Below are 56,929 nucleotides of genomic sequence, written 5' to 3' on the forward strand. Positions count from 1 at the left end.
TGTTTCTAGCATGTTTTAGTAAAAAGTGTGTGTCACTCACTCAGGAAAGCAGTGTGCGGCACTGACGATCCAGCGATCTGAAATGATGGATCCACCACACTGATGAACTCCGTCGTACTGTAAGCTGACCTGCCATGGCCACGAACCCTGACGAGCATCCACTCCCCCCACGATCCGCTCCTCAGGCAGCATACGACGACCACAGTCTGCGGCGATCGAGTGTACAAATCATGCATTTGCAGTGCAAATATTCAATATACTGCAAATATGCATGAGTTGTTGCACTTACCCTGACAAATCACCTCAAGTATCTGACCTTTGTCACATTTACTGAAACAGAAATGAAACAACAGAATGTTTTAGAGAGGTTAACGAAATTGCAAATGTTTAGCTTTTAGTTAGTGTTTATTCTTTTGTTTGCCAGATTAAAAAGCAATCTGATTCAGATGAATTGTGTGATTTCTGCACCACTAGCGAAACCAAATGAAACATTGGCTCTTTTCAAGGACTTTTGGGTCTCTCATGCTCATCAAGGAAGCATTTATTTGATCAAAAATACAGTAACAACATTAATATTGTGAAATTTTTCTATTTTAATATATTTTAAAATGCAATTAATTTTTTTGTGATGCAAAGCTGAATTTTCAGCATCATAACTCTAGTCTTCAGCATTACATGATCCTTCAGAAATCATATGATCAAATGAATATGAATCATCTAATATGCTGATGACCTTGATGACCATTCAAAATTACTCCATGGTGCATCATTTAGTTTTAATGGTATGTAGCTTACCAAGGATAAAGGGCTGTTTTTATCTTCTTCCCATAAGTTAACTCACTCTCTTTCACACAGAAAAAATCTCGGCCACCACCATTATCAGGAGCACACGTCACTGAGAAATTCGCTGCTCTGAATAGAGAGTAAAAAGTAAATCATGTCTGAAATAATGATGAATTCCAGTCATATTTTAAACCGGCTTGACTAAATTTCTCACAGTTAGCTGTAAGCCTGGTACTTCTCATGTGTTTGTTACCTGACGAAGCCCATCTCCTCACAGCTGATGTTGGCGATGAGCTGGTTGGTGCTGGATGAGCAGACGTGTTTCCACCTCCGCTGGGTGGAGTCAAACACTCGCAGCCTCTGGTCTGCTGTGCTCACCTGCACTGCAGGACATGATCGACACAGTGAGAATGTTCATACTAGTATAGATGACCCAATGCACTTTCTATGTTGCATTGGAATACAGTATACAAGCAGAATGCACTGTGCTGAATACTGCATGATACAATGCAATGTGTTCAACTTGACCTTCCATCTATCTATCTTATTTTATTTAAATATGATTACAAATGAACAATGCTTACCATCAAATAATCCAGTATCTTCTGTTGTTCTGAGATATGTGACTGAAAAACAAACACAGAAATCCAGTGTATATTGTCTCTGAAGTGGCTGCAGTATTCCATTAAATCATCAGCAAGCAGAAAGTCTCACCAAGGGCCCAAATGGCGGCTCCCAGCCCTCCCAGTATGATCAAGATCAGAGCTACCGCAGCGGCCACCCGATACCAGCTGAAGATGCTCATCCCTGGACTTCCTGTAGGACAGAAACCTACGCTTTCAGTACAGGACGAAAGCGTATACTTAAAGAAGTAATGGAAGATTTGTGAACCTTACAATACATGCCTGTGCGCAAACACATAAATCATGACAGAGCTGATGAAAAGAACAGAACCATGAACGAGATCAATAGTCCAAAGTCATCAATTCCTCACTGCTAAAGTAAACGTGGGACTTCATCTCAGTGCCATGATCAGCTCGTTCTCTCTCCACACACACACACACACACACACACACACAGACCAGTGTCAGCATGTTCCTAGAGTAACATGTAACCATGTCAGTGGTAAGTGATCAATGCCACAAAGACCTAGTCATATCCAGACCTGCATGCACTGAGCATTCACCACAGCTACTGTTTACAAGCATTTCATCCTACTAGACCGGTATTGCTCATTCATAACCATTACCATCCTAGATAAAACACAAACATATAAATATGACTTTGATATACAAATGTGCATGGTGTCCTGCTTCTCAGATGTTTATCCTGAAATAAAAAGACCCTAATAATCTCACAAGTGTTTCCTATAAGATGCTTAGTTTCAGAGAAAATTTAAAAAGTTTACAGTAAGACCTCAAAGATTTCTATTTATTATTAATTATATATCAGCAGCTCTATTCTTTAAAAGCTCTATATTTGTTTAATTTTTAATTTAATGTGTAACAAATTAAAATAATTTAGGTATATTATAAATACATTAAATATAAATATACTTTTTATTTATATGAATACGAAATGAATTCATGTACACGTCTGGGATCATAAATGCATCTTTATACTGTTCTTAAGCTTACATTTTGTTTTTACTTTTATTCAAAACTAACGATATGACAGTATAAGGAGAGAAGATTGTGGATTTCCTGTATGCGCCTGCATGTTTAAAAAAAATGCTGCTTCTGTCAAAAAAAATATTTTTAAGAAAATAATTTACAGGTTTTTGCAATAATTTGCAAGTCTTGTGAGCTAAAAAGGGCAACCTCTGAGCAATAAATCTTCATTTGGGAGTACAACATACATGCCAGATTCAAACCTGCATCCCCTACAAATTTGTAAGCACATGCTTGCACCAATGAGCCATGGCTTCAACCAAACTACATTCAATGACAAGACTCAATATAGTCCATTTAAAATGAGCAGGGATCAGCAGAATTAACTTTCTATGGACTTTTTTAAAAAGTATTTAACAAATAAAAAGTAGATGAGGCATGTGTAAGATATTGTTATTGATGGGTTTCAGATTATGGTGAAATGCACGGGGGCTTCTGCACATGCAGCTGCCATGCGGATCATCACAAAAAAAAATTTGCTGACTGTGAGGAGCTTGTGCAGAAGCTCTGGTGTAATGATTAACAGTCGGCCCATGCAACATCAGACTACAGCAGAGACTGTGCTGTCCGATAAGCCCAGAGCAAACAAACACACAAAACAGGTTGCTGCACCTCTGCATCAGGACTGAACGCACAAGCCTTTGGGTCAGGGGTGTATTACGTAGAAACATCTCTTTACAGTATAAAGGCGCTTATGCACCTCATGACCCAAATAAGCACAAAAAAATGAAAATAAATCCCTGAAGGCTTTAAATTACTTGGTCTACCCAAAAATGAAAATTCTGTCATCATTCTTTCTTCTGTGGAAGACAAAAGAAGATATTTTGAAGAGCATTTTGGCTCCCATTGACTTAAATAATATGGAAGTCAACAGGACCTAAAGCGGTTTGATTACAAGTTTTCTTCAAAATATCTTCTTTTGTGTTCAACAGAAGAAAGAAACTCATACAGGTCTGGAATGACAAAGTGAGTGAGTAAATGAGGACATAATCTTCACTTTTGGGTGTATTGTCCTTCAGGGAATGATGTGTGATGTGTTTGCTGGGAAATTTGTTCATGAAATTTGTTCTCAGCAGTTCTAAGGGAATCATCGGTCAAGGTTGCAGATATTATTTCGAATGATGCTGAAAATTCAGGTTTAAATGACATTTTACAAATATATATATATATATATATATATAAAACAGTTATTTGAAATTGTAATATTTCACAATATTACTGTTTTTATTGTATTTTTGATACAAAACCATGATCCGCACTAACATGAAACAGTCTTCTCTTTTCGTTTTATTCTACATTTATCATCAGTCCTTGTCTTATTGGGGAAAAATATAGAATAAAACGAAAAGAGAAGACTGTTTCATGTGAGTGTGGATCATGGTTTTGTATAATAAGTGATTTAATGGATTGACGCACCTAAAGGAAAAATCAAGAATCGAAAGAAATCTAACAACCTTGTGGAACTGTATTGTATTTTTAATCAAATAAATGCAGCCTCGGTGAGCATAAGACACTTCTTTCAAAAACATTTAAAAATCGTATACTGACCCCAAACAGATTAGACAGCATATTAAATGTGCATGAAAACGAGGCACAATGTATAAAGATTGTTTTTGTATACTGAAGTTTTTTTGTTTTGTTTGAAAGAAATTTCATTAACTGAACAATCAGAATGTTGTTACACAACAATACAATCCATGAAACACATTTATTTCTATCACTTACAGCCTCATTTTAATTTTTGTCAAAAATGAAATATGGCGTTACCCAAACCAAGGTCTATAATGTAGAAAATCTATTGTCTGTGTGATTTACGCTGTTAAGCGGCTTTCCAGAGAGCATCTAATAACATAACAAATTGTATTATTTAGATTAAAAGTTGGACTGAAACTATCTGAGAACTTGTTACAATTCTTTTTGTGAAATGTCTTGGTCATTGATGCAAGCTGTTAAACAATGGGCATGAAACATATCAGAATATCAAGAGAAAATGAGACCATCCATATATCAACTTGACTCTCAACTGACGGGTGACGTTTTGTCCAAGCCCAGCTTTGAACAGTTACATTATAGGCCAGAACAAAACTGAAACAGTGTGATGTTTTCCAGTTTGCTCTCTCTGGTTTCATTCCTGAGGATTTCCCCACTGCCTCAGACCGTTTCTACAGCACCTGCCATGACCCATTTGACCGCAGAACAAGCAGTACTTTTGTCTGAGTAGGGGTTTGTATGAGACAGAGCTTCTTCATGGTACACTGCTCTCTCCCCCTCACTCTCTCTCTTACTCAAGATGGTCATACCTGGATGAGTCAAGTTTTGCAGCTAAATTAAAACATCACAACGGCCTTTAGCTCATAGCTCTAAAATGGCCTCTACAATGAATTGCATTGACTACGAAGGACTGTTTTGGTCCAGAACATTCCTTTAAAATACTAAACTGCTAAACTACATCAAGCAAGCAGCATTTATGAAAAAACTGAATTAGAAAAAATACAAGAAAAAAATGCATATTTTACTGTACATACATAATACATAATCCACAAAGGCCGTAAAAGTTCTTAAATCAGAGCAAAGTCTAAAACAGTAAAGGTTATTTTCATAATCTAGTTAAGGTTATAAAATTATATATAAAAAACTTTATTAAAATACAGGTTTCCAAGAGTTCCCAACCTTAATTTATTCCTGATTTTTTATCAATTTAGCCTAGGGCATAGAATTTGTCCCTACCGTGTCCCGGCCAATATCCAGCGACTACTAAATTGCCCTTAACAATAATTTTGATCAAACAATTAAATATGTATATGTAACCACTGTTGTTGTAATTTCAGCCATATAGGTTATACCATGGATATCAGCAGAGAAGTTAAAGTATATTGCTAACTTTATGTCGTTGCACTGTTTTGTATTTAACTGCTTCTCCCATTTGCTCTTTTTACATTGACTATTGCTCTAGACTAATAAAATAAGATAAAATGATCAATAATAATAATAAAATAAGATTGTCATGTAACAGGTGCATGGACTTCCATTCGCTCGCCACCAGAGGTCCACTTTTCCATCAAATCGACTTTCACACCACACAGACTAGACCGGATTACCCTGGACTGCATTTCCCATCATTCATTGCACTAAGTACACACAGCTGTCTCAATCACAAGCTCACACCTGAGAAAAATATCTGACCAAAATTACTCTTGTGTGGTTCAAACAAGTTAATGACATCTTCCGCAGATGAGTGACAAAAACAGCAGCTCACTATAGTCATGTCCATCCAAGTTTTTGTGAAATTATTATTCTGTTGTTTGCCTTCTTTATATTAGGAGAGAACTTTAGTTTCCAAAGTTGGACATCGTTTGTTATGATTGTTATATTTGTATTATTAGGCTGAATTAAGAATATAGTAGAGTACCTACCAATATCCAGCAACAACTAAATTGCCCCTAGCAATACTCAAATCTGCACCCTTGCATTTAGCTTTTCTGTGCAGGTAAACAGCTGTATGGCACATCACGTCATGTCTTGACACCTTTTGGCCTTTTGTCAAAGTAATACACAGATCCAGACTGACCAAAACAAATCGAGTACATGACCCATCGCTGTTAATCTTTAACACGGCAGTCGTCTGATGTCAAAAAGGAGAGAAATAGCTCAGTACTCACCGATCTTCTTCTCTGACATCTTTATCCAAAACAGAAAACTGAAAAATAAGCTTGGAACAGATTCCAATGATTCCTCCTCAAAACCTTGATTTGTTGCTTCTTCAAACCTGAAAACGTTGAGGAAAATGCTTATAGAAAGTAGTCCGACCGCTGTCATGGACAAAAATGGGTTAAGCAAGTTAAATAAACCAAAGGGCAAACTGAGAAAAAAAATGGGTTACAGTCTTTGCTGTTATTAACAATCACTGTGAAAATAATTATAGGAACACAAACTAATTTTGTTGCCCTAAATTTAACTTGTGCATGTCTTTGATACTAATTTTACATTTTATAATTAATAAATAAATTCAAACCGGTTGAAGTATATAATTTATTACTGTGATTTGTGACTTTACATTTGGTTTAATGTCTTTAAAATTAAACATTTTAGAGAACTGAAAGGAGTCTAGTGTTCTGTAACTTGTGTTCAGCAACTTATTCACTTTTTTGTTTCCAAATATTCCCTTTTTTTTTTTTTTTTTTTATTAAGTGTAAGTTAAAAAAGTTGCATCCAGTATAAGAATGAAAAATCCTATTCTGTCTAATTCTGTCCTGATTGCCCGTTACATAAGGTGGAAAACATCTGGAAAAATAAATGATCTCATAAGTAATTGTTGGTATAATTATTGGATGGAAATTATCATATTGGGAAAAAGATAAAAGATTAATGTCTCATTTGTTTACTTCCAGTTTCATCAATGCTCTTAATAGTAAAATCCAAAGTTCTCACCTGTACCTCTCCAATGCAGGTTCTTGGATAAACTGTTGAATAAGAAAGAAAGAGGTGAAGGAGTAAATCAGTGGTTTCTTCAAGATATTCGCACTGACATTTCACTTTCCCCGGAGTCCTTCGCTCTTTATTGTGTGTTAAATGAAGTTATTCTCCGGCAGGCAGGACAGAACTCCTCACTTCACTCTCTCTGCTCTTTCTGCTGTTCGCTGGAGTGGAAACCTCCCTCTTCCGGTCAGCAGCGAGTCTCAGGAGAGCGCAGGTGGACAGGTGACTCACCTTCAGCAGCAGCTCGTCTGATGAAGCACTCACGAGCGAGATACATGACGCCTTGTATGATTTTTATAGGTTTTCTCATAAAAACTAATCATTGAAGTTGATCAATAATAATAAAGATTATTCATATTATAACATTCTCAAAATCGTATTAACAGTTAATAATATGTATAATATATAATTCATTATTATGTCCTTTACCTCGTTAGACTTAATAAAGAAGCATAAACATATGGTTTATGCCCAATTTATTATTTTTCAACAACAATAATAATTATTATTATTAAAAGCAGTTGTTATTAGCAATCTAACATTAAATATAAAACAATTAGTATTTAACATCACTTATTAAATAATATTATTATTTTTAAAATATTAGTAATAGACTGTTGTTGTTCATAAAATAACATATCATGGGGATTATGTAGTAAAACATCATGAATTAAATATATATATATAGTCATGGCCAAAAATATCAGCACCCTCAGTAAATATGATCAAAGAAGGCAGTGAAAATTAATCTGCATTGTTAATGCTTTTGATCTTTTATTTTAAAAATTCACAAAAATCTAACCTTTCATTGGATAATAAGAATTTAAAATGGGGGGAAATATGATATAATACACATGATAGTCAATTGTGTGGGTTACATACATGATATGGAGTTATGCATAGAAATGATTAGTTTCATTAAAATTTAAATTAAAGTCTTTTAAAATGATTTTAGGTACATATGGCAATGACGGTGTCTGTGAGGTTCTGTGTAGGACATAGAGATATGTTCTGTGAACAAAGGAATTTCAGGCTGGTCTGTCTTCTATGTGGGAGAAAAATCAGTCTAAGGAAGCTTGTGATTTCCAGCGTGGAACACCCGTGATGGCCATCTCTTTGACCATCAATCTTGATTACTTGCCCCCAAATTTGACGATCTCCTTCCTGGTTGGAATTATCAATAAGTATTCTTTTGTTTTAATGTTGCAAGCTGTTTTGTGAAAGAGATGGTTGGTTCGCTTGCTTCAGACTAGTGGCGCCAGAATCTAATTTATGACACTGTCCTGTTTTCAATCACAATTACATATAATGGTAATTATGTAGTAACAAAAAAAATCATGCAACAACAACAACAATACGTGACTGGCAACATGCAGGAAATTATGACATAATAAATGACAAATAAAGAGGAGGAGGAACAAAAACCAGACAAGGGTGATGTTTTCACAGTAAGGAAACACTCGGGGCTGCAACAATGTTTATGAATGTCCTTGCAATCTTTTGGACCCTGATGCCGGGTAAGACTTACTGCAGAAGTTTTGCTTCTACTGCTGAATTCTCTAAGACTGAGAACATATAAGTCGTCTAAGCATGCAGAAGAATGTTGTTTAGACTGTAGAAACAGCTGTTTCAAATTAGATTCCTTCAGAATTGCTATGCTTCCATTTCAGGCGCTCTTGCTGCTCACTGGATAGTGCATGTTCCCATGGATCCAGTCTATGCTCCTCCTGGTTCTTCTGTAGTTCTGCAGTGCACCTATAACTACCCTGAAGAGTCTGACCAGGGAATACCGCACAAAGTGCTGTCAGAGATGTGGTCTGAATGAAAGCCACTGCTTTTCTCCAAGATACATGTACAACAGTGCAGGGATATTCCATGAGCCCTCATACCAGGGCTGAGTCAAATACTTGGGGCAGACGGGGAGCAAAAACTGCTCTCTGATGATTTCTGATGTGAGGTCAGAAGACAGTGGCATGTACGTGTTCCGGTTCATCACCGACCACCTGAAGGCCAAGCTACCAGGACAGAGAGGAGTAAATCTACAGGTCACACATCAAACAGAAAGTAAGAACAGTTTCTTATGCTCTGGACATGCAATATCTTAGCTCATATTGCACAAAAATAAAGGCTCCAAAAGGAAGATTTTGCATAGGTTCTTCACTGAGATATATATATAGTGAGAATATATAGAGTGAGAAGTGCAGTTAAGTTTCTCATTTTGATCAATGAATTTCCAACGTTTTCAGTCATTTGTCAGTACTTTATGATTAAAAAATTTTAGGATGAGAACAAATTAAATTAAATCCAAAAAAATTGTAAAATTGTAATTCTAGGAAAGCCTGGAAATCACAATTTTAATATTTCCTAATAATTAAAAAGATCCCTTAAGCAATTTTCATCCTGTTCATATATTTATGAATTTATAGAACAAACTTTTATATCATATAACAGCAGTGGCATTTATATTATTTATATGTTAACACTTTAAACAAAGGTCTTATTAGTTACTGTTTAACGCATTAACTAATATTAACTAAAAATGAGCAAATAAATTTGTTACAGTATCTTTGTTAATAAAAATACAACTATTTATTGCTAGTTCATGTTAGGTCTATTAAATAATATTAACAAATAAAACTTCTCATTTTAATCATTTATTAGCAGATTAATTAAGTACTAATATAGAAAGATTTTTCATTTATAGTTCATGTTAACTAAAGCAGTTAACAAATTATGTTAACCAACAACAATGAAATATAGTTTCTATAGTTTAATTTATCCAAATCAAATCTAAAATTAAGAATCCTGACGGCTGACAAACATGTATGAGAAACAAAGTCTGAAGATATTAATTGGTTAATATCGTTTGTCTGTTTTCTGTTGTTCGACCTTTTTTAGCCCACAGCAAATATCAGCTCTTCACAAGAAGACATGTTTCATCAAAGCAGAGGCACTTCCTCAGAGAAATCTGTTTTGCTTCCATAACCTTAAACGCGGGAGGTTTATTTTATTTATAAAAACTGTGATCAGTTAACATGACATTATTTAGCACAGATAAACAAATTTGTCAGCCACATTAATGGCACTTTTAAATGTGTGAATAACCAAGTAGACAGGAAGTCATTGTGTGATTGTAAACTAACCTGTTAATGTCTTTCTTGATGATATGTTGTAATAATAATAATTTTTCACAGCAAGAAGTGCATCTTCATCCACTACGGGTATTGTGCTTGGAATTATCATCATAATAGCAAGCATTGTGATATGCATCAGATGGAAATCACGGAAAGCAAAGCATCTACTCAATAAGTGTCTTGTCTGGCATCATTTCTGGTCTTAGCAACTAATGGAATATGGCTTTGTTTTTCAAAGGCCAAGATCACTTTAAACAAGTTATTACCACAGAGGATAAAAAACTTGTGACTGATCAAAACAGAGATGTAAACCAATAGTCCTGCTTTTTTTGTGTGTGTGTGCTACATTTGACATTTATGCATTTTTTTTTGCATACCTTTTTGTATTCCTATTTCATCTTTAGTAATCTATTATCGTGTTGTATCTTACATTTTGCAAGTCACTGCCGCTGTGTTGCATATCAGGGTTGCACTGCCCTCAGCCAATGAACTAGAGACTGAACAACACAGTTTCTTCACAGTCTGTAAAAAGAGAAAATAATGGTTATGTTTCGATAGTGAGGAATTTATTAAGCCAGCAGGAAAGATACCTTGTATTCTGGCATTGTAAATCATAGAAAACCGCCTCTTGTTCTACCTTCAATTTTAATAAAGAAGCTGTTGGTATTGTTTATAATCACCTCACAAATGAAGAAACGTTCATTAAGGGAAAGTTCACCCTAAAAAACATGACAATCAATCTGTTGTTATTTACTCACCCTTGAATCTGTAATGAATCTTCACACAGTTCCAGGTTGTTAAAAAACACAACAACCACGAATAGCCCATGGGGTCCGATTTTTTTTTTTTTTTTTGAGTGTGTGACAAAGTCAAAGGTCAATTATCTTGAACAGAAACAGCTCAGTACTTAGTATTTTAATTTAATTTTCAGCAATTGCAATAAATTGTGTATTATTGCCAGAAAATGTATGAAAACAGACTCTTTGTTGCCATTGTAAGAAATTATTATTTATTTGGAGCTTCCTGTGAATTTATCATGTCAATTAAATTGAATATTTAAGTGGGATGATTTTTTTTTAATGATTTTTTTTAATCGTGTCACACTCAAACATATAGCAGATACACTACCTTTCAAATGTTTGGGGTAAGTAAAATAATTTTTTTGAAATAACAGCAAGGATGTACTGTTTCCACAAAAATATTAAGCAGCACAACTGTTTTCAACATTAATAAGAATAAGAAATCCGAATATTAGGCTGATTTCTGAAGCATCATGTGACACTGAAGAAGAGTAATGATGCTGAAAATTAAATTTAAAAAAGTTATAAAAACAGTCATTATATATTTTAATAATATTTCACAACATACCTGTTTTTGCTGTATTCTTGATCAAAAGAAATAAAAAGAGCATAAGAGACTTCTTCCAAAAATATTTTTTTAAATCTTACTGACCCCAAACATTTGAACAGCAGTGTGTCTTTTTGAGCAGCTGGATTTTATTAGGGCGAACTGCAGCTGGACACAATTAAACAGAACATCCAGTGGGGATTTTTTTCAACTTTTGTGTCCTATTTTCAAGTCTCTGACATTCAGGCTACATCAAGTGGTCCATAAGTGCATATAATAATAAAAAAAAAAAGTCCCTGTGGGGTTTTACAATTTCTTCCATCAGTTGCCCGCTTTAGACTCCAGATTCTTCCATCTCCTCTCTCACTTGCTTGGCGAGAACAGTATAAACAACTTTAGGACCATCTTTGAGCTTCTTGTCTCCATCTAGAGGTATGTTTGTGACCTTCGCGTGGTCCTGACTGTAAATAAAGATGACAAACACAACAACTATGGCATTAATATGACAGAGGACTGGCGTAAACCAGCACACATGGACTGTGTAATTGTGTTTAACCTGGGCATGCGAGAATAATGCACCGTAATGTAGTTGATTTTTCCCTGTTCTTCAGCTCTCTGAGCGGCTTCTTTCAGGGGCACGATGGAAGGGTGACTAGTTTCATAAATCTCCTCCGGCTCCTCCTGAACCAGGCACAAAATAAAACACTTATAAGCGAGTATGACTCCATCAGTAATATCAAGACTACAATTAGTGCATCACAAATCATAAAACGTTATAAAACGTACTGTATAGTGCCTGTCATGCAATACTATTTCTGGTCGATTTTCAAACTTTCAAACACATGCATGATTGTTTTTGGGTTAATATTGTTAACAATTAATTGTGCAATGGAAGACAATGAGACTTTTGTATTGAGAAAATTAGCTTTTTATAAAAGTATAAATCTAAACGTTATGTAATGATGAATTCTGAGATAGGAAATTAAGCTAAAGATAATGTCTAGTGGTATAAAGATTATTTTATATCAATATAGTACTATTTTACTACATATACTGAAAAGTATATATTGTTTCCAGTGCACATACTTTTAGTGTGTTGTAAAAATATGTGAATTTGGACACAGTGTAGATACAGAACATATAGGCTGTGTTCCAATTCACACATTTATACTACAGAGACTGACATAATAGTGGAGGAAGATCTGAGCAAAGAAAACTCACCGGAATGTCTGTCATTGTTCTGCCCTTGAGGAGAAACATCTCTGAAGTTGATTCACTAAACAGAGTATTGTCCACTGGCAAGTCAACTACTGGTGAACACTGTTTTTTAGGAGAAACATGACATTCGATTAATAAGATAAATATAGATTAGATTCAATTCAAACAATGACAGAACAAGATGACCTGTTTTTCTTCCCCAAGATTTTCAGTGTCGACGCGATGCATGTTTTTACTGCAAAAGAGAAGTGAAATGAGAATGAAATAAGCTCAGAAGAGATCAAATATTTACAGTTAAAGCCAGCAAACATAATATCACCTGATCATGACGACCACAGTCAGAGAAATTAATCCAACAGAAACACCCACTGCAGACGCCAATGCGATCACCTTCAGTCGGCCTGAACATATAAACCACAGCAGCTCAATCATGGGCATACAGTACATGAACATCATTCATCTGATAAACAGTAAGCGACACCATGGAGAAACTATATTAGAAGTGCATCTCTCTGTATGCACACACACACACACACACACACACACACACACACACTCACACAACTACAGTTTAAATGTTCATGTTTTTGAAAGAAGTCTCACCGAGGCTGCATTTATTTGATCAAAAATACAGTAAAAACTGTAATATTTTGAAATATTATTACAATAAAAAACTTTTTTCTATTTTAAATAATACATTTAAAATGTAATTCATGTAATTTTATATAAAGCTGAGTTTGCAGCATTTTTACTCCAGGCTTTAGTGTCACATGATCCTTCAGAAATCATTGTAATATTCTGATTTGCTGCTCTGCTGTGTGTTCTGCACTGACCTCGAACTTTCACCGTCAGAACCGGGGAGCTGTGCGCTCCGATGCGGTTGTGGGCCTTGCAGTAGTACTGGCCGCTGGCTCCAGGGCTGACCTCAGCAATGGTGTAGCTGGGACCTGATCGAGTTTCCCAGGCGTCAGCCGCATTGATCCGGTGCCAGGTGTAGTTCTCCACTGCAGGATTGGCCTGACTGATGCAGGTCAGCGTCAGCGAGCTGCCCGCTTCGATCACAGTGGAAGGCCGAGCCAGCACAGAGGTGTTTTTGGGGGCATCTGAGAGAGAGAGAGAAAGAGAGAGGTGGAGAGGTTAAATAAAAGAAAGAAACAGATGGGGATCCTTAGACAACTGGAGGACTGAGGTATAAAAATCCAACAAATTTAGCAGTTCAGAGGTATATAGAGTAGGTACAGTATCAACCTTATTTTGAAATGTGGAAGTAACCTATTTTCTGTGAATGTGTGAGACTTCTGCCACTACAAGTAAATAACTAGAATAATTGCATTAAATGGTCTGATTATTCATAGTTCAAACCAGTGTGTATTTTATGGAAGCATATTTCCACTACTAGATAAAAAAAAAGTTTTTTAAAGATAATTGTGAATTTTTATCTCACAATACAGAAAAAAGTTTGAATTGTAAAATAAAAAGCTGCAATTTTGTATTTTTTATATGGTGGCAAAAACAGGATTCCATGGAATTATAAAGTGGAAACTTGCAAGTTTCTAATTCCAAGTTTACATCTTGCATTTCTAACTTTTTTCTCAGAAATGCAAATTTATATCTCTAAAACAACTGGAAATGGATGACACCAGAAGCAGTGCACATTCATGTTACAAAACTCTTAGACCTATGTTAAAACTTTATAATATAATTTAGCATAAACTTACAAAGTACTATAAGAGAAATAGTGGGCGATGTCTCCATGCCAAACACATTCCACGCAGTGCAGTAGTACTGTCCGGCATGATGGGAACGCACGCTAGGAAAGGTGAGATTTTGCACAGTGCCTTTGGTCCAGGGCTGACCGCCGTTCACTTTGTACCAGGCGTAATTCTGCACGGGAGGGTTGGCGTTGCTGCTGCAGGTCAGATTGACAGCAAATCCTTCCTTGATGTCTCCTTTAGGACTGATAAGGATTCTTGTGTTCTTTGGGGAATCTGGAAACAAATATAGTTACATTTTACAGTACATAAATGTCTCACGAATGCACTAATGATGATGAATCAATGAATGAATGAATTTAAAATAACTGTTTTTAATGCAATTTATTCCTGTGATGGAAATTTGAATTTTTAGCATCATTACTTCAGTCTTCAGTGTCACATGATTGCTAGGTAATTCTGATTGGTTGTAAACTCATTGCTACACTTTTTAATATACAGTGGGGGAAAATATTATTTGATCCCTTGCTGATTTTGCACGTTTGCCCACTGACAAAGAAATGATCAGTCTATAATTTTAATGGTACGTTTATTTGAACGGTGAGAGACAGAATAACAATAAAAAAAATCCAGAAAAACACATTTCAAAAAAGTTATAAATTGATTTGCATTTAACGAGCCAAATAAGTATTTGACCCCTTTGCAAAACATGACTTAGTACTTGGTGCAGAAATGCTTGTTGGCAATCACAGAGGTCAGACGTTTCTTGTAGTTGGCCACCAGGTTTGCACACATCTCAAGAGGGGATTTTATCCCACTCCTCTTTGCAGATCCTCTCCAAGTCATTAAGGTTTTGAGGCTGACGTTTGGCAACTCGAACCTTCCGCTCCCTCCACAGATTCTCTTTGGGATTAAGGTCTGGACACTGGCTAGGCCACTCCAGGACCTTAGTGTGCTTCTTCTTGAGCCACTCCTTTGTTGCCTTGGTTGTGTGTTTTGGGTCATTGTAATGCTGGAATACCCACGACCCATCTTCAATGCCCTGGCCCTGACAGTACATGGTCCAATCCATCGTCCGTTTGATGCGGTGCAGTTGTCCTGTCCCCTTAGCAGAAAAACACCTCCAGAGCATAATGTTTCCACCTCCATGTTTGACGGTGTTCTTGGGGTCATAGGCAACATTCCGCCTCCTCCAAACACGGCGAGTTGAGTTGATGCCAAAATGCTCGATTTTGGTCTCATCTGACCACAACACTTTCACCCAGTTCTCCTCTGAATCATTGGCAATCTTCAGACGGGCCTGTACATGTGCTTTCTTGAGCAGGGGGACCTTGTGGGTGCTGCAGGATTTCAGTCCTTCATGGCGTAGTGTGTTACCAATTGTTTTCTTGGTGACTATGGTCCCAGCTGCCATGAGATCATTGACAAGATCCTCTCGTGTAGTTTTGGGCTGATTCCTCACCGTTCTCATGATCATTGAAACTCCACGAGGTGAGATCTTGCATGGAGCCCCAGTCCGAGGGAGATTTACAGTTATTTTGTGTTTCTTCCATTTGCGAATAATCGCACCAACTGTTGTTACCTTCTCACCAAGCTGCTTGGCGATGGTCTTGTAGCCCATTCCAGCCTTGTGTATGTCTACAATCTTGTCCCTGACATCCTTGGACAGCTCTTTGGTCTTGGCCATGGTGGAGAGTTTGGAATCTGATTGATTGATTGCTTCTGTGGACAGGTTGACTTTTATACAGGTAACAAACTGAGATTAGGAGCACTCCCTTTAAGAGTGTGTTCCTAATCTCAGCTCCTGTATAAAAGACAACTGGAAGCCAGAAATCTTGTTGAGTGATAGGGGATCATATACTTATTTGACTCATTAAAATGCAAATCAATTTATAACTTTTTTGAAATGCGTTTTTCTGGATTTTGTTTTGTTGTTATTCTGTCTCTCACTGTTCAAATAAACCTACCATTAAAATTATAGATTGATAATTTCTTAGCATAGTAGCATAGTTGTTCAACATAAACCAAACAATGTGACGTATCGGTCATGCCCATGGCATAAATAATGTGGGACAAGTCAGGTACCAAAATTTAATATTGAATAATTTTAACAGACTTCTAACCCTGAGTATGACCAATGCTAGTAGTAATGTTTGACTTAACAAGTGAAAACAGGAAGTAAATACTCCTTTCACGGCTGAGCATCATGTGGTTACCCGATCTGCCCTATATTTGTACACTTGATTTGAACTTTGATCTATTAGAGGGTGGCAGACAATGTGACATAATGTCCTGCCAAAATTAAAGTTATTACACAAGATTCAGCAACTAAAATAAATCTCTGCACTCACAAAGACATCAGATCAGAAATAATGAAAATACATGTCTCGGGGAAAGTGAAAAGTTCAAATGTCTAGTGACATTTTTCAAAATAGGCTGTCATTTTGACCTATTCACTGATAAACTGCATATCCTGCAGTTTAAAAGCTGCAATATTTAGAGATGCATGTTAATAAAATTAGTTATACACTTACAAATAAAGGATTTTTTTGGCATTGATTGTTCCACGAAGAACCTTATAATCCATGGAACCTTTCAATTGAACAAAAGGTTCTTTAGATTATTACCGTATTATAAAATGGTTCTTTTAAGAACTATTCACTGAAAGGTTCCTTGGGGAACCAAAAATGGGTCTTCTTTTCAAAATTCCCTTTTGAAACCTTTATTTTTTTAGTTGTATGCAAACAGACTAGCAATGCCTAAATTATTTATTCTGGCTACATAAAAATAGAGGTAACCTACAAGTAACATTAAGTAAAAGCGGTCTGGACCGGTCTGTGCCGAGTGGGTTGCGGGCTACACAGAAGTACTCTCCATGGTCCCTGTAGTCCAAACTCCACAATCTCAGATCAGGTTTAAAGCTGTCTGGCACACTGCCACTCTCTCCTTCTTTAAACCAGGCAAAACTTTCTGCTGGCGGAGCTCCATCACTACTGCAGGTCAAAGTCACCGAATCGCCCTCCCTGACTGCCTCTCGAGGGGTGATCTGTACCGTGGTGTAGCGAGGAGCATCTGAGACACAGGAGGAAGGGAGAGATTAAATGCAAGTTCTAATGGAAGAGGGCGGTTGACAGTAGAATTCAATTGAACACCCTGCTTTAATCACTGTATTTACAAGTTTTATGTATTTAATACACAATATTTAATGCACAGTTGAATACTTGAGTGGCTTTTTCTAATAATACATGTGTAAAATCAGCCAATTTTAGATGTTTATAGTATAGTATATGTACTATTCAATAATGTTTTGTCGAATGTTTATTTCTGTTCTTATGCTCACCAAGGCTGCACTTATTTAATCAAAAATTCAGTTAAACAGTAATATTGTGAATATTACATTTTAAAATAACTATTTTCTCTCAATATATTTTAAAATGTTATTTATGAGACAATTAAAGCTGTGTTCAGTTACACATACAGAACTATTGTCTATATGCATGCACAATACTCACATCCAAGAGCCAGGGTGAGTCCTGGTGACTGAACGTTTTGAGGGGGTATTGGACGGCAGGTGTAGGTACCTGCATGCTGACTGTCAAAGTTATAGATGGCTGATAGCTTGTTGGACTGACCCAAGTTGATCCCATTCCGATAAAGGGCAAAGTTCCTGCCAGGAGCGGCACAGCCTCGTGCCACACAGCTCAGGAAGACTGTCTCGCCAGCAGAAAACATGTTTCCTATTCTTGTTGGATGTACATGAACCTGAAGCTCTGGAACCAGAATAATATTTCACAACATTAGCTCCATGCTCCATGCTAAATTATTTTAGGGACGGTTAGGTGGGTTTTCTCCACAATGACATGCAAATAAACAACAACAAAAAAAGTTGTTAATTTCTCCCTAATTACTAGATTGTCTATGGAAAATGTGAGGGCAAAACTGTTGAAGAAAACACTAGCTTATTTACACTACCATTCCATTCAAAAGTATTGGGTCAGTAAGATTTTTATTAAGGTTTTAAAAGAGGCCTCTTATGCTCGTTTGATAGAAAAAAAACAGTAAATCAGTAAAATTGTGAAATTTTATTACAATTTCAAATAGCTATTTTGTATTTGAATATATTGTCAAATTTATTCCTGTGATCTAAAGCTGAATTTTCAGCAGCCATTACTCCAGTATTCAGTGTCACATCCTACAGAAATCATATAAATATGCTGATTTTCTTCTCAAGCATTTCTTTTTATTACCAACATTGAAAACAGTTGTGAGGTCTATAATATTTTTTGTGTGACATACAAATGTCTTTACTGTCACTTTTGATCAGTTTAATGAATAAAAGTATTGTAAACAGTACTGATCCCAAACTTTTGAACAGCAGTGTATAGTTGCATCTACATATTAAACTTGTTTTTATATTATTTACCATCAAATTTAAAATGAGGCCTGACCTGTGACGGAGAGTGTGATGGCATCAGGAGAGGTCCATCTGCCCTGCTGGTTGTCGGTCTCGAATCTGAAATGATACGTTCCTGCATCGCTCAGCTTCGCATTCGTGATCTGCAAACTGCATCTTTTGTGGCCCCCCATGTATTTGATCCTGTCCCTGTATGAGGGGCTCAACAGATTCCCATCAGTATGGTAGGCAACCTCCCGTCGGCCCTCTGCAGTGATGTGAAACCACATGACCCGCGTAGAGCTGTAGGGCGAGGGGTAATCATAGCGGCACGGCAGCGTTACCGTGGTCCCGGCCCAAACGCAGATGTCTGTCCTGGAGAAATACACCAGCAATTTACTTGCCCCGACTCCTATAAAGCAACACAAGAGTAGTCAGAGCCGGTATTGACCTTAGCAAGGTGTGCGCTGTTGACGCCAGGGATAAAAACAGAAAAAAATACAGATCAATACTATATAAATACCCTGTGCACCAAGGGCACTCAGGTAACATAAGAGCACAGATTAGTCAGAGTAGCTATAATCACAACCATTTTATTGTATAAAAACACAAGATAGCTGTCCAAAATTACCTGACAGAAGAAGCACAGAGGTCACAATTACACGCACCCACATCTCAGCCCTGTTTGTGCGTAAAAAACAGGAAAGACTGTAAGTAACTTCAAGAATAATCAAGAAATTGATACCTGGTTTTGCTCTAACACTACCTGGTTCTGATGTTCTTCAGTCTGTGGACGCATGGACACAAACATGTGTTGAAGAGGGAGCCGAATAGCACCAGACGCATGGTGTAGGACGCTGAGCCAGAGAAAGCTGAAGTTGAAGGGTGGTGATAGGCTGGCCATCCCACTGTCTCACCTCCCGTCTCTCTGAGCCTCTAAACTCTGTCTCTGTCTCCAGTGAAACTCAACGCCACCTTCAACAAGGTGCACGAGGCAATAACCACAAGTTGCTGACATCCACATCCCTCCTGTTCACACACACCAAAAACATGCTAAGGGGAACTGGGGCAGCAGGAAGCATGTCTTTTAAAACACATTCACTTTGCTGCCTTCCTTAAAAAGGACATACAGTTTACGCAAAGTCAATCTTTCCTTATGTTTAAAGGCTCACGATGGTTTACCACAGCAATCAAAGGTGTAGCTAATGTATTCCCACTAAAACCATAGTAACCACTAAAATAAACTAAAGTTTAACTGTGGTATTTAATGTAAAATCACTGAAACCACAAGTAAAGCTACCTTTTACTACTGGAACAATATTTTACTTGTAGTGTTTGTTGTGAAAGCATAGTAACCACAAGTAAAACCGTATTTTATTGAAATCTAGCCTAGTAATATTTTACTATATTTTACCATAATATTTTACTAGAGTTAAACTGTAGGATTTGTTGAAAACTCTTAGTAACCACAAGTAAAACTATCTTTTATTTAAATAAATTATGGTTTTACTTCAGCAACAAGAGTTGAAATGTAGTTTTTGTTGTAAAAGCAGTAATCGCAAGTAAATCTACTATGGTTTTACTACAGGAACAAGAGTTAACTGCAGTATTTGTTGTGAAATCACAGTAACCACGAGTAAAACTTTATTTTATAGAGATTAACTGTGGTTTTACTACTGGAACAAGAGTTTAACTGTGGTATTTGTTGTAAAACCCCAGAAATTGGCATTTTTATGGAAATTAACCATGGTTTTACTATACAGGAGCAAAAGTTTAACTGGTGTTTGTTGAAGACCGATAGCAACCACAAGCAAAACCTCCTATAGGAAAATTAAATTTGCTACAGGAACTACAGTGTAACTGTATTTGTGCTCATGGTTGTGGATTCTTTAATGTAACTACAATTACAGCCTCAGGATGTTATGAAGCTATAAGATTATGGTTTTTAAAACATAAACATTGTGGTAAGAAGATGGAAATGCAGCAGAAAAGAAAAGAGCGTCCCAGGTAACATTTGTTGAATTAATAAAGGATGTACTGAGCTCTTTTAGTTTTACATCAGCCCAAAATAAGTTATTAATATGAAAAGCAAAATCTGTTAGACATCTTACTTGATGAGTGTAACTTGAATTGCAATACAAACATGGTTGCTGACAACATTTTGCATTAATAGGCTAACCATAAATAATAAACAAACCACTTGCAGTTTCAAAAATGAGTGTGACTTTAAATGTCATATGGGACACTGATATTCTCCATTTCTCTTTGTTTCTAAATTAGGCTGCACTATACTTTTCAGAGGACAAAAACTAGTCCTAGAAGGGAAGGTGGGATGAAGGAAGTTAAAGAAACTGTTACTTTGCTGAATTAACTGCAACAAGCAGATGAACTTACCAACATTGCAACATTAAAACATTTATGACATGAGATTGAATATGCTGTAGATTTAGACAGAAGCACACAAACGATTTTTAATTTAATTTAATTTAATTAGGCTATTATTATTATTAAGTTACAAAATAAAACATACAAAAAGGACAATTGTTCTTAAAATAATTGTTCTGAAATGCGTTTCATTTGGTTTGCTTGTAAATTTCCCGTGCTTATGAATATTAATTAGATCAATCTCACTTCCAGAAGGGCTCTGCTTTGTAACCAAAAGTTAAGTATCCTTATTAATATTCATAAACGAAATAGCTTCCGGTGCTTAGATGCGGTTATTTCACTTGTGCTTCACTTATTTGTATAGCAGTAAATAAAAAGTGAGTTTTCCTTCAGGGGGCGCAGTGGCGCTCAGGATGCAGAATACTCCATTGAGCGCCGTTCAAAACTCTGGACATTTTAGTGCTTCGGTAGAGACAATTGCACAGTAAAACATATGCATATTTTAAATACATAAATTCCAAGGATTGTCATCTGGCATTTAAATAGAAATTCGCCCCAACAATTGCTAAAAATTGATTTTAATAATACCTGATTAGGTCAACACTATCGACTGTGATTGGTTGGTCCTAAATGGCGCTGAGAAAAGTAACACTTCCCTCGTGGCAACATCTTATTTTACCAGCGTTGTTGAGTAATATTAAATACAAGAATAATGAAACTGAGCCATTACAAAAGCACTGAATTGAAAATGCATAGTGGAAACTTCAAATAAGAAAATAACTATTACCCAACCAACAAAGAAAACAAATGCTCAGTCATTAGTCCCCTCCCTTCACGATTAAGGCTACGTTCCATTCTATCCACTTGTTCTGGCTACATGTGAAACTAATGGACCTGATACATGTGACAACATGAGGAATTGAAGTTACTGACATGATCCACGTTTTCACTCTCAATAGCACGTCTGTCTTCCGCTGAGGTGAAGTTAAGATTTATGTCAAACTTTTATAGCGATGATTATTTATTTTCTATTTGTAGTTCAGTCATGCGGTTTGTTATTAGACCATTATAAGCAATATAACACGTACATTAAAACTATAAAGTATTAAGCCGATGAACCATAATAGCAGAGTTAATATTCACATTGTTGAAGTGCAGTTTTGTAGCCGTTTAAAAGTGATTGTGAGAAGGTTTGTTATTGTATTTGTACATTATTTACCCTGACAGACAAATGAATGTTGTACTGTTTCAGGTTCTTTGACTTCCATCATGTTGCTTCATGTCCTGCTCCTCCTTCATGCATCAGCAGGAGCTTCTTCCTCCATCTCGTGTTATGATGATCAGGGGAAACCTGTAGACTGGTTTGTATATGTTTTTAAATGGCCTAAAGATAGAAAACATTCAGCATATTGAATCACAGTTGTAGAGGCAGCAGTTCGTTTTTGTACACTTTCATGTATATAGGTTTCAGTATTGAAGTCCTAGTGCTACAGTATCTTTTCTATCAGTGTACACTACTGTTCAAAATATTTTAAAAAACAGTGGCATAGTTAAAAAATAAAAATAAAAATTATTTTACACAGTGTAGGTTAACACATAAAATAAATATAGTCTATGTAAAATGTTATCAATGTGAATCTTTCCCTCTTTTCTGGCTTTGCTTACAGGTTTTACTTGTACAAACTTCCACGTCTTCATCATGAGCCTCTGCAGGAGGGGCTGAAGTATCTTTTCATGGACGTAGAGAGCGAGGGATGGATAGATGGGAAGACTTTGGTTAATGAGAGCCAAAGTGCTGTTGGTCGAACAGTAGGGCCTTTATATGAGGTACAAGTCACTCTCTTTACATATAAAGTATCATAATTACAAATTAAATGTTCAGTTTTGCTTAAACCATCTTCTGTTCTTCTTTCATTATTAGTCATTTTCTGGCTAATTTTAAAGACGCTTACTCGGCTTATCCTGTTCTGTAGTCGGCACATTTTTCCAGTTTTGCAGAAGTATAAAAACACTGAGTTTGCATTTACATTTAATTATAAATCTATTTAGAACCACATTTAAAAGTGGCACAAATCAGATACCAAACAAGTTTTTGCTGTTTGCTCTTATGCAGCAAGCTCAAACGGAAACTCAAAATGTGCACATGCATATTTCATAATAAAAGAGGAACTCATGCTTTAGAACACACGCTCATCATAAGGGCCTCTGATCTGCTGTCTCATACAGTCATGTTTATTATGAAGAAGCTTTGAGCTTTAACTTTCTTCCAGGGAGGTGATGTTGGATACATTTTATATAATGATCAGCCACCACAACAAAAGAAGCTTTTTGGAGATGCAACCAGGTCTTGTGGCCACACCAAAGGTGTAGTTTTAGTGCAGTTAACTGCTTGAAATGATATTAATGGAATGCAAATAAACATTTATGGAGGATGGAGTGTTAATGTATACTCTTTTTATTGTTCCAGGAGTTGTTGTCTTTGATAAACAACAGGGCTTCTGGTTGGTCCACAGCACGCCTCATTTCCCCGCTCCTAAATCACAGGGACAGTTTTCATACCCCAGTTCTGGCATAAGTAATGGACAGAACTTCATCTGTGTCACATATCCTTTCGAGCGCTTTCAGACCATAGGTACGACTCTAATACATTTAACGAATTAGTGATGGTTAAAAATTAGCTTTTTTTTGCATTACACAGGGATAGTCCACCCCAAAATTGAAATACTCACCCTCATGGTGTTCAAGACCTGTAAGACTTTCTTCAACAGAACATAAAAGAAGATATTTTTTAGGATACTGGTAACCAGTTTTGGTTCCTATTGACTTCAATTGTATTTTTTGTCCATGTTTGGTTACCGACATTCTTCAAAATATCATCTTGTATGTTCTGTGGAAGAAAGAAAGTCATGCAGGATTGGAATGACATGAGGGTGAGTAAATGATGTCAACATTTTTATTTTTGGGTGGACTATCCTTTTGTGCTATAGTTTGTGACTATAAGTATGAATCAGGTGTGTTAAAGTGAACAGGATTTATATGGTCGGTTGTTTTAAAGTGAGTCTGATGTCGGAGACGCTGCTTGAAATGCTTCCCACCTAACCTTTTCATATGCAATTTCTAAAAACAAAATATTTATGGGATGCAGTTGCCATAGTGACTGTTAGAGTAATCGTCTGACACAGTAACCATAGTGACAACACCTCTCACTGAGATCCTCTTTAGGTCCATTTAGTCTTGTGTTTGTAAATCACAGTATTATCAGACTTTTTCCGATAATGGTAATAAATCAGTAAGCTAGCGATTCTCTGTCCTCTTCCTGGAGACACACCAGCAGTACACATTTTGAAATATTCCTAACCAAACACATCTGATTACGCTCAGTGGAGAAACTAAGGTCTGAAATGAATGGGTCGGATGAGGGAGACATACAAAATGTGCATTTCTAGTGTGTCTCCAGGAACAAGGTTGGGAAAGTTTGTATGTTTCAGATATGAAGTAGAGTGCCTTAAACTCCCTTTACATGGTTTCAAGCAGCTTATTTATTCTGTAAAACAGGGACTAATATGGCAATTAAAAACAAAATATTACTAATACTGGATCCCAAACCAGCCCCCAGTTAGACAACAACAATAATAATAAAAATGAATACTTTTGTTGTTGTTTATTTTTATGTTATTATCTTCTGCGGTTTGTCTTAAGGTAATGGAATAGATTTTCATATAATGTCATTTATTTCTCTGTAATGTATTTCCTTATTATTAAAATAAAAAATATTAACAGTAATAATAATTATAAAATCAATAATAAAAACTACTTATTATTATTATTAGTAGTAGTAGTATTATATTGTATTATATTATATTGTACTATATTTAGTTGTATTTATTTAATATCCACTGTCATTTGTCTCTCTTATGGTAATGTAATATAATTTTGTGTAATGTAAATTATTTCTCTGTAATATATTCCCATATTTTGGGAAAATAATATAAATGTAAAGTAATAATAATATTAACAATAATAATCATAATTTTAACAACAGTGATTGTGGATTGTCTTTCTTATGTGGCAGCGTAATGTATTTTTATTTAATGTAATTATTTCTCAGTAAAGTGCACGTGTCTATCTATCTATCTAGCTAGCTATATATATATATAAATATGTCTGTCTGTCTATATATATAATATATATATTATCCTTAAATGTTTTTATCATGAATTTTATTTGTGTGTAACAGGCGAGCAGTTGAAAATCAATCAGCCTCACATATACGACTGCAGCATCCCTGCTTCATTGGCCGCAGCTGTACCTGCTATGGCTGAGCTCTGTAAACACACACTAGGCAGATGGAACAACACTTCCTCTTCGCCATCCAATCGCAGTATCTCACTCCTCTCACTGGCTGGAACAGAGTTCATTAGCTTTGCAAAAGGTGCATCATTTGACAATGGTAAGACTCAATTTTAATACTGATGTAATGGTGATAGTGACACTCTAACGCCAGCCAGTCAAAGTGTTAAACTATCAAGATTTAAACATTTAGATTTAAAAATCACTGTACCGACAAGCTGCTTTTCTGTTTTAGGCCTTACTTATGCCCCTGTAAACACAGCTAAAGAGTTTCAGACTAAAGTGGACTTATTTAAGTTTCATCGGAACCTCCAACTAAAAGTTTGGTATCATACAACGGAAGCAGCCATACCTACTTATAATAAGAAGAGAATAATTTTTAAGCCCAAGTCCACATTTATCCCTTGTGTTTCCCTTTTCATTCATATTTGAACATCACTAATATATATTTGAAGTTTAGTTTAATTTTTTCATTTACTCAAATACAGTTTTTGGATTGAAAAATATTTAAGGATAATGAAGGAAAATTGCATACAACTATTTTTAGTTGTCTAGCTAAGAGCAGACAGTTTTCATCCCTCATGGTTGAATAATAACATTCGTTTTGGACAATTTCAGAGAATTTGTGATAAGGAGGAGGATTTTGACATCAAGGCCCAAGATATGACTCTATGACAAGAAATAGTGTGATTGAGAATGCACACAATAAAGTTAAAAACGCAAGTAGAGATGAGTTCAGAAAATTCTGTTTATTTTGTTACACAATACAGTACTGTGTTTAAAAGATCTCCAACTATTAAAGGTAAACTGGTGAGAAGTCATCTTTCCCCTATAAGACCAATCACCAGGTTATGTTCAAATGTGGAAAATTACAGATGTGGTAATTGCAATCATTGTGAGAATATGGTTAAGACAAATCTATTTCTAGATGTAACATCAGGACGTAAGTTTAAGGTAAATTCATTTATTAATTGCAATACTTCATTTGTTGTGTATAGGTTGGAGTGTCCATGTGGTTGCTTTTATATAGGGATGACTAAAAGGAAATTAAAGCTGAGATTAGCAGAACATAAGAATGCTATACGAATCTGTAATCCTCAATATCCCATGGCCTTACATTATAGAGATAAAAATCATGGTAAGCCCAGTACATTGAAAATAGTAGGTATAGAACATATTCCGAGGTCAATAAGAAGAGGAGATAGGATAAAAAGTTTACAACAGAGAGAGTCTTTCTGGATTTACACTTTGAAAGCAACACAATTTCCAGGTTTAAATAGAGAATTAGATTTTTCTCCTTTTTTGTAATTGATTACAGTGTTTTGAATTGATTTGAATTTATTGATTATGACTACGATAAGTAATTATCTCATTGATTAGATTTTTCCCTCAATCTCGATCAAACCACTGCAGTGCAACTCTCTAGATAAATAATTATCAAAAAAATTTTGAATTTTATCCTTTGGTTAGCTATAACGGATCATTTAGAAAAGAGGCGTGGCTACATATACCCAAACGCCTATAAAACCTAAACGAAAACTCAAAAGTTTACGAAACTTGGTGAAAACGTGTCAGATGACTCTTAACAAGCAAAGTTCATGGAGATTGGACCACAGGTGGTGCTATAACAGTGAAAAAGGCCTCAAAAACACAGTATTTCTAAAGTAAATGACCTCAAATTGCAATAAAAGGTTCATAATATTCACTTATACACCATATCATCATATCATATGATAGATCTCCTCATTCTTAACAACTTTGCCTCTAGGATCACTGTTGTCAATCAAACTGTTCTTTAAGTATTTGAGATTATCTAAAAAAAAAATACTTTTGTGAACTAGCCCTCAGTTTTTAACTCAATCAAATCAGTGCAGTACTATTCTCTAGACTCTTGGTCAATAATTATTAAAAAAACTGTTGAATATTTGCATTTGGACAACTATGAACTGGTCATTTTATAGCACATTCATAACATAGTGTACCCAAAGGTCTATAAATCCTAAAAGAAAGCCCACATCTTCTCTCACAACTCTGTAAAATGATGCATAATTTCATTCTAAACAAACATGCACAGTTTAAGGGCAAATTGGGCAAAAAATAACAACACTATAACAGTAATAAAGGTTAAACACACAGTGCTGTATGAGAAATTGCATTTATAACGACTAGATGGCAGCGGAAAACCACTAATGGGCTCATTAAATGAACAAAAACAGTACTGTTCATTCGTCTGCTTATGGATTCATGCTTACATTATAAAATCACTGTTATAACATTTAAAATCACATTAAGTCATACAGAAATATCAGTTTTTACAATTATGCCAGATTATGATTACAGTGAAACCTGAAAATGATATATAAACTCTTAAAAAGAGAAGACTCGCAATAAGTATTGTCACCTATCATTTTTCTCAAATATCTATATCTGCAACAAAATGTGTGTGCATGTATGCCTTTGTATGTGTGTGTCTGTATGCATGTGTGTGTAAGCATGCTTATTGAGTATTAATATAATAGTTTAACCATTGCATGTTTGTGTGTATGTGTCTGTGAGCCTATTCTCTGTTTTGGAGGTATTTTACTGTCAGCCATACATCTAGGTTGGCCTAGACCCTAATAGCATACCACCTTAAAGGCCTTAATATGCTTGAACCCTGGTAATCGCTGCTTGCAGCTATATTTATTAATTGAAATCATTAAATGTCTATTTTTATGACTGGATTCCCCAATTCCATCTTCGTTTTTTTGCATCACAAATCATAGGGCTCTACATACAGCTTTATGTCAAATATACCAACAAAAACATTTATGTAGTATTTACTGAAAACAATTTTCACTCAGAAATTGCTAGTAAATTTCACAGATAATTACAAAGAAACTGCAGGTAACATTTAGATGTGAAATTTTGAAAAATATAAATACAGTAGTATTTTCTCATAAAACATACTGCAACAGTCTGTTTTATTTACAAATCCAAAAAATCATTTTTTACAGTGTATGCCTTTAATCAAAAATAAGAAGTAATGAAGAATTTTTCACTGTTTCATTCATAATCAGACCTGTATCACTCCTGGGTTGCACCTGCGCTTCAGTCCGACCTGCTGGTTCAGTTCTGGCGTCGCTCCACGGGAATCCTGCACTCTGACTGCTCTCCAAGCTGGAAAGTCCTCAACATAGATCTCATTTCCCCAAGCCAGAGCGTCAAATTCAAGACTACAGAGGACCACTCGAAGTGGGCCGTCAGTGTCGGCGGCGGCAGCACTGGAAGTGGGACGTCTGGCGGCTGGGTCTGTGTTGGAGATATCAACCGCGACGAGGCAGAGGAGAAGAGAGGTGGGGGTACGGTGTGCCGTCAGGACGCTGCGGTGTGGAAGGCCTATCGCTCGGCCGCCCTGCAGTGTGAGACCTGCGGTGGAGAAGTGCAGACGTGCGACAAATCTGCACGGTATCGCTGATGAAGCGGGACACAGCAGAAACAACAACAAAATCAGGGTCATGCAGAAGGACTGCCTGTGTAGGTGTCAAACGCGTATGATTATTAGGTCAAATTATTTTTTATAAATATATGTAGCAATTTTAGGGGAATAATATGTGAGGTAATTAATTTAAATGCAAATGCAACAAGACTTTTATGATTGATATCTTAAAATCATCTCATGTATAACTTCAGGAAAACAGGCTATAAATTTGATTTTAATAAGGTACAGCCTTGTTTTTAAATGTGTATATATAAATATTTTCTTTTGCTATGATTACATAATTTTTTTTTATTTTAACAAATAAAGGGTGTTAGAAGGTGTTAATTTCTGCTGCATTATTACACACATTACCTTGAACCTCAAGAAGCCAGAAGTGCATTATGGGAATTAGGCTGGGATGTGTATGGTAGGGATGTTTTTAATCCTTCAGCTTTTGTTGCTGTATTACATTGAGGAAATAAAAGCACTTCATGTGTCTGTAATTACATTTTCTCTGCTTTAGCTTTGCACAAATTCAGGGGTAAAATATTCTGAATAACTCAGGGTGGCTAAAGCATTCACTTGTCAGCCCAAAATAAGCCTACATTAAATATATTGTAATTTATAATATTAATAATTAATATATACAGTATACGCTACCAGTTTTCGATCAAAAATACAGTAAAAAATAATGTGAAATTTCTATACAATTCCTATATTTATGTACTCTCTCTCTGTGTGTGTGTGTGTGTGTGTGTGTGTGTGTGTGTGTGTGTGTGTGTGTGTGTGTGTGTGTGTGTGTGTAAAAAATGTGTATACGCACATTTATATAATATAAATATTGTTTTAATAATAAAATTATTTGATATTTTTTTCATTAAATATATATATATATATACATATTTCATGAGAAAAAAAGCAACTAACACTTAATTAAATGTTAAATTTGGATGTAGAAAAGCTGAAATAGTATTTTCTTGTAAAATATACCTAAATAATCCTACATTGTCTTTACAGGTCGATTAGAATAATCTTTGCAATTTAAAAAATATTAATTTAATTTACTGCAGAGCATAAACAAATATGCAGGGCACTAATAAACCTGCTAGCCACAACTGTTAAGAACACCATCACAGGAGCCTTGTAAAGCTCTCTTCTACACCAACGCAGCTGCTCATAATCAGCACTTAGGTGTCTCAGTGGTGTAGGAGGAATAAAAGTGCTTAATCAGAGAGCGATCATTTCTCTGTCTGCATGCTTTCTCTCTCTGATGACAACCTAAACAGACCGTGGTTCATGTACAGAAAATTGTATTACTGTGGTACCTTTTAGTCACTATTTTTTTTTTAAATTTTCAAAATTATTTTAAACAAGTGATGTCTAGTTTATGCAGTAATTGATTTTCACAGGTAAATGTAATGAAATCTCAAAAGGCATGAATCAGGTCTGAGAGCTGTCAGTTGTATCAAAATTAAAGTTTATTACAAGAATAGGAGGTATGTAGTGCATAAAGTTGTCAGAATACAGATCTGACGGTACAGGACTGAAGCTACAACATGCTTTTCACTGCGCAACACACCAGAACAATCACACACAAGCACCTGATAATAAGGCACTTAAACAAGTGACCAAAAACAAAGACTATGGTCAGAATGGAATACTAGCTTACTGCTTACTCAATGTATACTTTCCACTGTTTTCTTTAAAGGGTAATTGAAACAGTTGTTAGTTTTACTAAGATCTCAAACTGTAGTATGCTACATTTGCTGTCACATGATCTCATCGCATTGCATGTGACATCCAGTTATCATCTTAGAAAAATAAAAACTCATATACTGCACATTGCCATTGCATAATATATGTAAGTGCAGTACGATAGTATCCTATTCTGAACATAACCAAAGAGTGAGATGAAACAGACCCCTCTTCCTTGCTGTGAGCTCTCACATGCCTCAGTTCCCACAGAGATGTCAACAGCATACGAGAGAGCGCAAGGTTCATTAGGATACGAACAACTGTGTTGTTTTCTATTTTTGACAATCGTAGCATTATGCTTTTATCAGTACAAAAATAATGTCACAGGCACAGATTTGTTGCATTTTTTAAAGGAGTAGATTTGGTATCGGAGAACAGCCAGAACCGGAGACCTTCAGTTAGACACACTGTTGGCTCTGTCCCAAAACCTAGTCAGCTGCCTACATAGACAGCACTTTGAGGCATTGTAAGTGCTACACACTCAAAGCCTGTTCCAAGTATAGGCTGCATGATTATGATCACTTTCTTTTGGCCTATTTTTATGCATGTATCCTTTGTGAAGGCACTCCCAAAACGTGGAACAATCACAAATGCATTTCATTCAATACTGCAATTTATTAAAATGTAAAAAAATATGTAAATACAAATAAAATTGACTATATTACCCAATATTTTTGTGCTACTGTACATACATTACCATTCAAAAGTTACAGGAGTCTGTAAGATTTTTTTTTTTTTTGATGTTTTGAAAGAAGTCTCTTATGCTCACCTGTATTTATTTGATCAAAAATAATAATAAAAAATTACTATTCACAATGCATGTTATATATTTTTATATTTTAACATTTAATTTATTCTTGTGATGACAAAACTGAATTTTCAGCATCATTACTCCAGTCTTCAGCGTCACATGATCCTTCAGAAATCTTTCTAATATGCGGATTTGCTGCTCAAGAAACATTATTATTATTAATGTTAAATATTTTTGTGGAATCCATGATACTTTTTCAGGGTCCTTTGAAGAATAGAATGTATAAATAAATAAAAAAACTATTTAAAGCATTATTGCTAAATGGCCATGGTATTTTAGTATAATTGAGATACAATTATTGTTTTTATGAATATTTTGAATCGGTTTTTATTTTTATATTTCAGTTTTAGTAATTGTTGTTTTTGTATTTTTTATACGTCTGTACAATTTTTATTAATTTATTCAAATGAAAAATGTTGCTTTGGCAATTACCTGCAATAACAGGATATATATATATATATATATATATTTAAAAAAAAGTTAACGTTCAAGTAACCATTTTCATGGTTTTAATTTTAGTTTTAGTTAACTGTAATAACATTGCAGAATAAAAGTATTAATTTGTTTTGCAAATCTTACTGGCCCCAAACTTTTGGAAAGTAGTGTATTATTATTCTTAGTATATTATTGTGCTGTTAGCTTAGAAACAAACACCAAACTGTATTGAAATCAATTGTTAAATCTCCCATGTGCAGCCTAAGAGTTGCTGCTAATTTAGAGTATTCAGATCGGTCTCTTTTGAGGATGTGTTTCAATTAGGTTTCCAGCCTTAGATTTACACAAACTTTACACTAGGTTTTGGAACAGAGTCTCAATATTACCATAACCATAATGAATTCTGTATACATATTTAAAGAGAAAGCACACAGTAAGCAACTATCAGTTTGCATACTTGAAGACATTAGAGAGCGGCAGTGGTTTTGCGACTCTTCAGGTAGGTGGGTGTTTTTCAGTAGCTTTTTGCCCACGCAGAACAGCTCAGTGTTTTGAAATGTTAGACAGGTGTAAGTACCTTCTGTAAGCATTTATTTTATTATGCTGGGATCTTTTAGCTGCTCTATCTCCGTTTGATGTTCATTAATAACGCAGAATATTCTGTATCCAATGGACTGCTAGATTTAGAGGTAGACGGGGAAGTATTGGAAATGCTGGCATCAGCAAAAGGTACGTGATTCTGTCTTGAAATTCATTTTAGATTTATGAAATGCAAAATTGGTGCAACGTTTAGCAGTAACTAACATCTCAAAACCATTTTAACCAAGAGTTCACTCAAATGACTAATATTAGGACTTATGAAAATGACTTATTCGAGTCAATTCTACACAGTTACGTTAAAGAGCTCTGAATGAAATATTTTGTGTCTTTTCTTTTGAAAGTACTTGGTCGAGAATATCCTGTTTTATGTTAAAATAGTGTCCGGACTAGTCTTCTGCCCTTGGCTTTGATTCGTGGAAAGGTTGCGCTGGTTTCGTTGCCAAGAGTCGGAGACCCTGTTGGTGTATTTCCTCCTCTTCTCCTTAACAGGAAGTCAACGCTAGCTGAAGACATGGCATAGAAGACGTTTCCTGTGGGAGGTATTATTAACTCTGTGGAGAGAAAAATGAAAGACAAATAAATACTCAGAAAACCATAAAAAGAAAAGTGGTTCTCTTGAATAATCCGTTTAAATAATTGTAAAAAAAAAAAAATATATATATATATATATATAAATATCTTATATATCTAAATTTATTAATTTAAATTTCAAAAGAACAGCATTTATTAAAAATAGGAATCTTTTGTAACATTATAAAATGTCTTTACTGTCACTTTTGATCAACTTGTGTCTTTGCTGATTAACAATATATTAATTTCACATGTGAATGACAGCTGCCTGTTTTTATACATCAAGTCCATAATGTCACTATGTGCCATCAGAATGCCCAGAATAGTGGTTTTCCCATTTTATGATGGGTTTTCAAAAAACGTACAGCACATTATGACATGAAAAATGTGACATCACCTTTCCCCTCTGGCAGCAGTTGGATCAGCTCGTATTTGGAGGCTTCTTGAGCATTCTGGTTGTGCTTCTCTAATGCAGAACTGATTACAGTGGGTGTTTTATCATTACTGGTGACCTGAGGCAGCACATAAAAGAAAGTATGCATTAGAACAAAGAGCGACTGCATCCATATTAAACAGGAGCTGACATGAAATGCCAAAGATTGTCTGATGTAACACTGGACTGGTGCTGTGAAATACAGGGGTTTCAAAGCCCAAAGTGTAAGCACATTGTGTTTTTTTGTATTTGCTAGACTACCAGAATGCTTCTGTATAAGTTGCCATCATGTAAATCCATCCGTATCCTGACGATTCTCATTTCAGGCCCTGCCTCTGGTTTGTTATTGGTGGGGTTGTTGCCGCAGGAGACAGACCGCCGATGTGATTTGACAGCTGTAGTGGGTGTGGTCAGAACAGAGGGCGTGGCATCATTGGGCGGCGGTGACGAATCAACATCCAGACAGGAAACGGACGGGGATTTCACGTGCTGAAATAGGTAATTATGACAATACTCATAGGAACAGTTCAACAAAAAAAATAAAGTATATCATCTTTATGTGGGTTATTTAGTCTGTTTTGCCCTTAAATCTCTTATTTGCTCACACAAATTCTTAAAGCTCAGACATTCTGCTAAATGTCCACTTTCATATCCCACATAAGACAACCATTTCAAATATATCTTTCTACTTCAAAAATTCTGTTTTATTAAATTTTACTTGCAGTTTCTTTATTATTTGTGAAATTCACAAACAATTTCTGAGTGAAAATTGTTATTAGGCGCATCCTACACCAAAAATTTCATTTTCAACAATTTTCACTCTCAAATTGCTTGTAAATATCATAATTACTAAGAAACCGCAAGTTACACACTGATTAAACTTAAAATTTTAAGTAGAAAGACTTAAATTTTTTACAGTGTACAATCTTAATAATAAATGTATTTAATATTATTGTGATTAATATTAAATGTCTACATTTTAGAATGATAGTCATCAAACCTATGAAATAACATGACGCATCCATTAAAAACATGATTTAAAAAAAAAAATTGTTTATAATAAATCATTGGTTAATATATAATTATCTTTAATTTCAAGCATTTAAGCACAGGCCTTCAGATGGAATTTTTTTTGGATCATGACTAACAAATTCAGTCCAATGTGTAAACACTTTGTGTGAATTTTCATGCAAGAAAAAAGTGTCACATAATAAAAGTGGGGAATGGTTCGATGCGAAAAAGCAGCTTTAAATGCTATAAAGATCCTCAGTGAGCTCTCAAATAATAAATCTCTCAAAGTTGCTGATAACAGCCGGGCTTTTAAAGACCCATTACTGCAATGTAATCAAAATAAAGCTCTTTATTCGCCCTTACCTTGTAAAGCCTGGAGAGCAGGTGATTGACAGGAGACGGGAAGTCAAATATCCCATCAGCATCCATTGTCGTATTCGCCATGGCTGAGAGTGCACTGTAACAAGAGCACAGAGCAATCTTGTCACAAACTGGAGGCTCTTTGCCATGTGCTGCTTATGACATTGATTCTTTCTGAACAGACTGTAACCTAGAATATAAATATAAAATTCCAAACCAGAAGCAACAGTAGCTTTGAAGTCAGACGCTAACTGCAGACGATAAGTGTGTCTTTGTCCTGCTTTAAAACGTCATTTGATTCAGCTCAAGCAGCATTACGGCGCTTAAGAGCTCATGAAAGAAACATCTGTGTGTGCGCTTGTCAAGGACTGAGTCTGATCCTCAGCATAGCCAACAGGAAGATTATTTGAATAGTTGAAAAATTGAGCCCAGGATTCACAAAATAAGAGCAATACATTGCATACTATATTGTTGTGTTTTTCTAAGCTGGTGGGTCGTGACCCAAAAATGTGTTGCAAATGTGTTCAGCAGGGAAAAAAACATTGCCGAATGCAAAAAATAATAACGTAATCATGTTTAGCACATACAATTCTTTCCATTTCTTTGCGTCCAGTCAAACTCTACTGTATTTGTGCAAATTCATCTGTCTCTTGTTAACACTTTTGGACACTAACATGGACAGGTTTGCTGTCCTCATAGGAAATTAATGGGTTACTATGGTAACCAGGATTAGATTTCCCTGATGCTTAAATTACAGCATCAGTATATGAGGTGTTGTTGATTTTAAAATACTTAAAAAAAAAAAAGACCAGTGTTATTGTAGTATTATTTATATACTACTATGGTGTTTTATTAATATTGTAAATAAGCTTTTAGTTTTATACTTTCAGTTTTAATTTGTTAAATTTTACTGTAATGTGTTTTTACATCAGTTCTAGTTTCAGTTTTATTTTTTTATATATTTTATATTAATCCCAATTTGAGTGCTTAAACTAAACGAAAATTAGAGGCGAATTAACTAAAATATTTAGTTTTCAATTAACTTATTTCAATGAATAAAAATGTTTTATAAGTTTTAAAGATAATAACCCTGCCTTAGGACAGTAATGTTCTTACTCTGGACACTGTGTGATGATCACTGTAGGGTTCAGGCCACGGCCAGGGCTCGGCTCACCCGGTGCTTCAATCTGATTGGATAGCTTGTAGCTATTAAAAAACACATGGACATCTTATTATATAGTTAGTCAGTGTGTATCTGAGATGATCAGAATAGAGTAACAGAAACATCACTGACCTTTCCTCGTCGCGCAGAGTAGGTACGCTGTGATACCACTGAACAAACATCTCATCCGTTCTGAAAATGCTGTTTCTACACGAGGACTGAAGGAGGCGAATTTGAGCGATGACTTCAAACTCCTGAAATCAAGAGGATGTGATGTTAATTTTTTTTTAAACAACTTAAAAGAATGAGAATCAAGTATATAATTGCCATAAACTCACCCGTCGTCTTTTGTCGAAGTTGATGAAGCCATTCTGTAAGAGACATTAGATTTTGGTTTACATTACACCCTGCCAATGCAACGCTGACTTAGAGTTTTGTTCTGACACATCTTGATTCTGTCAGATGAGCTTTGACAAACATTGTGAAACCACTGCTATTTTTATACTTCACAGCTGAATGTGCTGATACTGTCTATTGCCACTTTTATTAGTTCTGTTAGTCATGTTTCATGGTGGGCTGTGAACTGAACATCACCTCTAATCGGTCTTTGACTGCAGTGTCCAGCATGGTGAGATCTCTGAGGAAGATGCCCAGGTACGGCACAGTGCCCTGAGCGCACGACTACAAAAGAAAAACAGCTTTCAGATGCATCCAAGATTAGAAAACACTACATCACACCATAAATATGCATTTTTTTTTTATACACACGCACATACTACCAAATTTGGGGGAAGATTCTTTAATGTTTTTGAAAGAAGTCTATCATGCTCACCAAGGCTGCATTTATTTGATCAAATATACAATAAAATATTATCATTGCAGTTTAAATGAGCTGTTTTCTGTTTAAATATATTTTTAATATGTAATTCATCCCTGTGATTCAAAGCTGAATTTCAACATCACTACTCCAGTCTTCAGTGTCGCATGATCCTTCGGAAATCATTCAAATATGCCGATTTACATTATGCTGGGAACCTGTGGTACTTTTTTCAGAATTCTTTGAATAAAAAGTTAAAAAGAACAGCATTTATTCAAAATAGAAACAGTTCAAAAGTTTAGGGTTAGTTTGTTCTTTTAAAAAAATAAAATAAAAATACATACTTTAGCAAGGATGTTAAATTGATGAAAAAAGTGGTAGTAAATTTTAAATTGCAACTTTTCCACAATATGACTTTTATTGATAAGCATGAGATTTCTTTAAAAAAAAATAGTTACAAATCGTACTGATCCCAAACAGTAGTATGTATTATCATCATTTATATTCTATATTAATATAATATATTTCATGTATATTTAAGAATGCTTACCCCTGTGAATCTCCTGTTGTTGATTTTAGTGTCAAGGTTTGAAAATTTGGAAGTCCCCTCCTGTAAAATTAAAGTGTTTTTATTATGGAAAACCTGAATCAACTCTAAGGAAAATATTTAAGTTCCTGCATTGCAATATGTCTAAGTATGATACATTTAAATCTGTCATGTTGTGGAATCTGAATGTGATTTCAGAGCTTCAGTGGAGAGCAAGCATACTTGTATTATGATTTTATGGTTGTTTTTGTCCTTTTTGGACCTTCACAATAGTGCTCACTGTGATCACTAAAGCTTAATTTCTCCCTTTGTGTTCCACAGAAGAAAAAAAAAAAAATCACAGCATAATGACATGAGTAAATGAGATAGATTTTTCATTTTTGGGTGAACTGTTACTTAAAGAACAGCAATAGATAATGAATTACACCACAAGTTTACAGTGTGAGGTTGTGTTTTTGCATGACTGAATATGATTTTACTCAATTCTATTCATGTCATTAGTTCCTGCCTTTAGGCCATGCTGATTTAATGCAGTGCTCTACAGTGATGAAGCACATCCAATGAGAATTTTACACAGAGCCAGAGAACATCGATTGGCCTGATATTTTCCCATCAAAGCATTGCCATGTTCTAATAACATTAGAGAAGGCCCGTGTGAATTGGCTGCTTTGTATCGTAGTGTGACTGACCTCTTTGAGTAGCTCACGGCTCTGGGAGTAGTTGTCTTTCTCTGAGAAGATGTCAGAAAGCTCCTCGTATCTCTTCACAGCTTCTCTGTCGGAGTAGAGGAAAGGACTTTAGGTTATTCTGAACTGCCGTGAAAAATGACGTTACCCTTTCATATATGTTTAATAAAAAACATTGTACGTTAGGCCTATTAATTGTAATGATTTCATTTCCACGGTTATTTAAACAACTAACAAATTATATAGAGAAAGCAAGCAAAGAACACCGTATCAACGGAGCTTTTTGAAACTCCAAATCCGTTAAAAACCACTGCGTTGCAAAATTGCGTCGTTTCGAAGCGCTCCAATCGGATCGTGTATCATGAAACATTTGATTTAGATTGGGACGTCGGAGCGGGTTCGTGGGATGTTTTTATCCCCACTGGGGATAAAAAAATAAAATAAAATAAAAATTCAGCAGAATATCAGACTAATTTCGTCTGATATGCATATTATATTAGTCTTATTTTAAAAAAAATATATCTGTAACTATAATTAATAATTTATAAATATAATAAATTAAATAATTTAAAGATATATATTTATCATCATGTATATTTAGCATTTATTATATAAGCAATATATTTTAACCCATTTTTATATATTTTTGAAACACATTTAAAACATATGAAAATATTTTGTCATTATATTGGAGGAACATCGGTAGGGCAAGTTGTACTGCATCACAAATAAATAGACTTAATATTCCTTAAACGCATCGACGATTAGTTTCCTAGTAAATCCAGACCTGTCTGTCTCCTGCCAGGTCTTTCTCAGTCTGTGGATGGGGTTGCTCTGCAGCGCTGACAGAATGGCGTACAGTGAGGAGAAGTTCTTCCTGCTTCTGCAGGCCTGTTTGGGAAACAAACCACACACTCATGTGAGTCCTATATCCTGATGGAGGACATTATTTACAGTGAAACTGTTCTGACCTCTGCGACGCTGATCCATTTCTCCAGCAGTCTAGCCCTCTGTTGGCTCTTCAGACCCGTGTTCCACAAGCACGAGGCTGTAACGGCATTTGCTAAGCGATTAAACTGCTTGATAGTAGCTCTGACCGACCAGCACGCTCCTTCCTGGCCCTTCTTATCTCTCCGAGACCACAGACACCCCAGACAGTGATAGGGCACCAGCTTCAGAAACAGATCCTTAAGGCAAAATAAAAACATTTCATTTAAGGAACAGGTCCGAGATGTTCACAGACTTTAGAGAGTGAGGTAAACTGTAACTCATTTTACTTTTAGTTTCAAACTAATCTCTGGTGTTTTCTGCAGATGTAATGGTGGCATATGTGAGCGGTATGATCAAACTCACAGTCTCGATCCTGGTCAGCTGCTCTGCGATCACACTGGATGGAAACCCCAGGATGCTGGTGGCATCAAACTCCGAGGTATCAGGAGGAGATATCATGCCTTTGGTAGGATCTGTAAGCGATCAATACATCAGTATGGAAAAATGGACAATAAGCGCTGCTAAAAAAAAAAAAAAGTAGGGTGTTTAAGAAATTAACACTTTTATTCAGCAAAGATTCATTAAATTGATCAAAAGTTACAGAAAAGAATTTACATTGTTACAAAAGATTTCTATTTTAAATAAATGTGGTTTATTTGAACCTTCTGTTCATCAAAGCATCCTGAAAATATGACTTATCACAAAAATATTATGCCGTACAACTGTTTTCAACATGTTTCTTGAGCAAATCAGCATATTAGTATGATTTCTGAAGGATCATGTGACACTGAAGACTGGAGTAATGATGCTGAAAATTCAGCTTTGCATTACAAATTAAATTTTTGAAAATGCATTAAAATAGAGAGCTACTTTAAATTGCAATAATATTTGTGACCCTGTCATACCAGTCATAAGTGTCAAGTTTTTGAAATTGAGATTTATACATCATCTGGAAGCTGAATAAATAAGCTCTCTGTTGATGGTTTGTTAGGATAGAACCGAGATCCTCGTATATGTATAATATTTTTATTTAATAATATTTGTAATATTGTAATATAATACTTGGTTGAGATACAACTATTTGAAAATCTGAAATCTGAGGGTGCAAAACAAATTAAATATTGAGAAAATGGCCTTTAAAAGTTGTTTAGTTCTTAGCCATGCATATTGCAAATCAAAAATTAAGTTGATATATTTACAGTAGGAAATTTATAAAATATCTTCATGGAACATGATCTTTACTTAATAGCCTAATGATTTTTGGCATAAAAGAAATCGATAATTTTGACCGATACAATATATTGTTGGCTATTGCTACAAATATAGCTGTGCTACTTATGACTGGTTGTGTGCTCCAGGGTCACATTTTATAATATTATATAGATATTATTATTGATTTAATAAATGCAGCTTTGGTGAGCATACAAGACCTCTTTCAAAAACATTAAAAGAATCTTGCAGACCCCAAACTTGTGAACGCTAGTTTAGATAAAACTTACAGCTTTTAAAAATCATTTTATAGTGCAATTTCTAGCCATTTAAAAATATTGCTATTAACTACAGAAATTTCTATGACTTTGTAATATTGCACTAATTTTCATGACTTTTCAATTACAATTTTCAGGTTTTGATCATTTGATCCTGCAATTGTGGCATAAACAAAGGTCAGTAGGAAAAGCTCAGAGACTTCAGAGGAAATTAGCATTTTTTTTTTTCTGTATTTCAGAACTTCATGTAGTTATATTCCTCCAACCAAAATGCATTGAGGCACAAATCCATGTTCTTGTGATAGGCGGGACAGGTGGTTGTACAGAGAAACTGATAGAATAACCTGCACTGAAGTCACAAATGTACAAAAAACTGAAATATGTTCTTTGTCAAAGGGACAAACAGCCTGACCTGAGAGCGAGCCGGACAGCAGGGCTTTCTCACTCAGCTCCTCAGCGATCTTCAGTAGTCGGCCTTTGATTTCTGCACCCGAGGTGTCTGTGGGAAGCAGGTGGGCCAGGCGCAGCAGGCAGGAGGGATCGTTCAAAGAGCGGAAATCCTCAGGATAGTCACTCAGCCATGTGCTGAACACCGTACATACTGCCCTGAACACAGCAAATGTGAATAAACACCCCACAATGCAGTTTAAAAGACATAACCGGCAATTAATAACTTCTGTTTATAGCTTGTTGTGCATCTATAGTAGTACATACTTGTTGAACATCTGATAAGTGTTACTATTGCTCTCCCCAGGAGGATTTCCCAACCTAGAAAAGAGTTCATATTGAAATCAGGTGTTCATTTACCGTAATGTCAGTTAGTATTGCAAATAATTACCAAATTTTATTAGCATTAATTTGATATTATTGCAAATATATATAAATTATAAACATTTGCATATATGTGTGTGGATAGATGGACAGATAGCTTTGTTTTATGCAATTCACTGAAACAGAAATAAGCTGCTTTACAGAAATCAATAATTTACAAAATCTAGTTATGCTTAATTTTTAATTAATGTTTTTAGTATTGCATTTACAAAATAAGTCTTGCAAGAAGTCACAAAACAAGAAAGGACCATGCAACTAATCTTCATTTTATGCTTATATGTTGCTGAATTTGAGATCACCAACAAAATCATTGCAAAGGTGTCATCGGTATTTGATATCTGAAAGACAATGTCTTTATTACTTTACATGCACTGTACCTGTCAATCAGGATGTCCAGCACTCTCTGGGTGGAGGTGAAGGAGCGATAGGTGGAGAGGAAGATGGAGATGAAGGAGGAGTCCCTCATGGAGAGGGAATGAAGGAGATGGAGGACCAGCTTTTCTTCTGTCCCTGCTTTGACGTGCTGAGAGCGAGATGCTGTGGTCTGGGAAGAGACGGGTGAAGATGTCAAGACAAGAACTTCTGGAACACACATTATTACTTGTGAAGATGGGGCTCACCTGCGGGCCGGCGGGGGAACTGTGCCCTTGTTTTACCACCACAGTATAGATGATACCGTCTTCCTTCATTTCGGACACAGTGGACTGAAGAAGAGAGAGATCAGAGTAAGTAAGCAGTCATTTTGTGGATTTTTCTCAAAGAGCTTTTCAGTGTTATTACAAGCTCACTAGGTTAGGGGCCTTGCTCTTTGTCACAATAACTAAACCTCATTGCCTGTTCCCTGTGGAAATCATTTGTCTTACACTGAACAAAATGATAAATGCAGCACTTTTGTTTTTGCCCCCATTTTTCATGAGCTGAACTCAAAGATCTAAGACTTTTTCTATGTACACAAAAGGCCTATTTCTCTCAAATATTGTTCACAAATCTGTCTAAATCTGTGTTAGTGAGCACTTCTCCTTTGCCGAGTAATCCATCCACCTCACAGGTGTGGCATAACAACATGCTGATTAGACACCATGATTATTGCACAGGCGTGCCTTAGGCTGGCCACAATAAAAGGCCACTCTAAAATGTGCAGTTTTACTGCATTGGGGGTCCGGGGGGGGAGGGGGTCTTAAAACCAGTCAGTATCTGGTGTGACCGCCATTCAGATTTGTGAACAATATTTGAGAGAAATAGGCCTTTTGTGTACATAGAAAATGTCTTAGATCTTTGTTTTTGCCCCCATTTTTCATGAGCTGAACCCAAAAGTGTTGCGTTTATAATTTTGTTCAGTGTAGATCATAATGTCTGCTTCAGTGTATTTTGGCCAAGACTCACCCACTTCACTAACATGAGAACATGCTCGCACGCAGATTTCTTTTGCTCTCGCACAAAACCTGACGCGCGCTCTCGGATATACGCTGCTCTCGCGCAGAGAGAGTGCGCGCACTTAAAACGCGTCTCTCCTCTCGCTCAAATGTGCGTGTGCGCACATCTCTCCGTGCTCTTGCACTAGATATTAATCTAGATATTAATTATTTTCACACCTGGATTAAACGTCAAAAGTTAAACCAATCAGATTTTTTCTATGACTGACCGGATGAAAATACTAGATTTACGTGAAGAGGGAACTGAAATCCTGGAATTTCTCTACAATTTAATAATTTAGTCATATCAAATGTATATTAGAAATTGCTAGGAATCGGGTGCTTGGATGATTTATAAAAAATAAATAAAATAAAACTAGTTTGTCTAATCGTTTGGTCAAACCCCACGGAGCGATTTATCTATTCTAAACAAACAAAAAAAGTATATGATTCTTAAAGTTCATGTGGCCATACATGTATTGTGTACTTGGGATGAAATATATATATATATAACTTTATCCTAATGATCTGAGTGGTCTGCAGGGCTTAGAGTCAGTTAGAAATACTAAGGGTTCACACAAAACAAGGGGAGTCCGCTTTTAGCTATTATACACTCGCAGTTGGAACCAGCTTCCAGAAGAGATCAGATGTGATAAATCATTAGCCACATTTAAATCCAGACTCGAAACTCATCTGTTTAGCTGTGCATTTGTTGAATGAGCACTGTGCTACGTCCGAACTAATTGCACTGTATTTTATGTATAATCATTTTCTACTCTTAACGGTTTTAAATTCATTTTAAATTAATTTTTATATTATTTTTTAATTATGTTTTTATTGTTGTGATTATTTTTTTTTATGACTTTCACTTCCTTTTATGCAAAGCAATTTTGAAATACCACTGTGCATGAAATGTGCTATATAAATAAACTTGCCTTGCCTAAGCAGCACAACATGGCCTCGCCCCCTTTGCTGCATGTTCCCGTGGGTGGGGTTTATCTGGGTTCGTGACGTAACGGGCCCAGGAAGTAGCTCGTTGTAGTCCCTACGAGCTGTTTTTGTAGGCATTAAACTACCAGAATTTTAAAAGATGATATCTCCGTTTGCATTGAACTTTCAGCTTCGTTACTTTGCAGATATTGTTTATGCTCAAACAGCAACATTACAAACTAACTAACGTTAAAAAAAGTGAAAAATTGCAATCAACCACCCCTTTAACAAAAATATTACTGACTCCAAAATTTTAAATAGTGGAACTCAAACTAAAATGTTCTTTCACAATATTTTTTCAATCTAAAAATCTGGCAACCTAGCCTGGCAAACTTTCAAATCTCTGATAAGTTCTGCCTTAAAATGCACTCATTATATCAAATGGGCAGCCTAAATAAACATAATTGTGTTTCCAGGAGGACTAGTGCACCTTGGCTGCTGGATTATATCACATAAATGCTAGCCAATCAAATCGGAACAGCTGATTCTCAGACAGTGTTTGCCAGTTTGTGTGCAATATGCATCAGAAGGTATGTGGACATTCTGAACATCTGAGACTATACCATCATTGGATTTCAGTTTTCAGCCATTATACCACAAAACACATTAAGAATATAATTTGATGCTGCAGTTGACACAGGCGGTTTAAAAGCAGCATTTCTGTTGGCAGAAAAAGATCCAGTCTTACCAGGTCCAGTGGACAGTACCATGTGGTCTTCATCGGGGACGGCTCCCTCTAAAAGAACAGACAAAAATAAAAAAAAGTAAGTGCATCATATATTTCCAATGTAAACACCGCTTAGACTGAAGATGCATATGCAAATATTAATAACTTGAATTAAACAATTACAAGTGTGAAAAACTACCATTTTCCAAAAGGTTTCTGGAACACTCCCCATGTTGCCATTGGTTGGACAAACGCATAGTCCCGCACCAAACTCACGCTATTGGTTGAGCTGGTCAGGATGCACTTTGATTGGGAACCTTAAAGTTGACCTTTCCCTCAAAATGGCTAAATATCACCTCGATTATTAAACTTTGCCATTAGCTACAGCTAAATCTCCACTTTATATCCTAACAGTGGCTTCATTTAAAGCAAGGTCAGATTGCACAATGGCAGCATTTAAAGCCTAAACTCCGTGATGAGGCATCACATTTACATGTTATCTCCAACAAATCTTAACGCATGATGGAAATTGCCTCATTCAACCTTCTGTTTCAATTTACAGCGTTTAAACTGACGTATGCATTAGAATGTTTTTGATATACTCAACACATCTGACATATATGAGATATATATGAGACAACAGGCCAAAAACAAACCCAGTGACACGGTTATGAGTAACCGTCTGAAATGTCCAAATGCTTTCCAGCAGAATGATACACATCGATCACTTATTAAGATCAGTGTTTAAATTTGAACACAAATGTCAGATATTTACTTAAAAAGCTGCTAGTTTGTCGGAGCAGGAAATGCTAAATTGTTATAAAGCACACAAGATACTTCATAATAATAATCCAAGTCTTGAGAAAAGCCATAACACAAAGCAAACCAAAACATTCATTACCTCAGTTGCAGTTCATTTGCTTGAAATCATTCAATGTTGTGTGTGCCGTAAATTGAAAAACAACAAGGAAAAACACTACCTTCAACTCAGCGAGTCCAGACAGGCAGAGATCTGCCAACTTCCTGGAAATCCTTAGAGTTTGCCAGAGAACTCCATCTCCTTCAGGCCTTTTCATCTGCTCGATGTAATCTATTTTTCTTTCTGCTGCTTACAGAGAGTGTTGATTTCATTCAGCGAGACTCTTAGTCTATCTGTCTTCCCCGCTCAAATCTCACTCTCTCTGTTATGGAGCAGTGCAAACACACCTGAGTTTGTCACTAGGCCAACCCCCTCCATACACACACACACACGCATACGTCACAAGGGCACTCCTGTTACAGACTCGCACATAATCTCTCTCTTCCTCCATTCATTTATGGGTGAATCTCACAAAACCTCCAGCTCATATTTCACCCCCAAATTAAAAATAATAATAATAATAATAATAATAAAACAATGGTAATTCAAAGTGCTTTACATAAAAGGAATTAAAATAAATCACAACAATAAAAACAAGGAATTTAAAAACTTAAAATGATTTAAAACAGTTAAGAATAGAAAATGACATATACATAATAAAAATGCAGAAATTCTAAAAATAGCCTAATTTGGGGGCGAAATATGACTCATATCCAAATATACTTATATTCAAAATATTAAAAAATACCAATATAATGCAATATTACTTATATTATACTATTTATCTATATTTATCTATATTATAATGTCCGTGTTTTCAGTAAAAATGTCCAAAAAAAAAAAAAAACTTAACGGACCTTAAAATGGGTTTACTTTTCTTTACATATATTCTGGGAAAGTATGACTGGGGGAAAGTATGACTGAAAAAAAAAAAAATCTGAAATCTTCAAAAAAAAACAAAAAAAACATACACACACATATATAGATATATAGAGATAATTAGATTTATTTTGATCTTTGAAAAATGTTTAATTTCTTCAGTCATATTTTAATCGGGGGGGGGGGGGGGTGTATGGCTGAAAAAATTATATTTTTTTATATTTGTATTTAAAATTTTGTATTTGTATTTAAGCGATAAGTATCGCTTTTTATTTTTGTTTTTTCATTTATATGTTTATTATTGAAAAGTTGTTATATGCATGTCAATTTTATTTAATTTCTTTATTTTCTTAAATATGTGGGTATATAGTATTTATAGAGTTGTAACTTAGTTTTAGTTACTTTTTCTTATTTGTAAGTCGCTTTGGACAAAAGCATCTGCTAAATGACAAATGTAAAGTAAAGTAAGTAAAAAAAAAAAAATAGGCTTAATTTTTAATGCATATGCACATATTGATTCTTATTTTAACTTTGTGGGAAAATATGACCGAAAACAAGTAAAAAAAAAAAAAAAAAAAAATTGTAATTAATAAATATATAAACAATGGTCCCAAAAATAGGCCTCCTTTTCTTTATGCACAGTATTTATTTTGATTTGGGTTAAAATATGACTTTGACAGGTTCACATAAGCCTTACATGTGTAGACTAATGCTGCTTAACCTGTTTGGTGAAGTTTAATGTAATGAATGAAACAGGAGTATATAAATACACATGAATGTATCGGCTTCAGATTTCAAGAACGGCAGCCTTCCCGTCATATCTACTGCTCAACAAGTCTGCATGTAAAACAACCATTTTATGGTTGATATTAAGAGATCTTCTTTAAACAGCAATGCATGACATTACAAATGACTGCTAATAAAACACGAGGCAACACCTGTTTATCTAAAAGGGATACTCAACCGAAAGCACATATTGACACAGAGATGCCGTGCAGGTGCTGGCTTTTGGTTACACTTCATGCAGTCCCGAGAGCGATGAGCATTAACCGTGCTGATTACAACCTATTCTCTGTGCTGGAGTGTTGTTTTTATATAACGAAACAGACAAATTCCATGTTTTAGAAAAGTAAAAATAGCTGGTGAACTACAGACATGAAGTTATATTACTCTAAATTGAACAAACTTGGCTGAAAAAAAAAAAACAATCATTGAGGTCTGGCTTTCCTACTGGGGAACCTTTTTTCTTTTTCTTGTATAAATGCCACTTCAGCCATATGCACTTGGAGCACCGTCTCATTTGAAAATAAATGTAATACATCAGTTGTAGATTTTTCTGACGAAAAAGTGATAATAGGCATTCTGGGTGGTTTCTGGGCTGCAGCATAGCAACACCTTGGCAACCACTAAGACAGCCTAACAACACACTTGAATCAATCAGAATCTGGTGGTTGCCAATATGGTACTTTGCAGTTTCCATGTTTTTAAACAGTTTTAGTCTGTTGCTAAGCAGTTGCTATGTGTTCCGAGTGGTTTCTAGCATGTTGCCAAAGGTATAATGTTTTAAGTACGGTGTTGCTAAGCAGTTGCTAGAGTGTTCTAGTGTTTTCCAGCATGTTGCTATGCAGATTGATATGCATTTTGGGTTGCCAAGGTGTTGCTATGTAGTTGCTGGGGTTTTAAATCGTATGTTGCAATGCAGTTGCTAGAGTGTTCTGAGTGGTTTCTACAATGGTATGCATTCTGGGTGGTTACCAAGGTGTTGCTATACAGTTCCTAGGATTCTTTAAATAGTATGTTGCTATGCAGTTGCTAGGATGTTTTAAAAAGTTTGTTGCCAAGCAGTTGCTAGGGTGTTTTAAAAAGTTTGTTGCTAAGCAGTTTCTGGAGTGTTATGAGTGGTTTCTAGCATGTTGTATAGATATTGGGTGGTTGCCAATGTGTTGCTAAGCAGTTGCTAGTGTGTTGTAAATAGTTTCTAGCATGTTGCTATAAAGATTGCTATGCATTCTGGGTGGTTTCTGGGTTGTAGCATAGCAACACCTTGGCAACCACTCAGAATGCACAGCAGCATGCTAAAAATCACCCAGAATCTGTTGGTTGGAAATGTAGTTTCTGTGCGTTTTAAATAGTGTGTAGCTAAACAGTTTCTGTGTTGTGAATGTTTTTTTTTTTTAGTTGTTGAGAGTTCTGTGTGCTTTAGGTGCTCACCATTCATAAATGGAATAAATATAAAAAAATTTTTTTACCTTAACAGCTCATAATGCAGACGCTTTTTCACTAGCTGTTAATATCACGTTGTGAAATTCATGTTGCGAAATTCACACCCTTGAGTATGTTTGGAAACTTTGAGTTTTAACTTTAGGTTAAACCAGCTGTGAGTTTCCATGGCTTTTCTCGGCCAGCAGGAAGTGCATAATAAGTGTGGACAAACACAGGAAACAGGACATGCTGTCATGTCATGCTGCCCTTCCTCCCTCCACACGCTCTTACTCTGTCAAACGCTTTGAACCGCTGTATTCACTAGCGTTCGCCTCGGGGGAGGGGAACAAGAAAACCTCTATAGAATTTCCCAAGACAATTTCAGCTGCTCTGTGTGTTTACCATCCTCTCTGCCCTTAGTAGGGGAGATTGGGGGCAACTGTAACACAAGGCAGTTGTAAACAAACAACATTTTTCAGTCTCAAACAGGCTAGACTAATGACACTTATACAGACCATGATCAAGATTAAGTTATGAATACAGGACTTTGATTGCTGAGTGGTCAGGGGCAATTACTACATTACATGATTGAACTGGCTTCAGATTTGGCAGCCTTCCCATCAAATCTACTGCTCAACAACGTTGCATGTAAAACAACCATCATTTTATAGCATGACATGACACCTGCTAATAAGACACGAGGCAACACAATTGTGACTTTTGATTCTTTACAATATGCAATTAACACTTCTTTAAAAATATAAAGCTAAAGATAGAATTTATGAGCTAGTCAGATTATTTTAGTTATTTAGCGTTCAATTCATTATAATATTGGTGCTGCTTAAATACTTTGGCTTTAAACACATTGCTGAAATGGAAAGAATGAGTACCATATGGAGGAGAAAAACGTTCATGAATAAGTTATTTTAAAACAATAATATTATAATTATAATGACTGTTTTTGAAATCTATATTATTTGATTTATATAATTTTTGTGTTGCTTCCAACCATTCAGGTTTACACATTTTATATATATATATATATATATATATATATATATATATATATATATATAAACAAATACGATTTCTGAAGGAATTGGATTTTACTTTGATATTCTGTTAAAGAAATTCAATTAAAGTTTTAGAAAATTTGTTGTTTATTTGGTACTTTTTATTATTATTTTTAAAAAATATATTTATATAGTTTACTAAGTTATTATAGTTATTTTAGTTCTTCAACAAATAAAAATTTGAAATATTGAAAAATTAAGTTTAATATTTAATTTTATTTTACTTAAAATGATTTTTTTTTCCAAGTATTAATTTTTTTTAATGGTTTTATTTAATGATGATAATCCTGAATAGAAAGGCCAATTTAAAAATGTAATGCTTTTTTTCCACAGTATTACTGCTTTAATTGATTTTTGATCAAATAAATGCAGCCTTAGTGAGCATAAGAGACTTATTGACCCCAAACTGGTTGTGAATGTTTCTTATACCAAAAGATGGCAGGCATATTTAGGAAAATGTAAAAAAAAAAAAAAAAAAAAAGTCACAATGTTCTCCCCTGCTAATACAGCTGCCTCCCAAGCATTAAAAACCTTATACGTCCCTTCTCACAAAAACGCATCATAAATACACCACAGGGGAGTTATTTACAGAGGCCTTCTCTATGAATGCCTCGTATCGCTCTCTTTTATCTCTCTTCTTGTGTTCTCATCCATTGCCGCATCGACCAACTTTTCCTCTTTCTCTGCCAGTGGAAATCACACCGTGACCGCGTGAATGCTCGCCACTGACGATCTCAATGGAGCTTAATGGAAATCAGTCAATCATTTCTGCCCTGTTGTGGAGAGGTTTAGTCGATGCATTTTCCTGCAGCCGATTCAGTGACACACGGCGCTGCATGTGGCCCACGGTGCACCATTCAGGGGACATAATGAGCACTAGACAAACTGGGTCAGCTGAGGTTGTTTTTAGCTAAACAATTATCTACCTCCACCCTCCTCCCCCTCTCTTTTTACGTTACACCCAGATACACACACAAAGAAGTTGCACTGCGATGACTGCAAACACATTTTGACCTCCCCATATGCATCCTGCCACTGTCATTAAAGAATCAAGAGAGGGCCGGATCTAGTTTCATCCTGTTGAATCTTCTCTGGCCTTGCTTTTGTGTCATCTGAGCAAGTCCCGACAAAAGAGCCAGTGTGTTTCATACTGGACTCTTGCATTATTTACCAAAGAGCTGTGAGCTGGTCATGTGACCCGAACAGGAGGGAAGTTACTACAGTGAACTGCATGAGACAGCAAGGCTTCTGTTTTTAGACCGGGAAGCCCGAGTGTTGAATGAGTCTAACCTTGGTGGAGCAACTTCAAGTCAATACTCAGGATGTTGTGACAAGATAGAAGAGCGGGGCCGTGACCAGCATAGACACACACACACACACACACACACACGCTCAATATTCAGATTAGTCGTTGATCAATATGGGTTTTTTCTACAACGGATTCTTAATTTTCTCAATTTGGCTCACTCCAATACAAGTCAATACTAAAATTAAATGTATCTTTTTTTAAATATAGTTATATACATATAGTATTTTCTTTTTTATTCTTATTATTGTTTTGGAAAAGCATGCTACAAAAATTGTATGTGCCATATATATATATATATATATATATATATGTGTGTGTGTGTGTGTTTATATAAATGTCATATTACATTTACTATTAATATTGTTTTATTCTTTTTTTAATTTGAGGTTTTATTTATTTTAGTTTATATATACATCCATGAAAATATGGTGCAAAAACTATTTTGGTAAACCATTCTTTATTTGCTAGCAAATTTCACAATTAATTACAAAAGAAACTGCAAGCAGCACATTAAATCACATTCTGAAACATTATATAGTAATATATATTATTAAATTATTATTATTTAATATATATATATATATATATATATATATACACACACACACACACACATAATTAAATATAGAAATATATACATGTAATATAATATAGTTTATTATTTGTGCCATTATTTTACTTAGAAATATAAATTATAAATATAATATATATTATAGAATTATATATATATATATATATATATATATATATATATATATATATATATATATAATATAATAACAAATATAATTTATAATTTAATCTATAATTTATATTTTTTAAGACTTGTACACTTTATATGTGAGGAATTCTTGAGTAGAACACACCATTATTTTAATTAATAATTATATTGCTCATATGCATATATATGGGTAGTTGACATATCAATGTGTCCTATGGTGCGATGGAAAAAATGTTAAAAATAAAAAAACTCTAACATTGAAGATAAACCTCTCTCATGCTATTTGTAACGGAGATACATTTTCCTAATGTTATTTGTATGTTAAGTTTTTTGGGGGGTTTTTCCTACCTTTTTGCCATGTCATAGCTTATTAGTTTTTGCTTTGGTATCGTATAGCAATTAGTATTACAATTTGTTATATTTCACTAGTGTTGGTATTGTGACAACCACAATTATTTAAAAATTAGGTATAATAAGTGGTTGTGCTTCATTGAAGGCTCCTTTAATTTGAAGGAAACACTTATATCTGTAAGCTGATGACGTGTAATCTCAAAGCCTCCTGCAGCAGCTGACAGTCTATAAACACAGATCATGAGAATACCAGGTGGGGTCAAACAGCAGCACACGAGGGCTTTGCCTCAGGCTGATAAGAAGCTCACCACCCATAGAAGAACTAAAACAAAACGGTTCTTGCTAAAATAAACAAAGCAGGTCAGTCACTGAGCACCAGATGAGTGGATTTCAATTTTATGAACTTTCAGCTTGGCCTCTTTATATCTAACAATCGTTAGTTGTGTAATAGACCCTCTTTAAAGTAACATTTGCAGCTTGTTACCCTCTCCTTGAGTCACACTGAAAGCCCTTGCAGCTTTTATGAGAACTCAGCAACAGCAGCTTCAGTTTCCTTATGATTAAATGTCTCATGAGGATGAGGCCTATGTCACTTCACATCAAACTCTGGGTGAAAGGGTCACAACTCTGAATATCCCGTTTCAAGTTTTAATCCACAAGTGAAAGCTGATCCAACACAAAACACCACAGCATTCGGTGAGACAGAAACATGTATGATATGTGTGCTCTTATCTTAGCCACAGAAACCCACTATAGCAGGGCTGTCCAAACTCGGTCCTGGAGGACCGGTGTCCTGCAAAGTTTAGCTCCAACCCTAATTAAACACACCTGAAGCAGCTAATCAAGCTCTTACTAGGCATACTAGAAACTTCCATGCTGGTGTGTTGAGGCAAGTTGGAGCTAAACTCTGCAGGACACCGGCCCTCCAGGACCGAGTTTGGACAGCCCTGCACTATAGGGTGAGCAAGCAACTCAATGAACAAGCCCTGATCCAAGAAATATTTTCCTAAATTACTCTTTGGTTGAAATTAAGTTATATTTAGCAGTATTCATGTCATAATCAGGTTTAACCAGGACTTGCCCCTGAAAGTCACAATAATGTAATAAATATAATATAATATAATATAATAAATAACTAGTAATTTTTTACACCCAAATTTACAAAAAAAAAGTGGCAGTGTTATTTTAGTATCACTGATTGGTTTTGTTTTCAAATTTAATTTTAAAGTTTTAGTAAATTTGTTGTGTTTTTATCATTTTTATTTAAGTTTACATGTCTATAGTTTTTAAATTTGAGTTTGTAATTTCTTAATTTTAGATTATTTTGTGTTAGTTCTTTTAGTACTTCAGCTTTAAATGAAAATAAGAAATGCTGCCTTGGCAACTATCTGAAATCAAATAAGTTTGCTTTTTTATATTTTATTTTAAGTTATTTTTCTTCAAGTTATGGAACCTTTTTATGGTTTTAGTTAACAATAACAACCCTATAATAAATAACTTCTTGTGGATTTTTACAGATGCCTTTTTATCTAGTACTGATTTGTTTTTAAGAACGACTACTGACTTTTATATGGTTAGAAAAAGGGGTAAAATATACTGAAAACTTCATAGCAAGATTTTTTTTTTTTTAAATAAAAAAAAATCTTATGCTCACCAAGGCTGCAGTTATTTGATCTCAAACAATAAAAACAGCAATATTGTGAAATATTACTACAATTTAAAACAACTGTTTTCTATTTGAATATTTAAAAATATAATTTATTCCTGTGATACAAAGTTGAATTTTCAGCATCATTACTCCAGTCTTCATTGGCAGTCGTGGCCTAATGGATAGAGAGTTGGACTTGTAACCCGAAGGTTGTGGGTTTGAGTCTCAGGTCCGGCAGGGATTGTAGGTGGGGGAGTGAATAACCAACACTCTCTCCACCCTCAATACCACGAATGAGGTGAGACCCTTAAGCAAGGCACCAAACCCCCAACTACTCCCCGGGCGCCGCAGCATTGGATGCCCATTGCTCCGGATGTATGTTCATTGGTACACTTGGATGGGTTCAATGCAGAGCACAAATTCTGAGTATGGGTCACCATACTTGGCCACACACCACTTCCCTTTCCCCCAGTGTTACATGATCCTTCAGAAATAATTCTAATAGACTTATTATTATCAATGTTGAAAGTTGTTCTGATTTTTGGAAACCATTGTACAATATAATGCTGAATAAAAAAACATACCCCAAGGAGTAAATCATGACATGATCGTCCTCTTACCTGTGTGTGATCCGCCTCCCTGATTTCATTCTCCTTCCACAGCTGATCCTTATGGCCGTCCACCTCTGGCTGTAGGGGTCGGTATCCGATGAGGGGCACCTCTCTCGGCCCCACTCCCGGCAGCTCTACTCCAGAGGTCTTCATACTTCGAGGGAGCATGATGGTGCTTCTGGCCAGAAACAAACCAAAACACAGGTCACTGGAGAGGAACAGGCAGCTCTACGCCTGGTAGATCATTTGTTTTCATCATTTACATTTCTCTTTGCCAAGAGACAACTTTGAATTTGAATTTCAGGCCCCTCCCTCGCTTTTTCCCCTGTCCCTCACTGGTATTTATATTAGCCTGCAGATAGAGATCTCTTTCAGGAAGAGAAGGATGGAAAGAGAGCAGCTCACCATCAAAACTCAGTGCCATTGTCACAAACAGCAACAACCAAGAAGTGTAAGTTCATAAAAGCTCTGAATGAGGTCAAACCTTGCAGGAAAATAAAGCTTCCTTTCATCTAACCCTGCCTAAAGCACTCAGCCTAACAGTGTTCTTTTCAATGTACTGAATCTTAATAGGAACGTAGGCTATCAAACGACAAAACGTCATACAATGTCATTTTAATGCCCAGCAATATCTAAAATAGGCTACGTTATGTACAGGACGCGCACGCTTTTATTAATGACTTTTCTCTATGAACTTACAGTTTGCTTATCCTATGACATTCTCTCTTAACGTCTCGCGTTAGAAGACAAACGTTCGCGTTCATTCACACCCAAACTAAGCCCAGAAATACCTGTTAGAAGAGCAGTATCGCGTCCATCCGCCCCTGCGTGCGGGTTCCTCGGAAGTCAGAGTTTCTGTCCCTCCATATCTCTTTCCTCCTGCTTCGCCCGTCAGCGCTTATCGGCGCGATGAAGGCGGCGAGCTGAGAGTGTTGGTGAGGTCTGCGCTGGTGACGCGCCTTGGGCGCAGTTCCTGCTGTCGCTGCAGCGCGTGGTCATTGGCTGGACGCGCTGATGAAGAGCGGCGCCCGGTAAATTCAGAACAGCAAGAGCACCGGACGCGTCGCGACACAAAAAGATCGCTCTCGTAAAACGTAAACGAAGCAGCTTTGAGGCTATTGGAAGCGCTCGATGCAACGCGGACTTCTCGTTTCTATTTTTGCGTATTGCGCGGCTACTAAACTTCATGTTTATTGATTTATTTTGTTTATTGCACTTCTGTAGCCACTTCTCCCCATCTCGAATAAAATAATGTTATTCATTTGTTATTCTTTCTATTACTGTTTCACGAGTTCACACTTGCATATAATTAGCTAGAGTATGGTAATGCGTATTTAGGGTTGAGCTTACTTTGATAGGGAATAAATCTATCAAAAGGAAGAGATGACCGAGCAATCTTTCAGCTGTTCTGCCCCATCTCTGTGTCTGCTGTTGCCATGGGGGGTTTGGGAATTTACAGTTTTCAAGTGACAGCAGCAGTTTACAAACTTCAGTCAGTCACACAGAAGGGAGAACTGTGCTGGTCAGTCATCAGATAATAGGGTCAAACAAGCAATCAGGGAAGTAGGGATGAAACCACAATGTTGTTGTGAATAGGGTAGAGGGTAAAGAACAGAAATATAGCAAAATATGAGAAATGCAAAAATGTTTAAAATCATGCATGACCGTGTGGTTGATATGTATGTAAAGGACATCATATACCATATATATTGCCATACAGCTATATATATATATTATACAGGTGCTTAAATATAATTTTTTATCTTTGTGGACTCTGAAGGTTATGAAAGGTATGCAAGATAGTAATAAAGTTAAAGGAATGTTTATTATTGGAAAATAACTCATGAAATAGTTATCTGAATTTATATTGAGATTTACCATGGACTGACAGCTCAACCGTATGGTAGAGTTTTATATAAAACATAAATAAAAAAAAAAAAAAAAAAGTGCTGGAGGCTAATTATTAGATGTCTACTAATAAGAATTTTAAGTTAAATATATTTATATTAGCTCTTTTTAGGGTTGAAAGTTAAAGGGAGCAGTATCGTTATTACACTTTGTGTAATAATGTTATTTTTTAGATAATTTTGCAGTTACTATTTTCTATATTTAATTTTATTTCAAATGTAATTTTCATTGTGTTGTATTGTAGCCTATTTTACTTTATTTTCCTCATTCATTCAAAAACTTTTCCCCATCTGCAATAAAACAATGTTTATATATATATATCTTTTGTTATTTTTGCTATGTATTTTATTTATTTATTTTGTTTTGTTGCTACTTATTCATCTGAAGATGAAACAATTGAAACAATGGGGGAAAGTGTATGACCTCTCTCTTTCTCTCTCTCTATCTATATATAGCATTCACTTTTTCCCATCTGCAATAAATGATGTTTTTGGATTTCATTTGTTACATTTTGCAGTTAGATTTTATTTTATTTTATTTTGCTGCTATTCCAGCCACATTATTTCCCTCATCCATCTGATATAAAATAATTATTTTTCTTATGTATCATTTATGTTATTTTGTTTTATTTATAAACCACTTTTTCCTTCATCCATCTGAATAATAAAAAAAAGAATTAAAATATAATTGTGTAATTTTTTGCAATTATTGTTTATCTTATTATATATCATCTAATTGTATGTTGCCTTATCCAGCTGAATTTAATTATTATTATAATTATAATTATTTTATGTATTTGTATTTGCAATGGGGGGGGGGGGGGGGGGGCTCATTCCTATACATGCATATCAACTTTAACTTAAAATCTTGTTTTGA

At 35.5% G+C, this 56,929-nt stretch overlaps 4 protein-coding genes across 7 annotated transcripts in view; 1 reads left to right on the forward strand and 3 right to left on the reverse strand.

The window, feature by feature from the left end:
* LOC306878266 (serine protease hepsin-like) overlaps positions 1-7,085 on the reverse strand; it is a 12,369-nt gene extending 5,284 nt beyond the window's left edge. The window contains exons 1-8 of one of the 3 annotated variants that reach the window (XM_079430504.1): positions 6,882-7,085; positions 6,113-6,219; positions 1,498-1,599; positions 1,368-1,409; positions 1,037-1,166; positions 796-912; positions 290-330; positions 41-206 (exon numbers count right to left, since the gene is read on the reverse strand). In XM_079430504.1, the coding sequence (XP_079286630.1) occupies positions 41-206; positions 290-330; positions 796-912; positions 1,037-1,166; positions 1,368-1,409; positions 1,498-1,599; positions 6,113-6,131 (617 nt within the window). In that variant the 5' untranslated portion in view covers positions 6,132-6,219; positions 6,882-7,085. Of the gene's footprint in view, positions 1-40; positions 207-289; positions 331-795; positions 913-1,036; positions 1,167-1,367; positions 1,410-1,497; positions 1,600-6,112; positions 6,220-6,881 lie in introns of those variants that run through there. The other 2 variants (XM_079430505.1, XM_079430506.1) reach the window with 2 other exon arrangements.
* A 3,966-nt stretch (positions 7,086-11,051) lies between these two features.
* LOC306878499 (B-cell receptor CD22-like) lies at positions 11,052-19,788 on the reverse strand. Its single transcript, XM_079430931.1, has 12 exons — positions 19,500-19,788; positions 19,365-19,414; positions 18,789-19,145; positions 17,853-18,110; positions 17,143-17,412; positions 14,347-14,616; positions 13,462-13,731; positions 12,948-13,029; positions 12,815-12,863; positions 12,632-12,730; positions 11,967-12,091; positions 11,052-11,871 (listed from the first exon to the last, which is right to left on the reverse strand). Exons 1-12 carry the CDS (start codon positions 19,577-19,579, stop codon positions 11,745-11,747), a joined length of 2,037 nt encoding a protein of 678 aa, XP_079287057.1. The 5' UTR covers positions 19,580-19,788; the 3' UTR covers positions 11,052-11,744.
* A 2,164-nt stretch (positions 19,789-21,952) lies between these two features.
* Positions 21,953-29,435, forward strand: LOC306878501 (deoxyribonuclease-2-alpha-like). Its single transcript, XM_079430934.1, has 7 exons — positions 21,953-22,097; positions 22,371-22,479; positions 22,786-22,945; positions 23,389-23,482; positions 23,586-23,750; positions 25,356-25,568; positions 28,528-29,435. The coding sequence occupies exons 2-7, from the start codon at positions 22,388-22,390 to the stop codon at positions 28,923-28,925; spliced, it is 1,122 nt and encodes a 373-aa protein (XP_079287060.1). The 5' UTR covers positions 21,953-22,097; positions 22,371-22,387; the 3' UTR covers positions 28,926-29,435.
* Positions 29,436-32,017: 2,582 nt separating this feature from the next.
* LOC306878500 (ral guanine nucleotide dissociation stimulator-like 2) lies at positions 32,018-55,149 on the reverse strand. Of its 2 annotated transcripts, XM_079430932.1 has the most exons (20): positions 54,937-55,149; positions 54,155-54,323; positions 44,514-44,561; positions 42,044-42,127; positions 41,801-41,967; positions 41,307-41,360; positions 41,005-41,198; positions 39,469-39,578; positions 39,087-39,302; positions 38,903-39,006; positions 38,119-38,203; positions 37,433-37,492; positions 36,660-36,746; positions 36,404-36,436; positions 36,198-36,319; positions 36,020-36,109; positions 34,907-35,000; positions 33,794-34,021; positions 33,497-33,611; positions 32,018-33,080 (listed from the first exon to the last, which is right to left on the reverse strand). In XM_079430932.1, the coding sequence occupies exons 2-20, from the start codon at positions 54,311-54,313 to the stop codon at positions 32,899-32,901; spliced, it is 2,232 nt and encodes a 743-aa protein (XP_079287058.1). In that variant the 5' UTR covers positions 54,314-54,323; positions 54,937-55,149; the 3' UTR covers positions 32,018-32,898. The 2 variants fall into 2 exon arrangements, with proteins under 2 accessions (XP_079287058.1, XP_079287059.1); XM_079430933.1 differs by lacking the exons at positions 54,155-54,323; positions 54,937-55,149 and adding an exon at positions 45,473-45,703.
* Between the last annotated feature and the right edge of the window lie 1,780 nt (positions 55,150-56,929).

The sequence above is a fragment of the Barbus barbus genome (genome assembly GCF_936440315.1).
Source record: "Barbus barbus genome assembly, chromosome: 12".
NCBI classification, from domain to species: Eukaryota; Metazoa; Chordata; class Actinopteri; order Cypriniformes; family Cyprinidae; genus Barbus; species Barbus barbus.

What these genes read in the sequence shown, in the direction of transcription:
- LOC306878500 (XM_079430932.1), bottom strand. Translation starts at nt 54,313, where the DNA reads ATGCTCCCTCGAAGTATGAAGACCTCTGGAGTAGAGCTGCCGGGAGTG. An exon ending in GCCGTGAGCTACTCAAAGAG is followed by an intron (nt 37,493 to 38,118) that starts GTCAGTCACACT and finishes TTAATTTTACAG; the next exon opens with GAGGGGACTTCCAAATTTTC. An exon ending in CAGTCAAAGACCGATTAGAG is followed by an intron (nt 36,437 to 36,659) that starts GTGATGTTCAGT and finishes TGTCTCTTACAG; the next exon opens with AATGGCTTCATCAACTTCGA.
- LOC306878499 (XM_079430931.1), bottom strand. Translation starts at nt 19,579, where the DNA reads ATGCGTCTGGTGCTATTCGGCTCCCTCTTCAACACATGTTTGTGTCCA. An exon ending in CTCTGTGCTTCTTCTGTCAG is followed by an intron (nt 19,146 to 19,364) that starts GTAATTTTGGAC and finishes GTTGCTTTATAG; the next exon opens with GAGTCGGGGCAAGTAAATTG. An exon ending in GCTTTTACTTAATGTTACTT is followed by an intron (nt 14,617 to 17,142) that starts GTAGGTTACCTC and finishes ATTTGTTTCCAG; the next exon opens with ATTCCCCAAAGAACACAAGA.
- LOC306878501 (XM_079430934.1), top strand. Translation starts at nt 22,388, where the DNA reads ATGTTGCTTCATGTCCTGCTCCTCCTTCATGCATCAGCAGGAGCTTCT. An exon ending in CAGGGGAAACCTGTAGACTG is followed by an intron (nt 22,480 to 22,785) that starts GTTTGTATATGT and finishes CTTTGCTTACAG; the next exon opens with GTTTTACTTGTACAAACTTC. An exon ending in CGAGCGCTTTCAGACCATAG is followed by an intron (nt 23,751 to 25,355) that starts GTACGACTCTAA and finishes TGTGTGTAACAG; the next exon opens with GCGAGCAGTTGAAAATCAAT.